A 70,649-nucleotide genomic window follows, 5' to 3' on the forward strand; every position below is an offset into this window, starting at 1 on the left:
CCTACTTGTCACTTGCTCAAAACCAATCACATCATGGGGAGAACCTTAACCAATAGTTACTGGCTACAAAATAAAACAACACTGTCAAAGTTACTTAGTTACTTGTGAAAAATGTGTCCCATAAATGGAAATAAAATGGAAACAAGATGCAGACCAAATACTATACACCAAATATATTTATTTTCTTTGTATGAAAAGAAATGCAAAACATTAAAGCTCTTCTATTAACATTCTGCTTTCAGCAACAGTATGTATTGCAAGATATTCTTTGAAATTGTTTGTCTTACTCCATTTTAGCTGACCACAAAACTGAGCTACTTAGATTGGGATTGAGTAATGTCATATTAAAGGCAACATTGGTTTGATTATCAAGTATCTATATTTGCCACATGTGACACCAAATAAATAAAAGACAGTATAAAAATAATACATTATACTGATATATTAATGACTGCATTATTGGCTTTTAATAATCTAAAACCCAGAGTGAATGAAGAGTATGAAGGCTTAAGTACATTGTAATTAATCTCATCAAACTGATCAATTTCACTTTGCTTACAAAATTTAACCTTTCCCCTGATATTAACTGTGACCACAAAACCCCAATGTCAAGACGCTCAACATGTAACATAACACAGAATGACATTACTTCTCATTTCATTTGTGCGTTGAGACTACCCCACATGGGTAGAGAATAAGTGCATGGATTCCTGTCAAGACAACTGTGCTAACTGTGCATTAAATAGATACATACATAAAAAATGTCTTATATAAGTTATACCAGAAACATGTAGTATTAAAAATACCATGGTCACAACTACAAATGATATGACATCACAGACACCTTTGTTCTATTGGCAATATAACATTAAAATCATACTGACATTACACAAAGTATTTGTTTCACAAGTTAGTCATGATGACCACCTTGTGTCATTCAAAAATGCCAGGGGTTTCCCCTGGTGAAACTTATTGTAGCGCTTGCTTCGCAGTGCTTGGTAGGGTCCCACAGTACATGCCACACGTTTACCGGGACAATCTGATCAATTTTCCCAGGTACTATGACACCAGTGGTGTACAAATACCCTCTTGTAGATTATATATAAAAATATATACTGTACATCAAAAGTTTGGCCACACCCAATTAAGATGTCAAAGACATCTTCTTTCGAGACTTATGCTTAAATGCTTGAAATGTGTTTCTAAGACAAATATAAATAGTGACGTTAATACCTATGTATGAATTTCTTCATTAAAATAAAATATTGTTTGGCTACTTTGAAGAATCTAAAATATAAGTATTTCATGTGTTTAACACTGTTTTGGTCATTCCATAATTCCATGTGTGTTATTTGATAGTTTTGATGCCTTTACCATTGTTCTAAAATGTGGAAATAGCAAAAATTAAAAAAAAAAAACCTTCTATGAGTAGGTGTGTCCAAACTTTTGACTGGTGCTGTATATAAAAAAATTAAAAACGCAGATCACAGGGAAAAACCATTCTTAATGGATTTTGAGCCCAAGGTTCAAGCATTTGGTTAATTTGGTTTCCTATTTATCATTCCACAGCTCCACATACATTGCATTAGGCAAGTTGTTTTTTTCTTCAAACATAATGCATGCTTGTCTATGACAGACAAAACCATACCAATAGGCTTGTCATCCAATCATAGGGTGAACTTTTTATATGTGGAGATACAAAGCAACAAGCCCATTATTATTCACAGTAGAAAATATATCTTAAGATGAAAATACTGACTTGTGTCAAACAAGCTAATGAATTGCTTCATTTGGAATATTTTAACTAAGTGCTCATCAGAATAGACATGTTGGATACTGACTCCAATCTGTAATGTACAACAAGCCCAAGTATCATCTTAAGGCAACAACTTACAGAGAACATATGCCAAGTGATGGTTGATTGTCCTCATATGCAAATAAATACAATAAGTAAAGGCTTCATGTATGACCAAAAATGACCCTTTCGTTGACAAACCTGAATACAGGCTTCCTATATCTACCCAGAGCAAACTGGTAACATTTTGTTCAAGTAGATCTCTCATCCAGCAGCATCAGGCATATTTGGAAAACGTAAGTGCTTGACACATCAGCAGCCGAAGACACATGAAGAGTTTGTCTTCTCATCACCAAACTCCAACACTGTTCCTCAGTTCTCTTGGTAATGAGAAGAGAGTGGGTCTCCTGTGGTCTCCCCCACCTCTGGGGTGTAGGGTGATGAGTCGCCCCCTAGCGAAGCCAGCTCGGTCTCCTTGCTTTCCATTTGCCCAGCACGCTCACCCCTGCACCTCACCACTACCTTATACACTCCAGCTACCAGGAAGATGACAGCAATCACGGCGAAGTAGCTGGCATAGATCAGAAACTGCAGAGAGAGGAGGAAACGCTTAATACACAGCACTGGTAATCAGAATGCGCAAATGCAAAACTAAGGATTTGCTGAACTCCATCACTCTCAAGTCTATACAAGATAGACTTTCTGCTTTCTTTTCACACTGAATCATACGTTTACACCAGAAACCGTTGTTTGTTTTCATTGGAAACATTCGTTTTTTTTCCAACACTGACTAAAATGCCAGAGCAAAGTCATGGCAAATTTTCAATGAAAATATTTATTCTTACACTGCCTTACCTGTGGGAAAATATCAAGGCCCAACCCAACGGTGTCCACCACAATCAAAGTGAGCAGAGTCTGCAGTAACAAGGCTATAAACGTGTTCACTCCAAACACAAGGGCGTAGCGCCTCATGCTGAGGTTAGCAGCTATCTGGTACCTGGTGTGGAGATGCAGAAATTCAAATTTACATTGATACAGTACTGTCACAGAGTCAGTATGACATGAATACCAAAGCTGATGTAGCACTTTCATCTTTTTGCTAATACGCCAAATCATTTACAAGCACAATGCCCCGCATTCATGCTGAGCCTCTCAAGAATCTCAGAGTACCTGACAGTGAGAGGGAAAATTAACTCATCGAGCATCAATATGCAACCCCACCTGGCAGTACTACACCACAATGCTGATCACAGATCAGTTTCAATGGGGGTGGCGACACTGATTTGCCAAATTCAACTGGAGATCAGTCAGTTGACCAAAATTGTGATAGAACAGAAATTTGGCCTCGCTGTAATGAGTGCCAGAAGACATTAAATAATGACTGTCATTTAGTACCATGGTTTAACATCCCATCGAAAAACAAGAATCTCCTACAACACAGTGTCCCCGTCCCTGCATTTGGCATTTCCTTTCACAGTGCCAACCCCACCCACGTCACTTCCTGCACCAAGCTGGTTTTTACAGGTCTCTCAAATAAGTACTAAGTCCACCTTGCCTAGATTTAGCCATATCCTTAGGTTATTATCTATATTTTACATTCCCCTCCTATACTTGCTCTCCTGTATTAGTTTCATCAAGCCAATTTCACAACCAAACACACTGGAAAGCTGTGATTAACAAACTCACGTTGCTATGGTAATGAGCAGCATGTAAGTGCCCCTAAAGACAACGTAGGAGGCATAGCACACCCATATGTCCCGCACTATGTCCATGAGGTACACTGCCACCGCAATGACCACGGTGAAGACGCAGAGGGCCAGCTCGCCCCAGGCTGCCCAGGAGATCTTCACAAAGCCCACCCCAAACGCAGCCACCGCACCTGAGGGCACAGATCAGCACGTCAGATTTGCAGCTAACATGGTTGAAACACATTCAAACAGCACCAATCAACTGGTTAGCAGGTGTTGTCACATAATGACACTGGTTATGCTGCAGTGTTGTTTCCTGCGGACGAAGAACACTGATTTTACAGGCTCTCTATATAAGGGCGCTTCACGTGTTTCCCTTAAAACAGTACCAGCAATTCTCCTTAAAATAAGTACTTAACATGTACACTGGATTGGAGCTCAAAATTAGCTTTACATTCTCTGAAAAACATCAATAAGTAGCTGAAAATAAATCTCCAGGAAAAGGTACACCAGGTGTATGCCAAACTATTGTACCTATAAAACTGATTTATAAATAAGGTGCTGCATCTTGCAAATATTTCACTGGGTTTGTATTCCTCCTCATAGATCCTTTACTGAGTACTCATTACAAAGACAGAGGCAGTACCCAGTAGTGTTGAGACAGTCTCCACGTAGCCATTGTAGATCTCAAACTCCTGGGAGGGAAGGACCTTCTCCCACAGGGCCTGGGCATAGTTGACCACCTGGTAGTAGCCGCAGGTGGAGAGTGCCCACCACACTGACCAGGCCAGAAGCGTGCAGGAGGAGTAGCATTGCAGGAAGTCACTCCACAGAGTCTTCAGCACATCCACCAAGCCCACCTTCCTGTCCTTGGCTTGCCTCATCACCTGTGATTAATGCAGGGAAACAACATGGGAGCGGGAGGCGAAATAAGTTGGCTTCATGTGTACATTCCCAGTGAATTTAGTACTGGTTTGTCTAAACCTGCTACCTCAGCCAGTGTTTGATTTGTTATTTGTGCTGGCATCCAGGCCTGAGTCACGCAGATTCTGGCTCGTAAAGCACACCAAAGCTGTAAAAGTCATGGTAAATTCAGTGCACTAACCTGACCGGGGAATTATCTTAAGCATAAAACTTGTTTTTAAATGTTATAAAAAAGCATCGCAAAGACTAAAGTGCTATTGATCCAAATGACAAACTTTGAATTAATGATTATATTTTATATTTATTAAACATGGAAGGCACTGTATAGCCAACTTTTCTGTAAAAGTATCCAAAAAAGTTCTTTTTTTTTTTTTTTTTTTAAGTTTTGTTGTGCAAGGCACACACAAAAAGAATTCTCCTTGTGCTAATAAACTGTTAGCAGAACAAGTTAAATACAATCCCTTTTACTTTACTTGAAGCTATCATGGACGCACCCTTGGTGCCTTTCAATACGTGCCTTGGAAATGATGCATCTGCAGTTATGCACCTCAGACATGGGTGTGGGTGTACAGACAGATTCACAGCAGCTCACCTTGCCTGCCCCACCATGCCCATTTGCATTGAGTGGAACATTACTGTCCAGGTCCTCCTTTTCCGCATTATAGTGATTCTCCTCCGCCATCAGTATTACCGCGGTGTTGTTCATAGGCTCCTCCACGCCCTCTTCATCCGAGTCCTGGGCATTCTGGTGGAAGAACAGGCTCTTGCTGGCCACAGGCAGGAACCATGGGGCTGCAAACCCCACGACCGCCGACGCCAGAGTGATGACGCTCAAGTAGAGCAGAGGGACCTCGGCCACTGACACCAGGAGCTGGCCGACCAGGGAGCCCACAGCGGAGCCCACCAGCGTGATGCTACGGCAGTAGCCGGTCACCTTCTGGTACTGCTCCGGGTCCACCACGCTGTAGATGTAGGAGAAGTAGGCGATCTCTGTCGCCGTGGCGACCCCGTAGAAGAACTCCAGGAACTGCATCGCCAGCACTCCCTGGGCTTTCACCAGCATTGCGTAAGTCACCACGAAGCTGGCCCCCTGCAGGATTATCACGGGCTTGTAGCGAAGGTAGTCCGTGGCAAGGAAGACGGGAAACAGAAGCGCCAAATAGGAATAGGTCCATACTGGGTAAATTTCATTGACAACCTTCAGAAAAAAGGGACCAAAAAAAAAATGTAGCTAGTACTGTGAAGGGAAATTCTACTGTGGACAGCATTTAATATATCCCTTAATTTTTTTTTTAACTTTTTCAATCTGATTAGTTACTTATACTGTGTTCTTAAGTCTCAAAAATATTTCATTTTGGCATCTTGCATTACATCAAGGATTTAATTAAAACCAGATTATCGATCACGAGAAACCGCTTTAAGAGAATACTCAGAATTCTTCAAGCACTTCAACGACTACTGGACTGAGTCACAAAACACATGTTGAGGACCATGGAGCCCAATGATAATTTAACCTCTGTTTACTTTCAGTATTTATATTATTTCTGGAAAACACATACACACACACACACACACACACACACACATTTTGACACTGACATCTAAGACTGATGCCCAGGCTCATATCAGACTGTATGAGTGAAATCTGTGTAGATTCTGCAAGAAGACCTTAACGTTGGGCTGCTGCATGAACTCAGCCTAAATTAACATCAACAGGTCATACAGAAAAATCTGCAGACACAAACTTTACTTCTAGTGATCTCCAAAGCTGTACTTGATTGTAAATTTGTTTTTTAGTGTGCCAATTTCCTTCCCCTTTCATGAATGCCACAGGTAACAGCAGGAAGTCCCCATAGGACAGGAATGATAAAATAAGATTGTTTCCGGCTTTCCCGCTCCACTTTGTCATTTTTTGGCATCTGCGACGAGAAGCGGGCTCAATTTGATTTAAGTTCCTTCAGTTCAAGAAAATAACTGAATTCAATTTAGTAACTAAACATTGTAATCTTCACAGCAAATGATGGACGATTTTCAACTCACTCTCTGACCTGGCTGAGCTGAAATGTAATTCTACCCCAACTCTGTCGCCAGCCTCTCACGCGGCTGACGCTTGTGGACATAGGATGTGGTAAAAGAAAAAGAGAAGAATATTTCGTAGGCAACAACTGACTTCCCAGAATATATTTGATGTATAAATAATTCGATTAATTCATTGTCGAGAAAACGTGATACCTTGTAAGCAATTATTAAACGTTTCTCGTAGCTAAGCACGTGCATCGCAAGTTAGCTAGCCATATGGTCACAGAAATCACATGAAAAGACATGCGTGTGACCAGATTTTCTGCTTTCTATAGCTAATTAACGTCAGCTAGCAACGAAACTACTTTACTGTCTCTTTTAAGAAAGTAAAGTAAGAACGTTTCCACTTTCCGATTCAGAAACGAAAAACGAATAAGACGAAGCGGACCCAAGAGGTCATAAAGCGTCTGCAGGTAACATTGGTTGTTTGCATGTCCTTTGGAGTCCGGTTCTTACAATTCTGTTGATGCCCAACCTCAAGCGTTTAAATAATTAACTCATCAAGCTAACATTGCACTTGAGCTGCCGTACTCTACTGATGACATTGTCTAGTAGTAGTCTAGTATAGCCAACTTACCTAATTAGACTTGCTAGACCTAGCCTAACTACAATTTAGCTAAGTGAGTTTCTTTATTTATCATTATCTAGCCATCAAGCACCTCTTAGCTAAAACAAAATAATGTAGCTAAAATGTAGTTGCATGTGTGATCTCTGTGTATAAGACAGCTAAAATAGCAAGGTCAAGTTTGCCATATCGGTAGTGAGCTCGCACTTCTTGAAATTAATGACGTTTGACTACAATTTTAACATTACATCACTCACCTCTGTTTCAGTTAGGTTCTTGTCAGGTCCCATCAAAAACGCGGTAAGAAAAGGTTCTGAAGGTTTCATACTCGAGAAAAACCCATAGACGCACAACAAAACTGTAGGATAAACCCATGGTTCAGACATGTCAAATACACGCGCTGCCTTGCCTGCGACCTTCCGAACAACCTTTCGCGCAAGTTGCGAAATTACGGACTAATTTTCCGCTCAAGATGATAGCGATGCTCCGGTGCCAATTCTGCGTGCCCAATCACTGATCTGCTCCGGCAACATAGTAGCCAAGGTTCTCACCAAACCAGATACGTAACATCAGACCATGTGGGAGGTCATCCCTACCGTCGGGATAGGGGCTGCATCCTCATGTACTCAAAAGAAGTAGAATGTACCCGGAAACTATCGTTTCCATTGCCGGAGCTGGAGAGTCCAATATGGCTGTCAGTGGGCCGCAATTCCTTAACTTCCAATTGACCATAATGGAAAAACTAATAGGATTTTCTTCAAAACTAGTTAATTCACGTAAATATTACCAGGCCAGTTGTATTCTTAATAAATATAACAATAAGAAACTGTATGTCTTTTCGTTTAACGCAACTTCCTGACGATATTTGTACGCTGTTGTTTTCCACTTCGTACACTCAAACAGAGACGCTGATTGGTTGCGCTCTCTACACGTGATGGATCAACAATAAATCGTTTGCAAAGTCCGCCAGAAACAGAATTATGGATTGTAAAGCTGCCAGTTCACTGGTTAATGTAAGGGGGTGATTAAAACAGGTTATGACTCAGCATTCTGTACTAAAATTGTGCGTTGAATTTAATGTAGTATTTTGGACCTTGCTATCAAGTTTGCAATCCAACGAAAACGGCTGTTGAAAATGAAAATCAATCCATCTGTCAATATCCATAGGTTATGGAACTAACCATCGGGACTCATCGGGATTTTCTTTTGTGAGTGATAGCTGGAAGAAAGGTGGGGTGTTACTGGCAGCTAGATAGACCGTGATATTTTCAACAGGGTGATCTATCATTTGTGTTCAGATACTATCAAGCTATGTGCATAACAGTAGCCTACTATTAATGCCAACCAACCTATACAACAGTCGTGCCTATATATTGCTAATAACAGTAGACGTTAAAACATTGCTAGATTCAATCCAGAGCTTTAGACAAACCAATCAGAGATTTTAATTTGTTAGAAAAAAAAAGCTGCTTATATATTACCTGATTGTCCGCACTGTCTTAATGGGTTTTCAAAATGAGGGTCAAGTGTGGATGTCTGCGCGTTCTGTTAAATGCACCTGTTACTTCAAAGAGGACTGCTTCAGCAGAAGCTGGCGACACCTTATTTTCTGATCTTTTGAAGAAGGTACATTATTCATATTGGTGTGCGGAACTGTGCTGACGTTAATTCAGATGATGTCATAAAATGGGTGAGGCTGACAAGGGGAAAGGCCTGGAGATGGAACGAGGGCCTATATCTTCATGTTCAGCCCTTGCACCCGACACCCTGACCCACTTGAGGACATTTCAGATGAAAGCAAACCAGCCTAGTCATAGCATAGAGTTCAGATTATGGACTGTTACACGTAATGTGTAATAAATTCCAGAGTATTTACAGCTACAGGGGTTTGAATAAATGTGACCTGTGTTTTTTGGAATAAAATTTGTTAAATAGGGATAAAATAACTTTGCTCTGTGCAGTAATGTTAAGGTTAGGTACAATATGAAAAATAACCAAGAAAAATGATCCGATACCTACCTTGTTCTGTTATATTATATGCTTATTACTATTTAACCAGTGGTATTAATTCATATGAGCAGCACTGTGCATTTCAATAAGATTCATAATGGAAATATGAATCTTTGAATTTTTTAATCTTTGAAACTGCAAAATCAAATCTTTACAAAACATGGGGCTCCTAATTTGGGGACTCTCATGAAGCTCAGTTGTTAAGGTATGTGCTTGAGTGCAGTCTGAGTTCTATGGCCCAAGCTTGATCTGAACTGTGTCCCAAAAATGACCAGGAGCTAATGGCAACAGAATTGGCTTCATTTAGTCAGGGTAGGGATGGTCATGCCAGCAAAGTCTCCTTCTCAGGTCTCTCTCAGGGTAAGACTTGTACTGTTAAAAATAGTCATTAGCTATGTATGAGTGTACCAGAAGATTCATATACGAATAGAAATTTGAGACTTGCTATTAAAACTTTAACATATTGCATGGCGTGTCCAATGATTTGCAATATTTTTTTTTCTCTTTCTTCAGTGGGTGACTCAATAGAATTAACATCAACTTTGATCCATGAAGAGCCTAATGTGCAAGCAAGATCATACCTATGCTCAAATGTCTGGGCAAGTGCAATACTGCTGGGTCATATTATGTCCCAGTGCAGCTGTAAAGCTACTGCTAAATGTCTTCTTCTCATATGAATTTGTTAATGAGTCGCAATATAACATCCTTCCCTAAGGAAAGAGCTGCATGCCATTCATTGCCCATATTGGGCCTGCCCCAGAACTCATTTACACTTTCATCTCCCCAGGAGAGGACTAGCAGTCGAATGCCTAATGTTGGTAAGTGCAAACAAATCCTATAGGTTTCCTGTACCTACCCAGTTCTATGAAGGGTTACATGTTGAAAAAGATATGTCAAAAGGCATTCAGTTTGAGTCACAGTGGGATTCATCCAGTTTATTTCAAAGAGCTCTGACTGTAGAGTCTGAGAGATATTTTACTAGTATTATCCAAGATAGATGATTCCCTGCACAATATAAAAGTTCTGGTTCTGTATTGTTTAACCTAAAGGCCTTTTACAAGAACTGTTTCATTCAGCTGTCTAATGTAAACAGTTACTAGAAATCAGGTACACCAAGCATGCACAGGGAGTTCATAGTCTCCTTTGTGATGAAAGGTCTCTGCTATGGTACTCGTCTGAACAAACAGACATACATAAGCACATACAAGCATAGAACCTATTGATGGTGACTGAACAGATATTTTAAGTACTCATATATTTACAATTCGTCTAGAGTTAAGTTCACAGATAATTAAATAAGTAAATGAAAGGGATGACAATTTCATGCCTTGTATCCATGTATGAAAAGAGTTAGGGTATGTGTCACAAAATAATGCCCTCTGTGTCCTTATTTAAAATCACACCCAAGCAGCTCTATCCTCATGGTGATTGTGCTCTCCCACCTTCGAGGAATAATCTTTATGAACCGTGCAAATATGGGGGGATAGATGTAGTTCTTCATATGTCCATTATTGTCACTGTTTCCAAGAAATACCTGCAAGAGGAGACAAAAGGATTAAAATTATCTACAGTATATGACTCAGACTCAGATCAGACCGCTCATATCTTACACTGGTACAAGTTACTCTCTAAGCTTATTCTGGGAAATGGTGACTTTGACACAAACCTGTGGCTCAGGGTCATGCTCGTCCTCTTTGTATTTCGTCCACGTCTTGCCATTCTTGCTGTACTCAATGATATACTCTGTCACGTACATCTCTGTGCCCAAAGATTTGGCCCCCTGGGTAACGATACCGGTTATCTTCATGACCTCCTTCAGTTCCACCTGCAGCCACTGCTGCATATTATTGGTCTGTTGAATAAAAAGGACGGTGATAGTTGGTCGATGCCAGCTTATGAGTTACTACACAAGGCTACTAGACTGCATAGCACAACACAGCGTAATTTTTGTTGCGCGACTACCTTAGCCTGCCAGGCGTTGACGGCCCCCTGTTTATTGAGACGAGCGAACCATGGATGCCAGGGGCCAACGAACCAGCTGGAGGCTGTAGAGCTGGCTGTGATCTGCTCATCCTTGATCCTCCCACTCTCCATTCCCAAAGGCACAGAGCATCCTGCCACAAATCACACACCATCACAGAGCCATCAGTGATTCCATTTCAATGTCCACTAGACCCCCAGTCACCTGGGAATAATTGCCCGGTGTTATTTGTTTATTATTGTGAATAGCTATATCTTTTGTTTGTTGTATAGCACAATTAAACGTCTTGTCTTCGTTCACCCCAATCTCTGTTGTCGTCACCTGTTTGCTGTTCGCCGTCCCGTCACAGTCATAATGACAAAACATCAATAAACAGACAGATGAATAAAGAGATGAATCTTGTCGACCAGCATTATGGTTTTTTACAGGACAAACTGAGTAACTGCTCACAGTGACGCTGAAAGTGCTTCATTTGGAAACAGTAATAAAGTATACTTATATGGATTTAAGTTAAACTACTCATACTTTTGTGACAAGTGTGCTGGGACCATCAAAAAAACATGCTAAATAGGACTGAAGCAGACTGCAAAAAGGCTCGATGGCTGGACGGACTGATTCCTTCAGACAGCTATGTGATGTAGCCGCAACTAACATTTTGTATATTTGCATAAAGGGGACATTAATTCCAGTATTATTTTGTCACTTTACCACATTACTTTCTTTTTTATTACTTTGGCAAATTGATTTTCCTAAAATCCACCTAAACAGACCTTTCACAAAGGATAACTCCCACTCCCACTGTCCACCAATGTGAAATATTTGCTTTGAAAGGTTATGTTCTCTGTGGTTACAATTGTACAATGGATATGTTTATTTATGGTGTAAGTGAAAGCATCATTTCATGTTGTATAGTCTGTCACCTACCATCGAGCTCACATCCATAGTACTCCAAGCGCACAGTTGGCCTATTATAGGAATTGTGAGGGTGGAGGCGAATAAATCGACCAATCAAAGGTGGGAAGAAGGTGTTTTCCTTGACGTCATGGGAATCTTGGTTTCCTGTGAATGACTGGGGGGGTAACATTCAGGGTATTACATATGCACATTATTTTCTTGCTCTGCAGATCACCATTGTTAGATCATAATTTCAGAGCTGCGGTCACCATTCTGAAGAAGTTGCTGTTTCCCTTGTAGAACGTCCACTTCCTCCTGTCTGTGCTGTAGGAGATGGTGTAGTTCATGACATAGTGAGAGGTGAAGAACTGCTTGGCTCCCTGCGTGGCCACCTTGCTGATCACCACCGGCCTCTTAAAGTCCACCTGGGGAACAGACATTGTCAGGTTTGATTCATATGCCCCTGGGAAGGACAATGCTCTACAGTTACCCTTAAAAGGGAAACAGAGCCCAAATTCAAAATGATATGCTTTGCTGATTGACATATTTTATGGTATGTATCAGGTATTTACATGTACAACTGAACATCCTGTATTGTTACACCTGGTTCACTGCCACCATTTACAAAGCTAGAGATATTCATCAGAGTGAATGGAGGGATACAAAATCCTGTCAAAAAGCTATTTTTCCTTGATTAGGTCCCTCAAAGACACCAACATTTATATTGATTATTTTAATTATTTTTGGGCAGTGGCATTATAATACCTTTCAGTGGATTTTTTTTAAATGGTATACCCTACTATAAAGCTCACACACTCTGTTCCAAATAGGTTAATGTTGGTGGATATTGGTTTAGAGAAGTAAGGTGAATGACAAGGCCAGTTACAGGACAAGGTTTGCTCAAATGTACATGCAAGTAGTTGATATATACCATAAAATTGATAAAATTCAGATTTTAAAGCAGACTTCCCTTTTAGAGCACATGCAAAGTTATGCCCCCAAAACTATTATTAGTGTTATAACCTAACAAATACTTCTTGAATTTTTTAAGTTAACTGTTAGTTAACTGACCTGTTGTGGAGGTCAGTAAGTAAAACAGCCCCTAAAGAAATTGTTCAGTTTGACCTAATCACATACCACACATTCCCAGCGTGTTTGTTTTCTCATAGAATAACCAAATTTTCCATTTAAGTGTACCTGGATCCAGTTTGCAGTGTTCCTCTCAGTACTCCAAGCATTGTATTTGCCTGTGTTATATAGTCTGGCCAAATGTGGCTTCCACTCTCCTTCAACAGATAGCAAGAAGGAAACAGATGAGAACAGAGCAGCTACCCAATCACTATAACAGCAACCGAGCAGCTGTAAAAAGCAGAATCAATACGTCTACAGTGCTTTGGTCCAAGCTGATCGTAAGTAGACACAACCTGTTTTTGCTGACATGTTCCATACAAAACATAAGACATCTTCACTATTTCACTTCACTTATCCTTATATGCAGTGACACCTAGGTGAAGCAGGTACCTGTGTGGTGAGAGGCCGTGATCTGGCTGTCTTTCACACTCTGGGAGACCAGGCCCAGTGGATGGCCACATGCTGCAAATCAGAGGGAAAAACAAATCAGAGGTCAAGAGGGGAACCTCCAACTCACACGGGCTGACACATTTCATGGTTTTCAAAGAGCAAGGCCAAGTGGCTTGGTGCCATTTTATTTGAGATTCCCTTACAGTTGTCTATAACCAGGAACAGTGTCTGCATCCCTCTCTGCTGGACACCCCCAACGTCTGACTCCAGCTGCCATAGCCCAGGCTTTGAAGGCCACATCTCCAAAGTTGCAAAGCCACCTGGAGGAACAGATGTTTGGGGGAGGGGAGGGACATACACAAAAAAGTACATATAGTTAAAGTACATACCAAGCTGATATATTAAGCTTATTTCCTTTTTTGCTTTCACAGTTCCCTTAAGAGATAAATCAATGCTGCAAATAAAAAGCAGACTCCAAGATCAGAGAGACTGTGACACACCAGGAAGCAGTGGATAAACTCCCTGGCGATATTCCATGATTTGTTTGTCCAGGAAGGTCTGCCCATGGAAGTGGACACTGTGGAGATCCTTTTGAGACCCCATGTTGAAGAGGTGCCACCTGACCAGCTGGTTGGTATACATCCTGAGTCCTTTAAGACTGAAGACAATACCGTTGATGGCTGGAAAACAATACTTAAGGTCAACAAAACTCACAAATTGCCCATTTTCTAAGTGTCTTCATCCATTTGCTAAACAATTTACAAGTTAAAAAAACAATGACTTCTATGCTAAATTAATGACGAAACAATAGAAACAACAATTTAATCTGAATAGGAAGTTTCACATCTCAAATATGAACACTTTCATTTGATGAATCAATAAGGTCACATATTTTTGAAAAATTTGTGTATACTGCTGGAAACGAGTAAGGAGTAAAATAATAACACTTTTCCAGCAATTAGTAGTGATAAAACAACATGAACAATGTAACTAAATAAAGTTTTCAGTATCAGATACCCCACTCAAATGTGTTTTTTTTTTGTCAGATTTAAATAAAACTTTAGTTCAATTTAAAAAAGGAAGCCAAAAAATGGCACATAGTCAATGACGCAACATTTCATACCTGGGAATTTCAAGTTCTTTGTGAGCTGATGATCCACCGCTGCTTTTTTATTTTTCCTCTGTATCAGCTCCACGTTTTTTTCATAATACCAACTTTTGGTTTCGTCAAACGTCATGAAGAGCAGGACAAACTCCCGCATGTTCTGCGAGTGTTTCGCCAGAGTTCCCTTCCTACAGATCAAGAGGGGCCCGATAAGCCCTGAGTTGATGTCTTTCTCCTGTAAATAGCCACAGAGTAAATTTGTCAGCACTCCCGATGAAGATAATGGAGATGCAAGGAGAGTAAATGCTCAAGAGAAAGCACATAGGGAAAACCTGCACGGCAATTAAATTGTTTTTTTTAAAACAGTACATACAGTATATTGCAATTTAGTCATATTCCAATTAAATACACTATGTATTGAAAAATACAATCAAATCAAATTCATTTCAGAACATTTCACTAGGATGTTGTATATTTTAGAATAGAATTTGTATGTTTTAAAACAATTGGCATAACATTTCGGTTGAAAATGCAGTACTCAGATTCTAATATGATAATGCTCTTGGAAAATTGCTATGAAAATCTAAATTTTGTTGAATATGTTTATGCTCACAGAGGTCAGACTCTATGTCTGATCAGACTGGCACTCACTGGGTTCACACCAGAATAGTAGGCCCATGTCCGACAGTCTGATTCATGAGGCTTGGGCCCAATCTTGGGATCCACCTTCCAGATGTATGTGTAGGTTTGTTTGGGTTGAACCTCATTATCATGCTTGTACCAGTAAGGAGACTCGTCATCATACTTCAGTCCCTCCATTTGTTTAGTGTAGGAAACACCATGCGCATGCAGTGAATATGGTCTGCTGGCCAGGTTTCTGAAAACAACCTATGGAATAAAGAGTGATACATTTCAAGGATTGCAGTGATGAGTCAGTATCTGTGTGGCTACTTGCCTAACCTCATTGAATGTACCTTTTGTGTGTCATTGTGGTTACGAGTGTCTGCCACATATATAAATATAAATGTAAGTTACTGTCTAGTGCAATCCATACAGAAGTTTTCCTGTCATAATGACGTAATTATCTGACACAATATATCATACGAATTTGCCAGTGTACCATGATGGTTTGATCAACTTCAGCCTTTATGATGGGACCGAGGATTCCAAGGTGCTCATCAACCTCTCCTCTGATGTCTGCTGTGCTGAAAGAACTGTCCAGGTAGCTCCGGAAAACCACTTTAGTGAACTTTGTTTGGCTTTCATCTATGTTTGTTCTCTCCTGCCTCCTGTTGCAGGGAGAAAACCACATATGTACTTAACACACAGATCAAATGGAGTAAGGGGGGGGGGATATTAAGTTTATATGAGGCCTGAAAACATGCCATGGTCTCTTGAATACTTAAATACTGCCCCTTTTATTAGCCAGTTATTGATAACATAGAAAGAAGAATAACGACTGTAGTGACTATCCAGTTGAAGCAGTACTTCACTGTAATAAATAGGGGATTGTCTGGAAACGTGGGCTGGTTAGCAGTCATTATCACCATAAAACATATATCTGAGAAAATATATCTGAAACTAGTGCTCTCTGCAAACATGCCTCCTTCTATAACCAGTCATTTGCAATTTCCAACTTGGCAACCAAACCATGCGTGACTTTGGACATCTTAGTTTAAAAAAACTAAGTAGCTCAGTGGTTAAAGTGTCCGCCCTGAGCACCAACTAAGCTATATGGCCTGGGTTAGATGCCAGCCGTGTCATCAGCCGCTCATGACTGGGAGTCATGAGGCAGGAGTCGGGCACCCTGTAAGCCATCGGGCACCTACAAGTTGCTCAGATGATGTCACTGAAGCTGCACACCTCCTACAGTAGGCACTAAGCTTACTATATTGTGCCAGGTAACTTATAGTACAAAAATCTGCTGGAGGCATGCAAGTATATGAGAGAATTACATTTGGTGCGGTCTAGTGTGCCTGCACAAGTGAGACAAGTCATAATTGCCAATTCCAAAATGAGGGGCACATAAAGGGGTGAAAAGCAAAACTATCATTAACTATCATTTTAAAAATGCAAAACCCCCTCTTGTTAATTATTGAGAGGAAATAAATTATCCAACAGGCCAACTACATGTACGAGTAAATGGTATCACTATAATCATGCTACTCACAATCGCAAAAAGGTATAGTGAGACAGAGAGGCTAATTCCCAAACGATACCTTTGGCCATACCCGGCGTAATCCCATTCAACTTCTTCTGCAGCTATGAAGTATGGCTTTACATTGTCCCCTGCCATTTTCAAATAGTATTTTGTGGTCTCGTCGATATCTTTAATGTCACCTTGCTGGCTGTATGGGTCTTTGTAATCCACATATTCGTAGGTATCCTCAAAGCCCTCATTAGGAATATCAACCAATTCAGACTCCTCACTCAGATTAGGTATGTATAACTCGTAATCATTGAAGTCCCGTCTTGGCACCACTATAACAATGGATTTTGACTTCAGATCTTCGTTGGACATGGGCTTCATCCCCCTAGGACTGAATTCAGGACCCCCAGAGTCCATGCTTCGAGAACGGGGCTTAAAGAGCCTCTTTTTCTTAATTCTTGACCCAGGTGGCTTCCTTCCCCCATGGGACTGCTTCTCTTTACCTCCTTGTCTGACCTTTGAATCATCCAGATTTGGCTCAGATTCATTCCTGGTGTTCTTTGTCTCCATAGGAACCAGCTGATGATTCCCATCGTAACTCCAGTGCTCCTTCTGGTGGTCCAAGGAGCTGGTGAGGGTGACCTCCTCGCTGTTGTTTTTCAGGTAGATGATCACTTCCTCCTTGCTATCAGTGCTAGGCAGCATTTCCTCCTCTGAACTGCTGTTGGATTCCTGTTTGCGGTCCAAGAGGGGTCCTGACACTGTCAGAGACAGATTACCCATGTGGACATCCACATTCCACAACATGTTGTGTGAAGAGGAAACATTCATCAAGCCATGAGAAAATGTGATGTTTCTGTCCATCAAGCGATTGTCCTCCTCATTTTCATAAGCGACCTCCTCTGATGAATTCCAGTGTTCCACACCAGGAGCTTTCATCACAACATTCCACACTGCTTCTTCATCCGATGATGAAGCCGATGAAGTTTCATTGTGTACTTGGATTTTGGGAAGAATTTTGTCTTCCATTGCAGTCTCATTTCCTCCATCCAAACCTAGTGTTGACGTTGCTTCTGGCAGCAGACTATAATTGCCCTGTTCTGTGCTGGTAATCATTTCTAGGGACTTGCTGATATTGTTCATCACATCACTTTTGCCAATTTCTGCATCGAAAGCAGTGAAATCTTTGGCACAGCTAGAATTGCACACAGTGGCTTCTGCAGTAAAAATATTACCTCCTGAATCCAGTGTTGCATTTTCAGGCAACGCTTTCTGACCCTCGTCGGGGATGGTGGTAGCAACAGAACTGCTATATGGGAATTTCGCTTCTGAAACAGCTATATCCACCACATTTTTATCATAACCAGTGAAGATTTCTTCAGTGACAGTACTATCGAGTAATACAAACTCTTCTTTGTCTGTGTTGTTCATCTCCATCTGAGTACTGCTGGGGAAAATCTTGGAGAAGGGCACTGTGTAGGTGAACAAGTCATTCCCTGTAGCTTTGTCCCCAGACACCTCAGGTTTTTCCACATGTGAGGTACCTTCTTTAACTGGGGTGGCTTCTTTCTGAATTTCCTCAGAGCTCCCATTAAGCTGGCTTAGTACTGCATCCGTTGCCACACCCTCTACAGCATAACTGATTTCAGCTGTGATGTTGGTTTGCAGGACTAACATTGTTGTTTTGTTTACCTGTAATTCCATACTGGTTGTTTCAGCCACAGATTCATTCATTGTTGTAGCATTGGTCCACAGATCTGCGCTGTCAGCCGCTTTCCCTGTTGTATTCAGTGTTTCATTGAAGGACCCTCTCTCCATGATGTCTCCGTTAACCTTTGCCCTCTCTGCCAATGACAAATTTCTCGGTTTCTCATTGGATCCTAGCTCTGGGTGAGTCAGGTAATGTAAAGTTGTGTAGGAAGAAAGATTCTCAGTGGTGTTTCCAACTGGAAAGACCTGATCATCAGAATCCAACAGAGAGAAATCTAACAATTCTACATCATCTCTGAGTCCTTGTGATTTGTTCTTGAATGACCGAAGTCCAAGTAGCTCTGCCATGGAGTCAGTGTAATCATCAACTTCATATTTAATCGAAGTTTTTTCTGTTGGTTTTTCATTTCCTGGTTTCCTTATTTCATCGATATCTTCAGGGCGCCATGTATTTACAGATAAGATATCAGTTTCCTCCTTCTCGTTATAGTCATAATCTAGGTAGCACTCAAGGTCTTTAAACTTCACTCTCACTCCCTTCTGAGTCTCATGGGAGCTTAATGATGCCAGCAGCCAGTGGCCTACAAAAACAAACACCATTTTAGTCAAGTTAAATTATGAAGCTTTACTAGAGCTGACCACACTTGAAATCTGTCAGCATTTCACCTCAACCTGATCTTTCACCATTTATCTACACTTGTAACATTTTCTGTATTTAAAACCCTCTATACATTCAAATAAAAGGCAAAATTGTGAACAATGCAGTATGCCTTTTAAAAGCATCTATGTTATTTCTCAGAATGACATATCACTGGGCTACATCGGTCTTCACACTAATATTATTTCAAATGTACCTATCAGTAGAGGCTTGAAAAATATGCCTTTGGTCAATGTATTAGAAAAATAATTCCCAGGTGGTTAGTTTACACATCTACTTTCCTAAAGTTTTACATTTTCAGAGAGGAATCCCAGGTTAAGATTTAAAATCGAATTGGAATCTGTAGTGGACGTTTAACAACACTTTTTTATCGAAGCAGAGACACAGATGGACTCACCAATGTTATCCATGTTCATGTGGATGGTCTCCCCAGTCATTGGAAAGAGACTGAGAAGATCCTCTGGTCTGTCATTCAGCTCAAAACTGTGACCATAAAAGGTGGCGGTCTGAATGTAGTCTTGTGCACCAACGCTGGACATGTGCCAGGTCACTATCTCACCATTGCAGAACCCCAGGACCTGTCCGCTGTCATATACGTAACCGTTTATTGCTGTAGAGAAGAAATGTAGCAATCAATTAATTACAATGTATGAAAATACTGTAGCAAAACTTTTTGTGAAACAATTTATGTAATTGAAGGAATGCATTACTTCACATCCTCTAGATGGAATTTGAGGCATATTATCTTATAAGGATCAACGGGGTGTGGGTAGCTTTGGCTCTGTTTTCTATATATCTATAACACCATTTGACAAGCCTAGCAATCAAACACGTGAATGAAACACACAACCAATAGAGGGAAAAAGACAATTTAAATACATTAAGACCATATTTAGTGCACAAACACTTTTAAAGCACCTTTTTATCTTACTGTAAATACTACTGCTTGCTGATGATGTTCTTGCGATTTTGACTGCAGAGTGCTGAGGCATTGTTGAGGCAGTGTCCCCAGCACTTTGACAATACGCACATTTGTGGGTGTGGCACACTAAGATGGTGAGCAATATTGGCAGGTTGTCCACTGCTTTAAATGTACTTCATAATATCTACCTTCACAATGAGAATCATGCTATTTCATTGCCTCTAATACGTGCAGGTCTGCCTTTTACACTACTGCTATGTTTTCCACTCATGATTACAGTGGTACAAAATCATAAAAACTACATTGCAGTTGTGTGTCCCTCTGATGCACTGGGTGAGATGAAGTGAGAGGGTATGGACACTAGGCATTGGGGGTAGGAAGCTAGCTTGCAAAGCATTGTGGGATGGGAGCTGGACCACAACGTACTGTCCGTGAACTGTACACCCGTGTGGAGAGCAGCTTGTCCTCCACCCAATGGATGCAATTGCAAAGAACTGCTGGAAATACATTGGACATGTTCCTTAATGACCTACAGCCATATATGCAGAACAACATGTAGCAGGGGACACTCAATTTAGTCTCAACTGCTGATCCAAGCACAGAGTAGGAAAGAGGGCAAGTAATTCTGAATCTGCATTGTAAATAAGTGAAGAAAATAATACTCACAGTGCATCACATTGGATTTATAAAATTCTGGGTCTTCTTTGTTGACTCTTGAGGGGTCCCCACAGAAAGATTTGATGTTTTCATCGATGTACCAGCTTTTGTTCTCATCAAAAACTACCAGCATTGCGTGCTGCTCTTTGTCTGCCTTCAACTGCAAAACACGGTCATGTTTATTTACTAAAACACCCAGGGTGATGTATGAGACTATAAAACCCAGGACTTAAAATCCATGGACATCCCAAACATTTACAAATCAGCCCAGTAAGGGACATTAACTCTGCATTATCTTGGCAAATCCTGGGATTTCCCTGGGATTAAATGTGTTTCTGCCTTTCAAAAAACCTTAACATTTATTTCAAGCTCCAATCAGAAATCATGTTAAATAGTAAGTAATATTAATAATAATGAGGCAGGCCCACTGATAATTTTTCAAAGAACAGCCTTAGCTGCCCTTAAAATAAAAATAAGAAATGCTAGACAATTGCTTTTGTCCAGTGTGGGCCACCGTACCTGTGCATTCCTCTTGTCGAGGGACTGACTCTTGCAGATGAGTAGAGGCCCAACGAGGCCGGAGGCAATGTCCCGGGCCGGGTCCACTGCACTGTGGTACATCCTGGTCAGGCACCGCGAGTCGCTGTCTGTGGGCTCGTCCTCCTCGATCACTTTCCATTCATAAGTATGGGTCTGCCCAGGCTGTACCCCGCTAGTCTGGTTACCTTGTGGAAAGGGAGATATAGGGGACACCATGGGTGACAGCACAAGGAGGATATTGCAGCTGAATCAATATGTGAGACGAAACACCTAAACCATTTATTGACCATTAATGGTTTCCTTAATGAGGAAAGTGCACAGCTTCAACAACAAACGCTACAATACAAATTTATAAGAGGGTAAAATCATAACAAAAGAAGAGCACATAGACAATAGAAAGTGAATAAAAATCTGCAGCGTCAAGTTATTGTTTTCTGTCACTTTAAAAAAAATAGCAATGCATAGAATCACTGGTTTATTAAAAATGGGTGCTTAATGAAATCATTTTGAGCATGTAAATTATATTAGCTGTAAATGATGTCACACTATGACATGCATGCAGAGTGGCCTCTCCATGGTTCACACTCTGCCACAGAACTAATGATAGCCCTGACGGCTCCACCAAAAATGTCTGCAATTAAAAAATATCTTTAAAAAAAAAAATCTCACTGTGACTTAACTTGTATTTTTGGAAATATTAAACTTGAAATGGGTGGCAGTGTAGCATAGTGGTTAAGGAGCAGGACTCATAAGCAAAAGGTTCCCGTTTTGATTCCCTGTGGGGCCGCCACTTCTGGCATACCCTTGGTAAAGGTACTTAACCCAAAATTGCCTCAACATTGCGAAAAAAAATGTAACTGATGTAAGTCACTCTGGATAAGAGCATCTGCTAAATGCCAATAATGTAATGTAAATGTGAGGAAAATAAAAACCAATGAAAATAATGGGTGATAATAAAAGCCAGCAAATATGCCTAACATCAGATTTTTCAACTGATTATATGCTTTATCATATGCTTTTACCCATGCCTGCTAGTTCTTTACCCAGTCTTTCCCAGGCTTTTTTGTTGTTTGCCTGTTTTCCTGGCTACCTATTCTATGAATCTCATTTTGGAGATTTTAAGTAGATTGAAGCTAATAATCAATATATTACCTCTCGTTTTGTGAAACTAATTGCACACATGATGTAAAAACCTCTGGCCAATCCGCAGAGAGAGAGGCTTTGGACATTCTTATGCTCTGACATGACCAGGTCTTAAATTCTAATTGTATTACCATTACAATCTCCTTTCATGCATTGCTGGTATCATTGATGACAAATGCCATATGGGCTGGGAGACGTCCTATCAGAAATAGGATAACTGTACCTCTGTCAGGATAGCTGAACCCTTCTTCCATCTTGTCGATAGTCAGCCCATGTGGGTATATGCTGTATGGTCGACTTGCCTTGTTCTTGAAGACAATCTATCAAGATAAAGGTCATACTGAAAGCCACCCTATGTCATCCTTCTCTTGTAACACTGCTGCCAAGACTGAAAATATAGATTTGCCAGGGGGGGAAAAAACACAGTGGAGATGAAATGAGAATCTCTGTTCAGAACATGGAGAGCCTGTATCTCACCTTCACTATGTCCCTGATCTGAGCTCTGATCACAGGGCCCAGGATTCCGGTCTCCATCTTCCTCTGCTTATTCTCTGCTCTTTCCTTGAACGTTTCGTCTGTGTACTGGGTGAATACAGCCTTTTTGTACTTCTGGCCTATGCGATCAGAACTGCTCTTCAGGTATTTGGACTTATAGTCACTACATACCAAGAAAGAAGAGAGAACATATATGGGATTCCATTCAGGAAAAAAAAAAAACTAAATATACATATATTATGGACTCCTTTGATCTGACCTATCAATATACTCAGCCATCGTAGGTGCATAATCCCAGATGACCTCCTCAGCAGCAATGTAATAGGTCCACTCCTGACTCTGTCGTCTCTGTTTCATTGTGATTTTTCGGCGTGGAGGGGGGATTTCCTCACATTCTTCAATGTTCAGATAGCCATACATTCCAGCTGCAACAAGATCACCGTTCCACGTCTAAAATATTTACTTATTTACTTATTTACCTACATCAATGCATTATTTATGAAAACGTTAAAACTCAATAAAGAGGTCATTGTTATGACTGTGACTGCATCATAATGCATGCATTAAGAACAGGAAAAAAAAAACTTGAAAAGAAATGAAAGTGAATCATGTTAAACCAATCATAAGGCAAGCAGTGTGGTTTTGTGAGGCAATAAAACAGCAGGAAAGTGTTTGGCTGGAAGCACAAAGAACGGTATGTACACTCAATACATCAAAACAAAACACATTGCCGGGGGTTATTTTGCTATTGAGTATCAACTTTTTCCAGAACATTAATGCCAGGCAACAATGAGATATAAATGTTAAAAGATAATTGTAAGGTAAACTACTGACAATGTTTCAAAGAACATTCCTTGTCCCTTTTAAGTCTCTTTTAAGGAAAAGAGCAAGAAAGACTTCAACTTTTTTTTATGTTTACGGTAACACTGGTGCCACGTGCGGCTGGTGCCTTACCCTCCATGTGGCCGCTGACGATGGAGGACACCAGCCACTGGCCTGGGTGGGCGGTGGTGATGTTGCCACTGGTGGAGGAGCCACTGATCAGCCCCACTGTGGAGACCTTATGCCCTGAGTGCAGCATCACCTGCCCGTTGAAGTGGACCGAGAAAACCTCTGGCTCTGAGCTCATGCCCAGGAGGTGCCAGCTCACTGAGGTGTAGGCACAAACTTTTAGATCTGTGTGAGGACAGAAGACACATGGGCAAAGAGCCACTCACAGCCACACGGCATTTTAGTTTAAGACACCTATGACCTGGATTATTCAAAGGGAAACAATGGTATCTCCCAACATAGTTATACAATACAGCCAATCCTATAGGTTATACTTTACCTCAAAGGCATTTAAAGTGGAAGCATGACAGCTAGGAGAAGAGAACAATAAAGTCCCACAGAATTGATGTACGAAGCAATGATGATCCAGCCTGGTACATCTACCTAAATACTGTCCCTGGGGTTCCTGTTCATAGACCTAATTTATAGTCGTTGAATATGTACAAACCTATTATTCATATCAATCTCCAATTAGATATACATGTTAGGTGGCTGTTATAAAGTTCTTATGTGTGCACTCCCGTATCCTATTAAAATACAAAACTGTGAAATGCGTTATGTTACCATGCCATTCCTTGGTGTTCTGTTACTCACCTGGTATGGAGCCGTTCATGTAGCCATTGATGGTGTACTTTATACGGCTGTCAGTGGGTGCTAGGCCTGTGGTGTACCAGCTCTCACTTTCATCAAACACTCCAAAGAGCAGCACATATTCCTGGGAGAAAAGAAGCTGCTCGCCTGTGTCACTGAGGCTACCTGCGGTATAATCAATCAGAATCCATCAATTATTGACTTGTGTTCCTCTGAAAACGCCAATGACGGGATGACATCTTAAATATTGTGTCTTAGTGCAAGAGGATCGAGGCGCTGATGCTGAAAAAGGTCAAAAGCTCAGAGTGAGAGGACTTTCATGACCTCCATAGGTGGCGAGGTTCTGTGATCACTCCTGTGTGGTTGTCCTGTGATTTCTGTACAAAATGAATGAAAAAGCAATGGATCGATTTGGATGACCCTTAAAATTAATGTATTTGGGACAAGGAGTAATAATTCTGTGGATTTGTGGACTCTTCATCTGATAAGGGTGGTGGAGGTAGATTCTTAACTGAGTGTTAAGCTACAGGAAGTTCCACGGTGACTGCCAGATCAACAGGGAGGTAAAAGGGATTCCGAGTCATGATTTATGAAGAGATGTTTTTTGAGTAATTTTGATCCGTTTTTCATGCCTCTATTTGTGGTCTTTGTATTAGAGGTAAACCAAAATTAATAAAACAAAGCTGTGATCAGTATGATCTATTATTGGATATTTGATGGAAAAAGGTAAGAACAGCACTTCAATACGTAACACTGAATATGTAGCAATGCATAACACTTGACAAAACATATATTCTTGAGTAAGCGTGCCCAAAATATTTATTTTGTGCCAATAAAGGGCAATAAGAAGAGAAACCGTACCCTCTTTGCACACCAGCAGAGTGCCAATCAGTCCGGAGTTGAAGTCTTTGACGATGTCATAGTGGGAGATGTAGGTGTAGGTGAGACAGGGGGGGTCCTCCTCTGTTGGGGCCACCTCGTCGGTCACCTCCCAGGTGTACGTGTGCTCTTTCCCCGGGCAGACCTCGTCATCTTCCTTCTCAAACAGCGAGGTGTTGTCAAAGTACAAGGATCCTGAGAAAGTTACAGCATGGTCACATTGGACTCTGAGCAGACTGTGAATAAAACTAACTCCTGAACTGTCAAAATATATCCCTGCTCATCTCCTGCAATCATTCCATTGAGAGTCATACTTCAATGTCCTGTCTAAGATGTGAGATATAGGCTGTATGAATTCATAATGGGTTTGGCATCAACAAGCAGATAAATGTGATATACTTAAAATTAAGCATACTGTTTCAACCCAAATTCCCAACGGGGACTTCAACAGTTTTTCAAAACTCATTATTGTTATTATAAAACTCTTTTCTGTAAGAACATTTGGTCCTCAAAACTATGCCACTCAAAATTCTGTGGACTTCAGCACCACATTTTGAAGTGGGTCCTGGTTAAAATGTTTCTAAAGTAGCCAAACACAGCTGTTTGTGTTTCCCAATTTGTGTATTTAACTGAATGAGTAACATTCAAATACAGTGAGCAACATCCGTTTTTTTTCTACTGATCAGTCAAATGTTGGAGAGAGGTAGTGAGCCCACACCCTTCCTTATGTTTTATCACGAGCTCTTAACACTCATCAGTAAAGTTGCAAGTGGAGAATGATGGTGCCTGGCACAAGGCAAAACATTTCTCCTTACTTTTTCCCAGCAGTTTCCACTACACTTAGACTGTTGACCCAGTGCCACTTTCAAGATGATTTTGTGTTGGAAAAATGCATAGTGGAAATCTACAGTTCTTCCTTTTCTGAGGCGTGTGTAGTAGGGTATCCCCTGTATTCCCAAACAATCTTGTAGCAATCACAGAATGGTTACACACCTTCTGACTGTTTCACATAGGCTATGCCGTGTGGATGCAAACTGTACGGCCTGTCAGCCATGTTTCTGAATGTGACTTTGATGACATCACCCTTCTGTCCCCGCAGGGTAGGTCCAAGCAGTCCTGTAAAATCATGACAAAATTCACTTGAAATGGTGCGCACATCAGGGCTGTTTCCTTGGTTTCCCCAATATCGGGAAATTTCCTTCTGCATGAACCTGGACTGGTAACTGAAGTAAACATGATGAAGGAAATATGTTGGATCACATCAAGCCCACACAAAGCCTTTACCTAACCATGGTGGATGGGCCTTGGCCTGTTTGAAGCCAGCATCATACTCCCTGAACACAACTTTCTTATAGGTGGGGCCAGAACTGCAAACACGAATAGAAAAGAGCAGTGAATGCATAGGGCAGGACACTATATGTAATAATAACTATTACCATTATAATTATAGCATTATATTACTGTCCAAAATTTTAACCATTACCTCATATCAAGATAAATCAGTCAATATGTTCACCATTTAATGAGCACAGTAGTATATTTTACAGTTTATTAGGATATGATATAAAAAGACATAATGCATACATTTAGTAATGAACATAAAGTGAAATTTAATCTGCCAAATATGAAAGCAGACTGAGCTGTGTTATCAGTGTGGATTACACCCACACTGAAACCTTTTCTTTTGCTTCTCTGTCATTTTCAAAAGATAGATGTCAGAAATATAAACAGTAAATTTTATCATTAAATTAAATTGTTAACAATAGGTAGTTAAAGGACACTTCACTGTTCCCTCAGTCATTTACTTTATGATTTAAATGATTGTTTATATTATTTGTATCTCTCTGGAGCTTCAGATCTACTTGAAATATTTTTTTGAAAAGTCAAGCATTTGAAATAAACCCCAAGGAAGGTGGGAGCACCAGACACATACCACTAATCTCACAGGGCTAATAAACAACTGCCATGTACACTGAGCTACATACTTGCGACTGGTTTAATGTTCTCATAAACCCAATTTAAAAAAATAATAGTAATAATAATAATTTGAATTACCTCTGTCCATCTTGTGCGGTGTATGTCCAGTTTATGTGGACGGCGGCAATATAGTAGTGCCTTTCCACAGCCAGCGCACTGTGTAGCAGCAGGCCCAGGAGGAGAAGGGGAGCTCCACTCCAGGAGCAAAGTCTCATGTCTGACTCTGGAACTCCAAGTGAGCACTACTCTGTGTGGAGCAACCACAGATTCTGACCCTCCTGATGAGCCTACCCCTTACTTTATCACACACACACACACACAAACACACACACGCACACGCGCCCCCTCTCGGGACAAACTCACGTCACATACCAGAACATTGGCTCAGAGGGTTTCACTAGAACAGGACTGAAACTGTGTGCTGTTTGCGGTTAGTCATTTTCAGTTAACTGTGCGTAGCCCCTGTGTCACGTATTAACATAGATCAGACTCAAAGGGCACCTAGGCTTGTTCTCCAAGTTGCCAGCAACAGTTTACATTATAATTAGCATTTAAAACTTTACCATCATAACTTTACCATAACTTTTCTCTGACAACATTACCATAACTGTCTAATCAATTCTAACCCCATGGAAAGTGTTTATTTGAATGCATTCAAAACACACCAACTTATTTGCCCTTCCAAGACTGCTATATAAATGCTTAGTACATCTTTCACTGGGTTTTATTCTCTCATTTAACAGTTCAGTCCATCAGCAGTGGAATGTAAGGAATCTTACTCTACTGCAAAGGGGAATCTGTGTACATTACATTATGTTTGCATAGTAGACCAGCTTACATAGCTTTTTCCAAAGTTTTCCATTTATACAGCTGAATATTTACTGAGGCAATTCAGGTTAAGTATGTTGTCCAGGGGTACAACAGCAGTAGCCCTATGGGTTACGAGCCTTGCTTCTTACCACCACACCAGACTGCTGTGTTGACCACAATATCTCTAAATTCCATAGCTTGGCACATCATGTCTGTCTCTTCCAGAACAGATACATAATGTAGTCCCTGATGCTCAGCACTTACATGAAAGTGCCCTTGAAAAAAAACTGAATATAACTGGGATATACCAGTTAAACTCAAGAAATGCTATATTAACAGACTTAATTATTATTTATCATATGAACAAGACTTCAGTTAATTTATTACATGAGTAAGTATGTATTAGTATCTGCTGCACCTGTAATATTACCATGTATACATACAAAATCTGTTCTACAGAATATGTATGAGATCCACTGTTTGTAACAATACATTTTGATTTAAACAGAAAATGTATTCTTAATTTTTAAATTCCGTTTCCTATTTTGGTTTCTTTTCTTCCTGAGAGCATGAACTGCAGGAAATATGTCTCCAGTTACATAACCTAAGCTAAAACACAGTTGCTCTTGTTGCTAAGGATACAAACCTAAACTTCACACTGGAAATGGACTTTAGAATTCTGGTGTTCAGCACAAAAAATGTATTTCCTCTTAATCTTTCTTTAAGACCATAATATGAAACTTTATGAAATCTCTCCCACAGCTGAAGAGCATATTAAACTATTTAATAATAACAACAGGAAAACTAATATCCTCTGGACTTAAATTGTGCAATGTGGAAAAACATCATCTGAATTGTAAATGATGCAAAATACTGGAAATGACTCTACAGCATAATGTTGACTGTCCTTTTTCAGACATTACTAAGATTATATCAGACACTGTCTAATACCCTTTGAGTTACTGTGTTTCCATTATCTATATGACCAACTTATTCTATGCTTCACATTAAAAAGATTTTTTTTATAAACTTAAAAAGCTTGGGGAAGTAGTGTAATTCGACCAAAGATTTGTGAAAGAAAATGAAAATAAAATGAAAACATACCTTCGGGTCAGACAGCTCAGTACAAGACATGAGGGAGCAACTTGTTCTTTGAGAACAAGGTCAGAAGCTGCAGACACTGCAGTTACAGATGGTATTCAATGGGATACAGGAAAGACAGTTGCTAGACAAGTTAACTTAAATCATGACAAATTACATTACATTTTAGTTTACTTAGATTACATAAACCGTAGAATGCTGACAAACTGACAAAAGTATATATTGCACGTCCATATACGCAACACCAATACATAAATTACACTGTATACTTCAATCCACTTGAATTAAATGTATTAGGAGTGAGTGCAAATACATCAGACTTTTTTTTCCCCACTACAAAGAAAACAGTTGGCAAGTTTGTGGTACAAGTTTTATTGAGACATATTAAAACATTCAAGACCCTCTTACCGCAGTCACAGGACAAAGCAAACAGCATATGTGTTCATTACATGTTAGGCCGTGGCAAGAAATGCCTTGCAGGGGCAACAAAATAATGGAAGCCAGACATAGTTCAAGCCAGTACAGAAAGCATTGAGCCAAACAATAAACTTATGACCACATCTTCTCTTAACCTTTGTAAAGCCAAAATGTGTTTGAAATCCATTAAGTTTGTTTACCTTTTCACAGGAGGACAAGAAAAAAGGTGGGCATCTAAAGAGCCCCTAACAGGCAAGCCTTGGTCACTGCCTTTTGAATTCATGTATGTAAAGATATATTTCCCCTTTGTACTACATCCAGAGAGCGAGCTTTGAAAACAGATCACATTTACATACTTTTGGAGCACACTGGTAATGCTATAAAATGTAAACATTCATTTTTTTATAACTTCAAAATAAAATAGTCCATTTAGGATGGTTAGTATTTTTATTCTTTCTCGCAATCCTTTTGTTAACCACAACCCTTCAGAAGCATGTTTAAAAGTTGTAAATTCAGCACTGAGTGGATTTGTTAAACTTCTTCTAAACACTTCTCTGCATGGACAAAGAGTAGGAATACAGGTCATCACGGTAAGTACCTGTCAATCTGATGATATTATTAAGAAGTTTTTTTTTTCTTCCTTGGGTAAAACTCATTTTAGAACCCGTCACTCTGTTGGTAATAATAGCTGAATTCTAAAACAATTACTTGTTCCAGAAGGAGGGGAATCAAACCCATTAGATTCTGCTCTCAAGCACTGACCCTGGATTAAACTGATCTCTTTTCTTACAACGGCCGGGAGTGGGACAACCATTAGGTGAAATGATCCTGAATTGGTTGCTGGGGGGCAAACACCACCTGTTGCAGTCTAAAATGCAAATACTGTACTTTAGAGGTGTTTTTAGATGTCAGTGCCTGAGTTTGCAGCTGTCTTTCATACTGACTTAAGGGACTGAGATCTTTGGGGCATTAATTTCGGGCATAATTTTGGGGCATTAATAATCAGTGTCTGATAACAGCCATAACTCCCAACAGATGATTCCACTCAATACAACATTCCTCTCACATTCATCGATAACACATATTGAACACCGTTCATTTCCAGAACGGTATTCGGTCTAGTCCCCGTCACGGATGGAGCAGAGTATATGTTTTACCTCGAGTCACGTTTAGGTGTCATTATTACAGGCAGAGACAACGGACAGCTAGATTTGGAATTCCCCATATTGCTGCAGTGGTGACAGACACATGACAACATGCTGTGAGACACACACACAAGGGAGATCCACTCCAAGCTCCCTGACATTACACCCAAAAGTTATTTTTCCACACCCAGAGGACAATGCATTAAGACAAACTGGCATCGGCCACTGTGACAACTTTTCACAAAGTCAAAACAGCGATGTTTTCCAGCTAAGAGCACTGCACTCCGTTAAAGCTATGAGGAGGGTAGGACAGGACACAGCTACACAGTTTCCTGTGCTCGTAAGCAAGATCTAAGGTGAACAAAAAATGATCAGATGTGCAATTTTATGAGGCAGATTAATAGCAAAGTACAGGGCAGCTTATGAGTAGCGGATAGTATTAGTTTTAATGCAACTCGGATTTGCATGGACGAATCTACATAGACGAATAAGTTCTTTGTCTTTTAAAGAGTGCTCAGGTACATACTACAAATTTAGGACATTTGACAAAGAGGCAATGAGAGAGATGAGTCACACATAGAGCAGTTACCTTATTGAGAGGTGACCAAGTGTGTTAATCAAACCTGCTGGTCTGCATTGAAGAATCATCCAAACCCCCCTCTTCCTACCACCCCCCATCCTCCACCTCCTCCCCCACATACACACACACACACACACACACACACACACACACACACACACAAAGCATTTTTAACAATTCTTAGAGAACCACAACATTTGTTAAGTTGCTCAAGAAGAGTGGCTCCATAGGCCGCAGGCAGTGTAACAAACGTCGCCCCCATGTGGCCGAGCTCGAGGGTTTCACAGGTGTGTGTGTCCGGAGATGAGGCTGAGTTTACATGGTGAAGTGCCTTGTGTAGTCATACTCTATCGTTGGAATGACAGCTTGGACAAATTTCAAGAATATGAGAAGATACCTGTTAACTCCTGTTAAGAAAATAATTAACCAACCAAAAGAGCAATGAAAATAATTAATGAATAACAAATATGCACATACTTTGTCTGATGTTCCTTCAGATCACCATTGTATTCAATTAATGGCAACCGTAATGCAGAGCGGTGCACAAGCACATTACAAAAATGCTGTTGTTAACCACAGCTTGCTATCAGTTGAAACAAAATCTTCATATTCATTCATAGATCCGATAGGAAACGAAGACCATGCTACGTTGTTGGATAAAATGTGTGCATGCAGTTGGCTAGATTAATGCAATTGACTTTGCTATGAAAAAATGCTATGTTAATTAAAATATTTTCATTATCAATTAATCAATAATTGCCCTTCTCAGCCATCAACTAATCAAAGGTCAGAAACACATGTCATCTCCATCCCTAATCACTACACAGCTGAAAAATACAAACCACTCCTCCCAGTCATGTTCAACGGAGCTACTGATCAGAACTTCTTCCATTGTTAAGGCTGGGTACATACTGGCCTTCTGATTCAGTTTTGCAAAGATGCGTTTACAAACCTCGGCGTATTGGTGAAATACAGAAATACAAAGGATACATATGCACGCCGAGCTCACCACCGCCCTCCGCAACCGTTTCAATGATCTTTTTCATCACCTCAGCATGTCTGGGGCACAGGAGAGGAGATAGTGGATGAGAGAGGCTATTGGTGGATATGACCAGGCATGATAATGTGCCTGCTTCAGCTCGGTATGCCACTCACCTGCAGGGGTGTACAGAGCACATGGCTGGAGGGGGCAGGTGGGGGTGGTTTTCAATGGTGACTGTCTTCTTCACGTGGTCTTGGCTGATATCCTCGTACATGTGGTCTACAGTCAGGGGTTGCCGGTCCTGGAGGATACAGTATCCATGGTGACTGTTGCAAAGACTCAATGCGTAACTGCAACGCACAACTGTATTTTAAAAAAAGGGGATGTACCCATATGTCAGGCTTTCAAAGGCGCTGTGAATAGTCTGCTGAAAAACTAAGCCTCTGACAAAGTATTTGCATTGACATGCAAAGCACTCATAAAATGTATGATTAAGAGTTATAAATTTTACTCTGTACACGAGAGATGCAGCTAAATGCTACCAAACGCTAAGTGTATCATCTAAGAGCTTATAATTGATATTAAGATCCAATTACATGTGTATGTTAAATCAGATCAGAAAGATGGAGTATTTACAGTATTGTCAGAGCTCAAACTCAACTGCCTTTTTCAGTAATTCTATCACAGACACCACACCACAGCTGAGAAGAGACAGTATCTGCTATGACAACAGCAGAAAATGTTATGGGCTCATGTTCATTCAGCCACACCATTAGCAGTAAAGATACACTGGGGTGGCAGGATCTCAGACCTCCATACTGTATCCATTCTGGTTGATTCAGAATGAAAATTAAACTGTACAGAGGAGACAGCAGGCTGGTTTACTGCTATGGTCTGCCTGAATACATGACTATGCCTGTAGTGCTTCAGGTCATATCCTGTTCTATTAATGGACATTATGCAGTGATTGTACTTTGCATGGGATAGGGGACGAGACTACATGGGTTCATTAATAATATGAACACTTGTTTGGCTTTTTGACAGAAGCAGCGTGCGGGTACCTCATCGTATCCGAACAGCCAGAGCCGGGGAGTTTGGTAATACTTGTCGTATGTGATGTAGAGGTCATAGGTTCGAGTCTGCAGGATGGCATCTTCGCCAACAGCATCAGCTTTGGGTTTGTTTGCCTCCACCATTTTACTGGTGTCCAGAGTTGCCTGTGAGGAGACCAGAGACAGGTGAGTCCACTGCTCCTCAGGGGCCAAGACATAATGCAATGTATCATAATATACACTGTGGCATGCATTTGGAACAGTGCTATTGTGGAATTCTGAGCACATGCTACCTCATCTGTTTCCAACAGCCCGCTCTCCTCGTATTCTGCAATGATAAAACAAGGTACAGACATTTTCAATTGACCTCTGAAGCTTTTTCGTGCCGTTGAGAAGTACAAGCAGGCATCTGGATACTTCGGTCTGGCAATGAGACACACAAACACTTTTACAGAGGTACGCACATACCTTCCATGTCAGCTGCCTCTCCTTCGTCGTCATCATCATCGTCATTTCCACATGCACCTGAGTGCACATTCATGTTCATATTGTCCTTCAAACAAATGAACAAACATCAACAACCCAAGCATTTCACTGCCAACTTCCAACAAATTCCAAGGAATATCAAATAAATTTCATATCAAAATTTACTGATTATGTTACACCTACCTTGTTGTCCAGTGTGATTTCTCTCACTGCCTCTGTCACCCCTGATACACCTGGAAAAAATTCATTGACAAAAAAATTCAAGAAAAGCTCCAAATCTGTACTGAGCTATTGACATGAGCAACTGCAAATAAAGAATAATTTACTAATTATGCAAACAATGGTGTTTACATTAACAACGCCTGCAGTTGTACCAGTATGTCAGTGATAAATATAATATAATAAGCACAGGTATGAATGATTTTCTGAACAAAATAACAATGCTTACAGTACAGATTGATGGAAATCATAACGCATTATTCTGGCAAAACAAGAGGTTGTTGTTGTAGCCTTTTAACAGTTATTCTTCAACATGTAATCATGTGTAATTTCAAGCCAATAGGTCCAACAGTTCCCAAAGAGTTGAGGTGTAGGGCTTTTACGTAAAAATTTAAAAACTACAGAAAATCCAATATGCCAATCCTTATGGGTCCTTGTGGCAAAACCGTCACTCTCGAAAAGAAGAACCTGTAGTAAGACATGTGATATTGCCTTAATTTCTGAGAAAAGGAATTTCCACCAACTGTTTGCACCACCTAGTGTCTGAACAGCACCATGCAACAGGAATGGGGTATTACCATAAGCATCAGAATCAACTCGTCTGGCACATTTCCCTAGGCTTTCATAAAACCCAATTTTATAGTCATTTTTTTTAAAGTTGTGGAAAGAAGAAAAAAACTGAAAAATCTGAACAATAGTAAAAGGGTGTCCTTGCTCCTTTGATGCTTGGGCGCCTGATTATAACATTAACTTTGTGCATAAGGCGAGCGGCACGTAAGAACCCAGCAATAAGCCAGCAGTGTGGCCGGAAGCAGCTCACCTGAATTGTGGTAGGTGTCCACCCATCCCCCATCCCCATCGTCCTCCTCTATTATGGCCTCCATCTCATCAGAGTACTCCATCTGTTTACAGCGCTTGTAGCATGGGACTGCGAGTGACACGAGACCACCATCAGCTGCCTTGCACGTTTCACAATGATCTGCTGTCATTTCGTTGACTTTCAGTGAAAGCAAAGCTAAGGCGGTTCTGCTAGGAGGATGGAACAGTAGGAAAGCGTTTAGTTAGACATGCCAAGCATTTATGAGACGGCCTTGAAAGGACCACGTGTTTGCAGGCTGCTTGGCCCGTCTAACTGAGGGCTTTCCCTGGGCTTTATCTTCACCTCTGGCCTTTTTCCATATTCCACACATTTCCTACTCACCTTCACACCAATGTTAAAAACATATAAATGTCAAATGATGACAGCTAAACTAGGTGAGCTTTAGGTGGCATTCCATCACCACAGAATCACAGAATGGTAACCAAACACGCACACACGCGTGCGCGCGCGCACACACACACACACACACACACACACACAAACACAATGTCTCTCACCATTGCGCGTCAGTAAGAACTGCTTGTCTTTGGGTAAATAAGCCTTCACCTTCGCCTCCTCCCCTGATGCCCTGATGGAAACAGGCATGTTTCACATTCCCATCATGTGGCATGACAGAAAAAACTAAATGGAAGTGTGCTTGACATTTAACTTAATGTACACTAGACAAATGACAGAATGAACATTCTCATACAAAATTACAATAATCACTTGCTTTGAAGAAACCCTTATCCTAAGCCACTTACATTCACTTACTTCCTTTTGTATTTTTTTTTTTTTTTTTACAGACCTGGATATTTAAGGGGAATCTGCTTAAGGGCATATCATCAGTGACACACACAATGTTCAAACATGCCATTCACTTACCACTATAAAAACAGTATCTCCAGTGCATCCATTTTCAATAAAACAAAGCATTCAGTTGATTTTACCATTTACTAAAATTGGGATTTTCTGGGACAAGTTCCTTGGGAGATTGACTATACATTATATATGTAAAAACATACTCTGGTATTGACTTGAAACTATGCTACACCAAGGGTTTACACATTCTAAAATACTCACAAATCCTACCTTTAAAAATCCCACCTTTAGAGGCTCAGGGTGGAAGACACAGTTAAATCTTGTCTGTGAGACTATACCACTCCTCTCCCTTACTGGCATTTATGACAATCCCTTGACGTGTCACACTTTCTCTAGACATCTGCTGCAGGACTCAGTTCCCTGTGCAGAGTTTCACACATACGCATGTGAGCATTTGTGCAAGCACACACACTCAGAGACATTCTCACCATTTCCATGTGGGGCAGTGATGAACTAGATGATCTCCTGCTGCCACAAACTAGACAACAGAGACAGAAGTGAGATAAAAAATGGGAAGCCAAAGATTTATTCAGAACAGAGATAGCAATATGATAACATATAGCCTCTTCCAAATAGGACTAGAACTCCAGTGAATGAAAAGGATTTGCCATTATTCTGCATAGTGCATATATCATTTACATTTATTCATTTGGCAGATGCTTTTCGCCAAAGTGACTTACAAGTGAGGCAGGGTACAACACAAACGAAAGTCACAATATTATAAGTGCTGCATGACCAAGTTTCAATAGCTGGCCAGACAAGGTACTCAAGGCACAAGAATATCAATCTAAAATCTTGACCAGTTTTGCATGAATGACAATTGCAGCAATGTCACAAACATTTAAATGTGTCATAAATGACGAAATTGAATATGTTACTGTGAGTATGAAATCTGAATCTTCTGTATTAATGAAAAGGCGATTTCCTCACCTCTTCCGGTGTGATGACACCAGTTTCCTTAAACTTTGATTCCTGTGGCAAAAAAGAGGATTTTTTAAGCGACAGATGACTGATTTAAAAGTTATTGAGTAAAGACTAGGAAGAATTAATAAGTACTTTGTTGTAAGTGATATTTCGTTGATAAACATTTGATTAGTTGTCTAAAACATATAGTTCTTGATTACTGAGCAAGCACTTTGTAGGAGGGTTAAAGATTCCTTTCCTTATTGCTGTGAAACGTTACATTTCACACAAACCGAGAGGCAAAGGCGGTGACTAGAGAAGCACGGACATAAAGTACAGTTAAAGTCACGTTTTTGCACAATTTAAAGATGGCATTACTGAAAATCCGCCAGGTGACTGACAATTTAACTGATATAACGAAACATTGGGCAAAGGGGTATCAGACTCGTACTACGGAGACGGGTCTCCTCGAATACGTTCAAATAAATTTGCTTGCTCGCTACCAAAAGTGACAAAGTAGCTAGAAAGCAACAGGATTGTCTCTTGTTAATCATCTCTTCTATTCATTTAGAGAAACCGTTTCAGGAAATTGCTATCCATCAGCACTGCAGAACGTCACATGTAACCACGCAGCTAGGTAGCTGAACAAAGTCGATTCCTGTGCCTCGTATTTCTTCACCAAGTAGCAAGCTAGCCTAAAAAGAGTTAACTGGCACCGCTAGGTAGCTAGTTAGCTAAGCCATTTTAAGGATAACATCGCCAAACAGTTGGGTCTTGACGGTTTCATCTAACTAGCCAGCTACCTAGCTATCTGGCAAATAAAATGGCTATTTTCCTCCCCACATTCATATAGCGAGCTAGTTTGCTGTAAAGTCAGCTAGCTTTACGGTTTACCTTCAGTACTGGTGTCAGAAACTCGGCCACTCCAAGAGCAGTGCCTTTCACAGAATTTATTACGTTCTGCATGTTGCTGTTCCACTCGTGGTCTCTCCTTAGACAGGCGTGAACCGTCAACCTTCTGGACAGACGCAATTTTCAAGGAAATTTTACACTTTCGCAAAAGCGGAGACTGTTTACTGATTTCACCAGCGCTGGGCTGGACCACATGACCTCTATCATCTGACAGTCACTTCCGCAGCTAACTTCTCGCGATACGCTGCGGTGTGTTGACGTGAGCAATAACAAACAAAGCAACACGAGTTAAAGCGATTCAGTTGCAGATTTACCCGGAAGCACCAGCCTACATTAATTGTATTGTTTCGTCTTCCACTGAGGCCGCTTTTAATGAAACTGAATTAATCTTTGTATCTAAATAATACTAATGTGATGCTTGCCTAATATTTGACCAAAATCTTTTATCAATACAATAATTAGTAAACTATAACAGACTTAACTGTTGTGCTCATCAAATCAGATTTTGTTATGTAGTTTAATAATAATACGTTTAATTTAATTTAAAATGTAACGTTGATATGAAGTGTGTGCCATACGTATCGCCGTATTTGTGACGTAATTAAATTATAACTGCGCATGTGGGCTGACAACCAACCCCGAAGAAGGAAGTGGACTTAGGCATGAGAAGTAACGCGTAACGCCAGGCAGAGGGACAGGTAAATAATAATAACACACTTTTTGCAATTGGAGGCTGAAATAATGCCTTATCATGTGCGTTTGGTTGAACTACACACGACAATGTGTGACGTTATTGTTTGAAGCGTATCCGTGTTGGAAGGCTTGTTCTACTTGATTTACAAGTCGCCACGGTTCCTGGCTAACGTAATGATGTTAGCCAGCCAGGTAACCAACGTTATTCGCAAGGGTCAAAAATCACCTGTCTGCCGGTGTTACTACACGTAGGTCTGGCCAACAGCTAATTTTAGGTATAACAGGTTATGCATGCCAGCTATTGCGTTCTTATTTAAATGAGTTCCTGTTGTGAGTGGCTAGCTGCACAGCTGGTTAATGATCAGTTTGTGACATTTACTTTTTAAAATTTTCTGTTATTATTTTGTTTCATGACATGCATCTATAGCTATTTAACTGACATCGGTTGTACCGTTCCTTGATGTGCCCTCAGTTTCTGGCAAACCTCCATGTGATGTAATTTTGGTTCCCAAATAGACACCTGAAACACATTTCTGTTTTTCCCTGTAAGTTAACTTACGTTTTAATAACCGATTGTAATCATATGTTTCAGGGCTATGTTCAAAAATCGAGTAAAATGTCTATTTTATAATTCTAAATGGTCCCTGCCAGTTACGGTTTCTCACCACATGTTGAGCATAAACATTTAAGTAATTGCGTATTTATAATCATTTGAGTAATCATTTGTGTTCCCACTTGTGCATAGTCAAGTAGTCATTTATGCATGAAGAGTGGAGCTAATCATGGAGAATTATAATTTAAGTCAAAATTTATGACAATACAAGTGAAGTTAGTATCAGTTTGTAATTTAATTAAGATTCAAGTGTCTGTGTTACAGTGCTGTTAGAGTATTAGTACAATTCAGGTTTGTTTATTCTCTTTAACTAAGGTGCACCATTGATGATTACATACTGCAAATGATCGTGTTGTGCTTCTTGGACAAAGTTGTTTGCTTCTCTTTTCCCCTTGTTTTCTGACCCCGTGCCATAGCAACAATTTAAGCAAATCAAATCTGCCCCGTCCTGTTTTCTCGTCAGGGCTTTGCTTTTCTTGTGTTTTGATTTGCGGACACACAAGTTAGTCATTGTTATGTGCAGTAAGGGTTCTAAGAAAAGCATTGGAGCGGATTGTGAGGATGCCCGTGTCTCTGCGCAGAGCTTGTGCCTTGCAGTGAGCCCGCCGTGCGGTAAACGGCCCCGGTCCGCAGCGATGGGCTGCCGCTGCTGCCCACACGCCCGGCTGTGTTCGCGCTCCTCCACCTACACCCTCGCGCTCGGCCTCGGGTTTGTCACCCTGGGGACCAGCCGCATCCTCCTCCTCAAGTTTTCGGCCAACGCAGGTACGCATTCTGCAGCGCTGTTACATAACGGTTACATTTTTTTTAGACATTGGTTGGAGGACTTAAGGGTAATTTCCCAGAAAATATTACCAGCTGTTATTATTTAGTGTGGATGTATCAGTGGACCTAAATGTTCAAGTTTTCTGGGGAAAAATACAGGAATTTGACAAAAAACCCAGAAAAAGGGTGCTGAATTGAACGGCCTAGCTAATATGTATTTATTCTCTGTATTTGCAGAAAACAAATATGACTACCTTCCTGCCTCAGTTAACCTGTGTGCAGAGGCCATTAAACTGGTTTTCTGTCTGGTGATGTCTCTGAGAGTCATGATTCAGGGTAAGCCCTCACTTACTTAGTAAATATTCCGCTCTGCTTCAAGGCTTGCATTTTGTGCTTTTGATTTCTTTAGAGAAACAACATTACCTCAGATAACTAAGTTGAAAATAGATGTGTCTGTATGCTAATAACACAAATTATTCATTGTGTCTATCTCATACACTTTCCCTAAACTCACCATGTGACTTTAGACTGGTTTTTCTTGTTTTCAGAGGGTCGCTCATACAAAGAATGGGGCTGCTCCTCTTGTGCTGCCTTTCTCAGCTACATGAAGTGGTCTGTTCCTGCCTTCCTCTACTTCCTCGACAACCTGATCATCTTCTCGGTGTTGTCCTACCTTCAGCCTGTAAGTCGTCAGATGTTCTGTCCACATTGAGCGAGTGAATTGATTAGAATCCCCTTCCATCCGTCATCCTCTTTTCCTTTTGTTTTTCACTCAGGCTATGGCAGTGTTGTTTTCAAATTTTGTCATTCTGACCACGGCCTTACTGTTCAGGATCGTGCTGAAGTAAGTGTTACTGTGGTGACAGATATGGACTCAGTTTTCCTGATGATCACTCCCTTCCTCTCACTTATGGCGTGGAATGTTGTGTCCTACAGGAGACGCTTGTCCTCAGTCCAGTGGGCATCCCTAGTGATCCTCTTCCTGTCAATCGTCGCCCTGACAACGGGCACAGGTGGGAGCCAGCATGTCACTGCGGTGCACGGCTTCCACCTCAGCCATCTCTCCACCCCCACCAACAGCTGCCTGCGCTATACCCAGCTGGAGGCGGAGCATCTGGGCCAGGGGAACTCATCTAGCTGGGGCGAGGCCCTGCCTGGGGCGCCCTGGAGCAAGGAGCTTCTCCACACCCTCAACGGCCTGGGCCTGGGACACGTCCTGCTCATCCTACAGTGCTTCATCTCTTCCATGGCCAACATCTACAATGAGAAGATCCTAAAGGAGGGGGACCAGCTGACCGAGAGCATCTTCATCCAGAACAGCAAGCTGTATGTCTTTGGCCTGGTCTTTAACGGGCTGACCCTGGCCTTACACCCCCGGTCCCGCGCCCTTGCTGCGCACTGTGGCCTGCTCTACGGCCACAACGTCTACTCCGTGGCCCTCATCTTCGTCACCGCCGCCCTGGGCCTATCGGTGGCCTTCATCCTCAAGTTCCGTGACAACATGTTCCACGTGCTGACGGGGCAGATCACCACCGTCCTCGTCACGTCCTTCTCCCTCTTCCTGTTCGACTTCCGGCCCTCGCTGGACTTCTTCCTGCAGGCTCCTGTGGTACTGCTGGCCATCTTTATCTACAACGCCAGCCGGGCAAAGGACCCAGAATACGCCCTGCAGCGAGAGAAACTGCGGGTCATCAACGGGGAGGTGTCCGAGAGATCGCGAGGGGTGAGAGACGCCATCTGCCTGATTCTCCATACAGACAGTTCACTATCAAAGCAGTCCAGGTTCTCCCATCTGTGATAATTTGATTTGTAAAAAGGAGGAAAGGAGCCCGATTTCCTGCATTAAAATGAAATTGACATGAGCTGTGACCAACCTGAGTTCATTAAGTGATTTAGATGAATGCATTATAAATGGGAGTAATGGGGACCGAAGTTCAGCTGTGCAAAGGTTTCTAAGGAGGCTTTGTTCGGCCTTTTGCTTCCGTTGTAGTTGCCACGGATGCCCTGCAGAGGGAGACGCAGTATCTGTTATTGAGTGGATTTTACACTGAGATTTAACAGCAATACTGTTCAGTGGCCTGTCTCATCATGTAATATCTAAAAACACTCTCACATAGTTAAACATTTCACTTCCCACATGCTACTGTTTATCCCAGCGTGACAAGCTGTGTACCAGGTTTGTCTAAATCTAGTTTCTCGCGGACATTAAATTAGACTATTTGCATTTTAAAGTTGAAACATGTAGCTAGCACGAGTGTTTGTTAGGCCCAGTATAAAGATCAGGTTGTACGTTTGTCCTTATAAATTAAGCAGTTCTTGGCAGTGCATCTACAGCGTGTTATCAGGCTTGAAATGGAATCATGCACGACTAACAATCCATTTTGATTTCATTTTGAAGTAGCCTTTTTTTTTTTCAAATGCTGTGTAGTTTCGGCATGCTAGATACAGTGACTATCTAAGTCCATTTTTAATTTTGCTATCTCGTGTCTTAGGATGGGGAAGAGCTGGAGAGGCTGACGAAGCCCAACACAGACAGTGAGTCGGAGGAGGATTCTCTCTAACGCTCGGGACCAGGAAGTGCAGAGGAACACTTTCTTTGCACCGGTCTGTGACTGCACTGAGAATATATGATATCACTTTTCATTGTGTTAAATGAACTGTCTTATGTGCCTGCTTATGTATGAAAAGCTGTATGAAAATCCATTGTGTTCAAGCAGTGAAAAGTCCGAAATATGCCGATTTTGGAAAACACTACAGCGGTGACTTGGCAGCATATGAGAGAACGTGGTTTGTGGTGCTGTTTGAGTGAGGCTTAACCATACAGCCAAAATGTGCAGCCGTGAATATAGGAGGCACACACACACCATATTCATAGAATACATACTCTTAGAGGAGAAAGCATGGTTTAACTAATTTGACACAAAGTGCAATCAGCGTTTTTTTGTGCAGTTTTTTCAACCCATGGTTTCTTAATGGGACAATGATGATACTACTCGGTTGCTCTTACATTACTCTTTTATTTACATAACAGGGATTTGCTCTGCAAAAAGTCAGCTGTGCTTTTTTCACCTTAAGGAAATGTTGGGATATTTGCATTAGATGTTGCATATCACCAGATGAATGTATTGCCTGTGGACCCCCTGATATCCATGGTTTTGGCCAGAGTGCTTTGTACTGACTGCAGCAATTAAATGGAATCAAAGAATGCAGTGAAGTGCCAAACATTAATAACACATTGCTCCCCATGTGTTTGGGTCTCAGAACCTGGCCGTAGGGTTTAAACTCTATTCTGCTAAGCACAAAACACAAGGTTTTGATTAGTTAGATGAGTGTAATGGGCGTTTGTTTTAAGGAAAGGGTGGAATAGTTTGAAAATTTTGGATTTATGTTTTTGAAAATAAATAAGTTGCCTTCATGTAGAACATTGGAGCTGCCAGATTCTAGAAGTATTACATTATTGCGCAGCAATATATTTTGTCCTACCATGTACAGTTTTATCTCCGTTTATATGCTGTTTATTGTACTGCAGTGTCTTGTAAGAGTATTTACAGTAAGCTGTGCTAACTGTGGGCTGATAAATTTACTGAAATATACATGACATTTGAACATGAATCTGATGACCTCTCCATATCATTCCATGTACTGGAAATGTGTAGTTTTTGTTTGAGTTGTCAGGAAACTTGAATTTCAAACATTCATATTGCTGAATGAACTTCATCAATATTAAAGATATGAGAAATGCCTTGTTTTTCAGTGGTTACTGATGTTTAGAGTTTTATGTCAAAACCTACATTTTAGCCAAATAAAGGGTTTTATGTTTATCCCATGTTTTGTCAAGGGTCATTGTGTTAGTAATCGAAATTGGTGAGTATGTCTAAAGAGAAAGCACCAAATAATGTATTCTAAGCCACCAATGAATTTTGTTTCCTTGGCAGTAACTGGAACAGTTTAAAGTATGATGAAAAATGAATACACATCAGTTGTATCATTTTACAGCTGGGATCTGATTACACATTCTCTCTAGATACAGCTACTTCATACTTTTCCTGTTTTGAAATATGAACAGATCATGAAAAATGGTTAAAAAAAGCATCATAACAGTTTAGGAGTACATTTGGTAGGTAAGATTGTACCATATGAGTAACAAGTGAATCATTTGGTGGGTTTCAGTATTTTCAGATATAAGAACTGCTCAGTTGGCATATGCTTCTGCCCATGAGCATGCCAAAGCAGGGCACCTGCAAGGCCCACAGAGAGCGCTACAACACAGGAAATGTATGGAAAGATTCTGACTGCCTCTACACATGCTGACTGCTGAAACCTGATCGTATGTGGTCTACGTGGCTCTGTGTGGTCACACAGCGTACTTATTCCAGAGGGGCCTTGTAAGGGAATTCCAGTGGCTTACTGCAAGTGTCACTTAAAATCATTATGCAAAAGGTCAATTAAAGAAATGGATCTCAGCTTTCAGCAGAACTATTCGATAATTGGGTTTTACAGGGCACTATGTTTGAATTTACAATGGAAAAATGCTTAAAAATATTCAGATGGAGATTTACTAAGAAATAAAGAGCTGGTAATAAATTGAGGGTTTTATTCATTGGTATACAGTGGCACAATTGTATATAAATAAGAGCATCTGTCTCAACAGTGATCTTAAAAAGAAATTATTTTTTGATGTTGAAGTTTGGATCCAACAATAACGTACAGCTGGTTCTGATTTTCAAATTAAATTCAAATGGAGCAGACATCCAATAAATAAAATATTTAACATAAAAAAGAAGATATCTATACAAGTTTCTTTATCCACAACAGAAACATAAAAATAACCATATTTTCAGGTTGTGACTGAAAAGTGTAGCCCATTTAAACAATTTCATTGCTGGGTGGTTAATATTTAAAAAAAAAAGACAAGAATTAAAGGGTGGGAACTGGTATTTTGGCCCTGTCCATACTCTCACTGAACAAACTGCTGAGGATCAAAGGTTACAGTGCACCCCTCAGTAACCATAGCCTTGGTGATAGCCATCCTGATAGCCATCGTGGTAACCGTGGTGATGGTAACCATAGCCGCCATACTCGTCCTCAGGACAGCGCATGCCGAGAGATTGCTGGATCGCCATCTCCTGTCTGCGCAGCTGCATGGAGTCCACCAGGTCGTAGATAATGGCCATGGACCACATTGGGGAGGGGTACCAGGACTTGACGTTGCCATCCTTTCCTACCAGCAGCATGGAGAAATACTCCGGGCTAATCTGGAAGTAGTTCCTGATGTCCCTCACAAGGGAGGCCGGAATGCCCTCGCGCTCCACGGTTGCGCTTCCTGCAAACGAGGGAGGTCAGATTCCGTCACTCGCACATCTGTACTGTGCTTTGCAATTACTGTGAGCAGTGTGAGAAAACACTGGCAAAAGATGAAAGCAGGCTCTCTGCTGAGGAGCTCAAAAAGTAGTAAGCTGCACACTGAACCAATAACCCATCAGTGGGCCTTTGCTATGCTTTACAACTCTGATCTGGCCAAAAAAAGCCCGGAAGGTGCATGCTTTGGACGGAGGTGTGGGCAAGTCCATATGTTGCTCTCAGAAGTGGTTGCTTATTCTACATGGTTGTGAAAACACTACTGATCCTGCCGCAGCCACTTCATCAGTTTTTGTGATGTCTCCTGAATAATCCTTGCTTTGATTTAGCGGTGAGAGTAGCAGTCGGCAGCCTTCAAACGCGCTGATGCAGTTCTCTGAAAAGAGAGGAGGACCCCACTTCCTGCTGCTGTACAGCTGGATAAGCACAGCGAGAACACCTGTGGTTGGGTCACCTCGGAAAAAATGTTTAATCTCCCTTTCATTTTTCTATCCCTGCGATATATCATTTCCCGGTGCGCCTTCTGGTGATCTCCCAGATTACTGCGCATCTTAAAAGCAGAATGGGAACCTTAAACGTCTCTAACTGGGGCCGCAGCTGTGTACCTGCTGTTGCACGAGTCAGCGGGACCGACCCACGTATATGCGCATATATACGCGTATATGCCGACATGCAGGACCACTCATCGGCCTCTCAGCTGCAGAGCGACGCACAAGGGGGTGGGAACAGGGGAGGGTGAGAACACCTGGCTGGATGCGCATCATATGGTTTGGCTCAGCCCACCAACACCTGCTCAGAATGCAACGTCTCCTCCAGCTGGAGGAATTCCATGTTCCACCAGTACTGTGGGATCAGAGCAGCACGCGATTTTTTGCGTGCAAGTTCACCCTAACAGTCACTAACGAAAGATCGTCAGAAAATTAGTAAGCTAAGAAAGTAAGCTCACAGAGTAAGCTTTTATTTGCACAGTATATACTGCCTTGGGAAATGGGGCTGCCAGCTGCTGTTACATTATTTGCCCAGCAGACAGCCTTATCCAGAGAGACTTACATAGCGTACATATTTATGCAGCTGGTTATGTCCCTAAGCAACACACCCTTCTCAAGGGTACAACAGCAATGTCTGGCAGGTAAACTTAACGACTTTGACCTCCTTGTCAGTGATATCGGACTCTGCGTGGTACTGTGGAGTAGTTCCGTCATTCCATCATTTTTTCCAATTCATGAGAATAAATAAGTATTCTGAATGCACATCTGGAAAAAAAACTACATTACAAGGGAGTGTTGTATAACATGTTTGATAGATTGAGATTTTGCTCCAGCCCAACAATGTACAAACACCAGTGCTGGTATGTTACCTCACTCTACTGCGCTCTGCAGATACTTCAAAATAGTAGAGGAATGTTAACTGTACCCCTGAGGGAGACAGAAGGGACCTTACCATTGATGGGGTACAGCTCCAGAACCCCACCCATGTCGACCGTGTCCACCCCAACCAGCTTAAGAACAGACACATGACGCAGGCCTAGGGGAACAGTCAGACACATTAACACACAGACAGTACAGTAGAGACGCTGTATTAGAGGCTTATCCTGGACCAATCCAGTGCTTTTCAGAAACCTTCACAAAGATGAAAAGCCCATCTGTTTTTCCAAGCACTGCATGCTACCAAGAATTCAGTCACAAGGTGTCAGTTTTGTTTCCCCCTTGCCCATGTTTCCACTGTTTGCTTTCCAAGATTCTCTCATCAATAAAATCCTCACACAACGTTGGTGATTACAACGGACACTTCAAACAGCTGTACCAAGAGACCCGTTTTTCATTGGGAAAACCTTATATAATTATGGTAGATTTAAACATTCTCATTTAGAAGTGGAAATATTGGACCCCAATATTTCAGTAAACAGAAGAAATACTCTTGCAATATGCAAGTGGAGCCATTATAAAAATATCTAATATACTGAGAGGAATACCAACAGGCTCAACCTTCTCATGGCTTTGAGCTGAAACTAATAATCAAGCATGTTTGTATTTGACTGGAAAGATTCACATAAGTGGTCTGAAGTGCGGTCACAGATTCTACGGACAACATGTGCATTTAAGGTACACTGGGAAGTGTAAGGCTGAATTTCAGGTTAGAGAAAGATGAAGAGATGCAGCCATTTAGCCACTATCAATGAAGTCTGAACACATTTATAAACACATTTTAATCTATGTGATTTAATCCAAAATGACTTTCAAACTGAGATGCTATGACTAAGTAAAATAAAGTCAAGTTTAAGGGTTTTTAAGGTTCTGTTTGAACTGCAAAAAACTGCTAATCCTTGCTCTACAACAGTGCTTGACTCCTGGCAGAGTTCTGTGGTTGTCTAGGCTACTGGAAAAAGTAGCAAATATCCCATCTGACATTTGCAGTTTCCCACAAAAAGGTTTTTCACAAGGCAATGGCTCTGCCAACAGCATTATCTCGGATCCCTACTGCGCTCATCATTTAAAAATGTAATAAGGGTAAAAATCATCCTCAATGAGGATTTACAATACGGTTACATTTTGAGTCTTAAGCACCGTGAAACTACTAAAGAGGTACAGTCTCCTCTGCCTCTGCTGTCTCACACAGAGAGACGACCAAAGATAATCTGGGGTCCTGCACTAGGTTTCCAAACTGCTCCCTACACTGGTATGGAGGAGGTTTTATGCACAATGAGCCTATTGTGATCACTTCACTGTCAACAGTGATAGAGAGTTCATACAATCTCAAATGTCAGGGGACCTGGGTCTTTTAGTTGAGTAGGGGCTGTAGATGGGGCGAATGAACCATCCAGTTATGGAAAGTCATTAGCATCTCACTTGACTCTCATTTGACTCACGTTGGGTACATGAACTCACCCAGATTGCAAGCCTGACTGGTCAGGGCGTAGAGCTGCTGCTGATAGGCCCATTCCTCATCATTGGGGGCAGATATTATGAACAGCCGCCGTCTCCAGCGGAACCTGAGGTGACAGTCCAATCAGAGAGAGCCATGTGCCACAGCCAATCACAAATTTTCTCTACAAATGGGAATCCCATGAGTACCCCCTCAAGGCTGCTGAACAAGGGTATTATGATTAGGCATTCTATACATGTGTAAAAAAATAGTACAACAGAGTCCATCTTAGGAGCCTCATATATTCGTGTTGGATTGATTGAGAATGTGAGTGGTCTCATCTGATTAAAAATAAGAATGTCAAAAGCAGGTAAACAGACACTAAATATCGACTCTGGCAAAGAAATAATGTATGTTCAAATATAAAATCCAGAATTCAAGGAATACATTTTTAATAACGGTCAATATATGGTGGATATAAATGAAATCATACCAATTGTTGCCACTCATAAATTGTGAAATGAATTATAATTAAATATAATTTTACATAGGTACAACTACGTGTCAGAAGCAGTAAGACCAAGTATATAACACACTGTATGTGGCATATTCTGACATTCTATTTCAGATTTCACAGTTTACCAAACATTTACAAGAGAACTGACTGGATAGCCTAAATATATTATGTTCAACTTAGATCTGTTTTTCACCCTGTCATGTCTTTTTTTGATTATGCTAGATTCCAGCATCTGGCTTCTTTTTTGTTTCAGCTCAACAGCATGCTTCCAGTCAGTGCATGTTACTATCAAAGCAGTCTACGGTGAAATATGCCAATCACACAGCTCATGTCTCCACTCGGTCACCGTCATACTGTCCTCTCCGTGCTCCATACCAATATATGTATATGTAGACAGAAATTACAACTGGATTGTTCTCACTCACTGTTCAGTTTCCACCTGCATGCAATATGAAAAAGTAAGCTATCAGCCAATTCATTTCAGAAAAAATGTGTAAGGGAAAATAATCAATTACAGAGCAAGAGCTCAGAGCTGCCAGAGCTGCTGTGAGAGATTCTGCTGTATCGTCACTGTCCAAGATGGCAGCCAAATTCAACTAGTAAATATGGCATAGTGGCTACAGTACTGAAATGTGGAGCTTAGGGCTGTCAGCTCTAATCTTTGGAAGGAGACTGTGGCTCTAACCAGTACAAAGTAAGATATTTAACTCAGTTGCTCCTATAAAAATCCAGGTCAATAAATGGGTTCCAAAATGTTAAAGACATACAATTGTTGAGTCACAATGAATGAGGGTATGTTCCAAGCCAATTTAATGAAAACAGCGTTTAGATCTCAGTTCAAACCAAGGTAGATAGACTTGCAAGGGAAACACATCCTTCTTGTAGGCATGCTACTCCTCTGGTAGGCCAAAGCCATCACCTCTCCACTGCAGAACCCACTGAATCTGAAGCCGCAGTACCTTGAGAGGAAATTCTCTAAAGATCTGGGTTTGTCTTCTTTCTTGCACATCACCCCATCCCTCTTCTGTTGCTCCATCTCCTTGATTCGTGACGAGAACGTGTCGACGTAATCAAACACAGCCTTCATGGCAATAGGCACTTCATAGAATTGCTGCAGAGAGCACATGAAAAGGGGAACAGATTTTTACACAGGGCACGTAGACATTTGGGAAGATTTGTTGATAGTGTATGAATCATTATTTGGAAACTTGAATTTGACATGAAGTAACTCATAAATTTTACATGGAACTCCAAACAGGTATCAGCTACTACAGTTTCAAAAAAGTTTGTCTTCTTCACAGAGCCAAAAAGAGTTCATCCCAGCGTTCATTTCAAAGCACCACTTACTTTTATCGTCACATTTAAAATGTTATTTTTATCAGTCATACTTCTGATCGTTGTGTGTTTACAGCCTTGGCATCAGACCCCATCTGCTGTGGCAAATAGGATCAGAATAACTGACTGCTATGGATACTTCAAACTTTACTGAGTCCCTGCCAGCATACCTTTTTTATGGCCGTTAACAGGTTTAAACTGCCAGACAATAAACACTGCTGGAAAGATGAACCGCTGTGAAAATGTCATGCAGTACGACTGAAATACAGTTAGCCATGGCAGGCCATTCAAAGCAATAGTTCAGCTGGATTAACTGGATTTGCTGACTTCATTGCAGGCAAAGAGAAGCATCTAAAAACAGTCAAGTGAGCAAGCAAGCAGCGAGACTGACAGGAAGGAGGCCACCCTCTGTTCACCTTGTGACCATATTTGCTCTGCCTTCCATGTGAAAGCACAGAAATAGGGGTTAGGACAGGGGAGTGTGGCGGGGGGGGGGGTGGGGGGGAAGGGGGGGGGGGGGGGGGGCATGTGTGGGGGCACCAACCTTCACTTTCATGTCGAAGTCGGTCAGCACCATGTAAAAATCCTCGTATGTCATTCTAAACTCCTTCCGTAGCTCGATGATAAGGTCCTGGTTCACAAGGTCCTCCTGCTTTAAGCCTTTCATAGGTTTGTCATGCTCTGTCACAAAAAAGTTCACATTTTGTCAGCTAAAACATTTGCTAAATTGCCACTGCCACACAAAAGATCTTTCTACATGGTGCCCTGCTGTTAGGGTCAGACACCCCCCCCCCCCCCGCACCACACATATAAACACATTTTATATCTTTGTTTTGGCACACCCACAGCAGGGGGTGGATGAATTTCATTTGGGGGTGAAGAAACCTTTGAATGGTATCAGGTTTGGAGTGTGAGCTGAGGACTCACAGAAGCCTTGCTTGTTTTGCATGCAGGATATTGGTATTCGGATGTTGGTTTGAAGGTATTTTTGTATGAAAGATTTTCGAATGGCTTCGCCATCTACCAGTCACCACTATTGCGGTCCTGTGTACAAATACCTGTTGGACGACACAGGAATTTAATTTTACGCAACACAGATAGCTATTGAGCCACAAAGTCTATTCTAGGGTTGGCAACAGAAAACTGGAGGTGTTCTGATCACGTTTTTCTTCTCCTGTTTGGGAGCGAGTTTCTAATTTTATCATTATTTTTTGCTCCCTTCGTAAATAATAACTGCTGTTTTGCTGAAATAAACTGAACCGGAGTAAACAGGAACACAGAAGAGCTCCTCCTCCTTGTTAGTCCATGGAGGCATGGAGCCAGAGTTGGCCCAGACCGGAATGAGAAACCGAGCTTTCCTCTTTATAAGAGTCAGTCCTCCCTTATTTATTTACTCCCAGGTTATGCAGGTTACACCTCAAAACACCACATCCATTCACGTGAAGATTTAACTACCCAACAGGATAGGTGGAGCTTGGGTTGGTGTGAAACAGACCCCAACATCACAGATATGTACATACTGTGGGTAACTGGGCACCTCTCAGCTGGAGAGACTAAGGCCTCTCTGTTCAATTTGACTGCGATATACATTGCCCTTGCGGAGTAATTTTATTCATTTATACTCATAGTGTGCAAGAAACAAAATGCTAATTTACCTAAATTTGTCTCTGGAAGACAAACTGTACTGCAGTAAGAGTGGCCTGAGACAGATGTGAGCACAGCACCTCACAACAAAGGTTTATTCAGTGCAGTGAACTAAAAGCACAGTGGGGCAGCAGCCTTAAAACAGATTTTTTATTTGGATCATTCGGAACCACAGGAATTTGTCACTGTGATTCCAAACAGACATTGCCCATACAAAGAGTAATAATGCAGATCCACTGTCTAGTGTCATGACCTTAAGGAATGAGTTTCTCTGACAGGGTCTTCACATTCTGCTTAACTCCTCAACCCTTAATATGTTATTTATGCTTTACATCATGCTATGATGCTCACAGGTAAGCAAAAAAGTTTGTCAAGACCTAGATGAAAACTGTATGATTGATTAAAAAGTATAGGCCAAGGCACTGTAATTACTCCACGCCTGAGCCGAGTATCCAGAAACCCACAGGAAATGAGTCCACACTTCCAGAAGGCCTCTGTTGTGCTTCTGAAATGCACTGTTACCCATCACACTGACAGCACCAACCAGTTTCCCACAATGCTCCACATATGCAAAGGCGGGCTCTCATTGGTCCAGCAGAGACTCTGGCCAATGTCTGGGCTTCTGTGTTCATGGAAGATGAGGTCACTTTGCATTGGACTGCCCAGCTCTTTCCATTACAGCTGTGCTGAAGGGCTTCCTGTCTTTCAGAACGCGTGTGACTCAGAACGGTGTGTGGAACAAAAGCGTAATTTGTGTCTGCTTTAGACACAGCCAGGAGTGCAGTCATTTCATATCATGCTCCAGCATTCCTGTCAAACAGCTAGAGATATGTATTAGATTGATTTCTACAGTAGTTAAGCCTGACTTAGACAGAGCTTTCTTAAGAGAGGAAACCATATCAGTACCAAACCGAATCTCTTACTCATCTTTTCAAACTATATCTCTAGTCTACCTTCCTCTCTATCTATCTCTATCTATCCTATCTATCCCTATTTTCTAAAGAAAAAAGCACTCTACACTAGTTTAGCTCTTAACTCAGTATCTTACTGACCTCTTGTAATACTTCTTAATAACTACAAGGCGATGGGTAAGAGAGTCTGCTAAATGATGTAATGTAACGTAAATGTAATGTACTGCCTGTGAGAGTCACTCACCGGTGTTGTGCATGAATGCGTTAAAAGAGTGTGTTCATTGAACGTGCTCATTTTTCCGGTGAACGGTGAACTTGAATATATCCGTTTGCAACTAAAGAACGTGAACTTGAGCTCGTTCAGGTTTGCGCGAGATTCAGAATCCTTGGGTGTGTTAAAGTTACTGCTTGATGAATAAACATGGGCGGCGTTATTCCATACTTGAGACATTGAACTGGGACTGTGAACTTGTTCAAAATTCAAAATTGTGAACTATGAACGTGAACTTGTCCATTTTAATCTGTGTGAACTGAACTTTGAGCTAGCTCTTGTGAAATGTGAACTTGCACAACACTGTCACTCACAGTGTCTATTAATATATACTTAACTCATTTAAAGGTTGTCATCACACAATGAAGGAGAAACTTGGCTGTTAATAAACACAATTTCTCTGTTAAAAATACAACTTTTACCCTGAAATGAGCAATATTATACTATTCTGTTGCAATGAGACCCTGATAAGTCCACCCATTATTGGTCTAGAGAGACTAGAGAGACTGTTTGGTGAACAAACTCTCCAGTTCTACAGTTTATCTACCAGATGTAGAGGAAGCAGACTTTCACTTGTCTGGGCTGAAGAACTACAAAGGCACTTGTGCCAAGCAAGGGTTGTTCTTCCCAGTCTGATCAGTGGGACAACCCACCCAGCTACTTGAACAGGGTCTATTTTGTTCCATTCTGACTCTAAGTTCCAGGCTTCACTGATGTCAAGCTAAGGTGCCACGTGAGATCACCGTCTGGAAAGCTGCAGGACTCATTTAGAAGTCTGGGCCAAATTTCAGATCAGAGGAGTTTGTGCTTAGGGTATCATGATCTTGCAGATTAAAATCTTTTAATCTGCAACACACCAGAGAGGAAAGGAGGTACAAAAAAAAAAAACTCATGCTGGCCCAACAACACAGCGTTCGGCCACAGGTCAGTTAAGCTGACCAAGTATGGGAAGTTAATTTTGCGTTTCGGAAATGCAATTAACTTTCATCTCAGGGTACCAAGCTTAAGTCAGGCACAAAGGGACCAGCTCAGTGACTTTCAAAGGTCCTGTTTATTATGCTAAGAGGAAAGTTCTGGCGCTGATGGTGATGTGCCTGAAAGCCTTTCCATGACCACACTTCACTGATAAGATGAAAGCTCACCAGTAATGTCACTGATGCACCCAGTACACAGAGGAGTGCATTATAATACTAGACTAGAGGGTTCATATCCACTGCAGAACTCTATCTGAAATGCTCTAATGAAAGGCCAAATTAATGAAAAACACACAAATTCACTAAAAGGCCAATGTGAATCTCCAGGTGAAAAACAATGAATGCTTACCCAGCTGGTAGTGGTCAATTTTCATGGTGCTGTTGGTCAAGGTGCCAAAGATGGTGATGATAGAGACTTTCCTGATGGCCATCTCACACACATGCTCCAAGTACTCATCCCTCTGCTGGACATACATGCTGTTCTCCTCATGAGGAGAGGTGATCAGCTAGACAAGAGATTTACATTGGACAGACTAAAAATAGGTAATACCCACATATACAGCACTGCTACTTTCAAAGGTTTACATTCTAAACGATCCATATTCTTTATGGAGTTATCACAGTTCTTAAAAAGGTGTAAAAGGTTATGTGTATATCTACACACTGAAAGACTTTTTTCATGGGTTAGGGGTTCATTTCATGCTTAGTGTGCTATTGCATAAGGAGGCACTAATCCTAACTTCAGCGAGCAAATGGCAAACTAACAATGATGTTCATCCACAAATCCCCCATTCCACCACACAATCAGGTCATTTATTTCAACATTTAAAACATACAAAGATATTGAATCTATCTGGATGACTGTGTACTCTGTCAGACCGACACTATTCTTTGAAAAGCAGGAATTAATTCATACTTACAATCAGCCGTCTTCTATTTTCAAAGTAGTCCAGGAAGGTGGCCAAAGTGCCCTTGGGGGGCAGTGATTTCTTGGGGGGCTTCTGGAAGTCATCTTTATCCCGGTTCTTGGAAGACTTCTTTCCAGTTTTTTTGTTGCGATTTTCTCCCTTCCCCTCTTTAGCTGCCTTTGTCTTCTTATCTGGTTTATGCCTTCTGGCCAACTTCTCTGTCTTGTCTGACTTTTTCTTCTTCTTCTCAGTTTTGTCATGCTTGCCTTTACCTCTCTTTGTGGGAAAAACTTCCAGCTCGGTTCCTTGCGGGTCTCCAGCTGTAGGCCCACCTCCGTCATACTTATCCTCATATTCATTGCTCAGCACCTTTCCGCCATTCTTTTTCTTGGGTGGCTTGGCTTTGGCAGGTTTGTGTTGAGTCGGCATGATAACGGCTTGTTTCTGGCTGTAATCCTTTTTGTCTGTTCGGTTGTCTCCATAACGTCCAGTGTAGGCTTTGGTGTAGTACTCAGTGGGGGGTGTAGGATAAGGGGTTGTTTTGTGGCGGTGTCTACCCTTACGATGGTCTTTCATAGGAGGGTAGTGGTGAGGTTCAGCTGTTGTTTTGAGAGGGGGAATCCAGTGTGGTGGTGTCTGGACTTTGCTGGGTCTCTGGGTTGTAGGGGGAGAAGTGGTGGTGGTAGTTGTTGTAGGACGGGTGGTGGTGGTGGTTGTGGTGGTAGTGGTGGTTGACCGTGTGGTTGTGGTAGGGCGTGTGGTTGTGGTGGTAGTTGTCGGCCTTGTCGTTGTCGTGGTTGTTGTTGTAGTGGTGGTGGTCGTTATCGGGGCAGGGGTGGTCTGAATGGGTCGGCGCACAGGGATACGCACCTCCTTCCTCTCCGGCTTCCTTTCTACAGGTATGTCCACTGGAGCGTTTGAAATGGAGGTCCCAGTGCCACCACCTTCCACAACCTGGCCCTCAACGCCTGCCCCCTTGCACTTCTGCACAAATCCTTTCTGCCTGGTCTTTTCCAGCTTTCGCATGGGTGTCTGGTCGATCACCTCGTACATGGCCTCCAGTCTGACCGGGTAGGGGTATCGCTCCTCCACCTGCAAGGTCTTCCGCAGCAGCACCATCCCAAACTTACCCTTCTCCAGCTTGAGGAAGTTCATCAGCCTGGGGATGAGGGCTGTGTCCAAGGGCTCCTCGATCACTTTGCCCTCGTTAGTGATGCGGCGCACTTTGCCCCCCATCTCCCCCTCCTGGTGGAACATGACGATCTGCTGCACGTGCCGCTCGGCCAGCTCGCAGTACACGTCCGGCTTGAGGAGGCTCATCATAAGTCGATAGTAGCCATCTGAGTCGTGCGGGGCCGAGATGACCAACACGCGGTTTTTCCCTGCAAAGCTCGCCAAGAGATTGGGAGAACCTGCTCCGCTTGGCATGCGGACCATCCTGGCACGGGACCCCGGAGTGCCATCATCCTGAACCATGCTGGTTACGCTAGGGCCCCTTTGCTGGTTCAGTCTCCTGCGTTGAGGCATCCGTCTAGTCTGCTCAGCCCTGGTAGAACCCGTACTCTGATCTCTCAGCATGCGGTCATGTCTCCCGTTGCTTCCTGAGATGGCCGCCGAGACAGGTACGGACTGAGCATCACTGCCAGTGCTCTCCCTAGTCGGAGTCAGAGCGTCTGAACGCAACGGCGTTTTGTTTAGTCTGGCGCGATGATAGGGCAGCCGTCTGAGGTTTGCCCGTCTTTCAACCGGTCCGTTCACAGACGCATCTCCTGCCCACGCCTGCACCAGCAGACCGACGGCTACCCAGAGCATCAGTGTCCGCTCCATTTTAAAGCTCTGTCAAAGAAAAAACCCACTTCAAAAGAAAGAAATTCCAAGTGTGCAACATAGGTTTGGGCGTCTTTAGTTCGTATAAAAAGAGATTTTGTCCGGACGTCAGATGGTAGTTGCAATGAGTTAGCTGGTTACACACTAATGTAAGGATTCAAAGTAAAGCTGACTAGTGTCGCGGCAGAATACCTCGCATTAGATAATTACAAGGCACCCGTCCCATAAAAAGACAAAATTATAATAACCACAAGCGACAGTGGCAAACTAAATTTGGAACACCATCATCAAAACAAGAAAAATTGTCAGTTCTAAAAAAAAATCCTTACAGACGTCTTCAACTCCGCAATTACATCCGTCGTTTCAACATCCGCAAAATGCAATATAGACACTTAAACAAAACTGTAACAAAACTGTAACGCAGACCAGTGCTGTCGCTAGATATCCATGTCCGTAAAAATCAAATCCACTTTGGTCCAATGAATTCGCAGTCCGTAAAGATCACAATCGAAACGGAGTGACTTAGAAGCATCGCAATCGTACCCATAAAAAGAAATTACTCCTTTTGCGAATTCAGCAACAAACTAAAAAAAGAAAACGTAAATCATTCTACACGATACAAAAAAAAAATCCAAGGAAACAATTTGCCGCTTACTTTGTCCATCTGCAGCGCGCAGTAGTTCATTACTGTTTCCGGAGGAGAGAGAGGGGGGACTTTATATTAGTCTCCTAAAACGAAGGAAATGTCAGGAAAGCGACGATGGGGGAAAGTCTCGCCTTCCCCATTACACTTGACGCTGTCCCAGAACTGCAAGGAAAGCAATAGCTGCTGTGGCTTCAGTCGGGGAGAAACGCGTACGGAGCTGCCGCTGGAGGTAAAGTTGGGAGAAAACATAGGCGTAGAGGATCTCACGGAACTGTTCGACACCGCCTCTAATCCATGTGAAATGTCCGGTGAAGAGCCTTGTGGTGTTCGTATTTATATCCTTAAATCTTAATAATACACAAAGATGAAAGTCGTTCTGCCGACCACTGCAGCCTCTGGTCTTGTTATTTCGGCGATAACTAGCCCTGGAGTAGCCTAATACGCATTTGTTTCCAAGAGGAAACCTTAAATGTTACAACACTGCAGTTTATCAACGTATTTGAATGATGGTAAAATACACACTATCAAATGTAGTTCAAAAGTTCTTTTTCCCAATTTCTGAGGTTCAGTATCTTTTTTTGACGCAAATCAGTGACACAAATCAGTCTTCTTGTGATTTTAACAGTTTCTGTTGGACTGCCAACTTAAATCCACATCGTTTGTTCCATTTTGTCCCCTAGGCTACTTAAATCGATCTCAATTTACACGATACCAGTTTTGTTCAACTACACATTCGCTGAAGCAAATATCTTTCAGTCCCTTGCGTAAGGTTGTAACAGCAGTGACCCACCTCTGCATACTCATGGTCACTAATACAGTTCTGCTCCACCGCTGCCCATTGCGTGACGCCTAAAAACATCCAAAGCGAGTGGTATATACGGTGCAACAGCATATGTAACATGTTCTGTGCGCACACGCTAACCAGAACAGTTAAGAAATGATCACCTTCCGGAAACCGCTGTCTTTGATCCCACATACCCACAGCAGTAGGGAGTTAAAAAAAACTTTCGGCTAAGCCCTTGATTTGCTACATGCAAAATTACACTCATCTTTTCTGTTTTTGTAGTAATGTTTTGACGTGAAAATGGAAGGGGCTTATGGTTTCTCCCACAACAAGGAGCTTGAATTATGTTATTGTTGTATTCCCTTGTTCCCAATTGTTATGTTCCCAAGAGGAGGAGTGTTTGCACTGATATAGTTATTCCATTCCAATTGCTTTGTATTCAGGACTGATTAAAACTGTACTTAGGAACGTTGCCTTCTGAGCCAGCATTCTCCAGTTACGCTGAACTTGCCTTGAGTCTTCACTTTACTGACATGATCTTGCAGTCATTCAAGGGAAAACCTAAAACTGCTTAACTCTTTAAAGATATAAGGAAAATTTGCATGCTTTGAAAATCACTTCTCCATTTTACATTTCATAATTGTCATTTAGCAGATGCCCTTATCCAGAGTAACTTACATACATTACAATTCTTACATGTTAACCATTAATACAGCTAGATATATATTAAGGCAGTTGTGGGTTAAGTACCTTACCCAAGGGTACAACAGCAGGGCACCAGCAGGGGATCGAACCAGCACCCTTTCAGTTTCAAGCCCTGCTCCTTACTACTACACCACCTGCTGCCTGCTTATCCAAAACAATCTTATCTTAGATGTAGAAATATGGATTTTACTCAGCAGGTAGCTCAAATCATGTGCAGACCTGCTTGACACATATAGCTGGAGTGGACGTTTGCCTGGATTGACTGGAACAATGTAATGTGTCTGACTGTGTCAGACAGTCAAAACACAGTGAAAGTGTTTGGTTGGAGGCACCAAGAACGTGCCCTTTCCAGAATTGATCTATGAGCGCTTTACGCATCCAACCAAATACTTCCTCTGGGTTAATTTTTCAGAGTAGAACTTTTGGTACCCTTTGACAAACAGACATTAACAGCTGTGAGTAATGAACTATATTCTTCCAGCAGTGCTTCTGTACTCCAAAATTACATTTTATAGGGGATTTTTCAAAGCCACTGTCAGTTTTTTTTTGTTTTTTTTGGACACGGCTTGCTATTTGCCAGCAGCACTGTAGATATCAGCTGGAGCCAGACATGACTACACATCATTAACCTCTGAATGGAACTTGATGACTGCAGACGACTGGGAGATTTATACACATGTGATGTCATGTTTGGAAGACAGTTGGATCCCAAATAATAATGGGTAAAGAGAGGCTAACAACCATCAAATCTGAAAATGTTCAAACTGTTCTGCTCTTTGAAACGCTACAAAACAAAAGAAAATAGCTTAAAACTAGGATACTTACAAACACAGGTAAAAAAAAAAACACAGCATTTTCCTTTCTGCATCTTTCACTCTCTGTTTGGACTGAGCAAAGGTGGGTATATTTTTATGACAAGGTTGAGAAAAAAATTCCCAGCCCTAACTATAGGCATGGACTCCACTGTTTGAGCGCATCGAGGACAGGAGCACTTCCTCATCAAACTCAGGAAACCTCCCTTGTTGACCAGACTGGGTTAAGTCGGTTGCTGGGAATCCTGCTCAGAACAATGGAGTGTTACGTCTGCTTGACTTCAGATGTGCTCTGACACATCGACAGCCAGAGGACAGGGAAAGATCCCATTGGATCTGGATCGTTTATGGATAGATGTTTTGGCTGCTCTTGGTGCCTGTTCAGATATCTGCCAGTCAATAAAAATCTTTTTGTTATAGACCATTTTACAATGGTATTGTCACAAAGTGCCGGATGGAGTATGAGTTCCAGAGGGAATTAAAAAACTCAGAAAACTCAGGGGCAGTTGGGGAAAAACTGGAAAATTATTTCCTGACCCCAGGAAAAGGCAGTCAGTAGATACACGTGGAAAACAGTGGAAAAGAAAGCAGTAGCAGCATAGACAATTTAAGGTATGTAAATGAAAATATTTATGTCACTACAGGCTGTTAAAACCTGTGGAGAGATGGCCAGTGGTGGGAAATAGTTATGGGTGAGGCTTTCCCATCTAGCAGAGGCCCATGTTTTCTGTTCATTGACGCAGGGCAACCTCTTGCTAGCTGCAGGCTGGGCTGCAGGTGAAGGTGAATATTGGCTCACGTGGCATGAGGGAAAGAAGAAAGAGACAATAAAGAGCAAAGGGAAAAGAGAAGGGAAGGAGCAATCAGAACATGAGGGCAAGGCAATGGAGCACGGTGTTTAATGGGCTGTGCAACACGTTCTACCCTCAGCAGGGAGAGGCTGTAGCAGCGGGTAGAGGAGGTGAAAAGCAAAGATAAGAACTGTGGCCACATTCCAAGACTGTCGTCCCGCCCCATTGAGAGTAGGACCTTACAGGGGGCGTCTGCTCAAAGTTGGGCCTTAAACAGGCACGAGCCAGTTTTATCTGTCTTGCTGTGGGCGTGGATGACTGCCGCCCACCCTCGCCCTGAAAATGACTTCGTGTGTGCTTCTTCTGGGTCTGCGCTGCTCTCACAGTGGAGGCTGTTGTTTACGGGGTGCGCCATTACTGCCAACTAACAGATCAATGTGTGAAGCACATGGGTAGTGTTTGGAACCAACAGGCTTCAGCTCAACTCCAGCTGGGTGCTCCTTTATACTGTGTATTACTCCGTGAGAAAGACATTGTGGATGGAGTCCCACCACAATGAGGGGTGATTCAAGTGTTCAGCCATTTGGCGTGAGAAATCCTTATGGTTGTCATTTGCATGTTTGCTGTGGTTGCACCGCTCCATTCTGATGCCCTCCTTTTGTTCCTCTGTTTCCAACTGCTCATTTAAAGGGAGAGGGCGGGCTTATCTCCAGTTGGTTGTTTTCTGATGGTACCACTGAGGACAGAGGAGCACATGTTTGTTATAATCGACAAGGAAGCGGAAGTTTAAACACCTTAATGGATACTTGTAAATTGCTACGGGTAAAGAGGCTCATTTCTGTCAAAGAGCTAGTATGCTTGCTGCAACACAGTTTGTAGTCAAAGTTTTCTCAGGGAAGTGCACTGAATGGTAAGACATCTGAATAAGATCGAGCAAGGATAGCTATCAGGGATAGATCAGGATAAAGGATCAGCTTCCATGTAGTTTTACAGTTTGAAAACAGGTTGGAAAACAAGGTATTTGCTATCAAATCCCATTTTCTGGGATTTTCTGTCCCTGAATTTCTGTACTTGGCATTCCCAAATAAAGACATTCCCTTGGGTTTATTTTTGAATACTTACTTTTTTCCCCCAGTAAATTCATTTCAAATTTATTTCAAGGTGATAAAAATGAGGAATTGCTAAGCTACAGATTGACTTGCATAGATCAGCACGGTACAAAGTGTTCTTTGACTCTAAGGTTCCTCCATCTTCATTCTCATGTCGGCAGTTACACACTGTTGAGTCAACCATTGTGCTTATTGAGTTTCAGGATGTTGAACAGAGGCCCCTAAGCACATCAACATCACTCAAATGTTTTTTTGGAATAAATGATCTTTTTCTACACTAACATTGATGTATTCCGTAACCTCTGACCTTCCCCTGCAACCTTTGACCCCCCTTGCTGTGTTACTCACCCTCTGGAAGGTCAGGATGAGGGGAAACTGAAGCTCTGGTGAACTGTGATGTAATCCTGGTTTAGCCGCCAAAGGTTTGCTCCTAACATCGCTATGGGATAGAGCAGCAAACAGAAAAAAAATTTAACTTTCTGAATGCATTTTAATTACTTTGCCTACATGTGAGCTGTCGGCAATGCTAATTTTGCTAAACAAACATTGTTAGGAACTCTAATTACATTATGAACTACCTTCCACAACCTGCATAATGTAGGAATTTGTTTTATTTTGATGTGAAAGGCTTTGATCAATGATCACTTGTGACCAATAAGAATTGAAATTGAATACAAAATTTAAAGAATTGCTTTATACGAAACATGTACCTGGTTTCTATTCATCCAAACATTGTACCTAAAAACATTCTGTACCTGTAAACATTGACTACATTTCAAAATAATGACTTCATGAGTATGGCCTACAATGTTAGACATAATATTGTTATTGGCTGCCCAAAGCTAATGCTGAATTTCCTCTTTGAGTGCAGCCATCAGTGATGAGGCCATGAGGGGTGTAGCACTGTGTACTGAACAGTCGAAAGTCCTCCTGAGTTATCTGTTTTCACGGTTTTTACTCAGGGTCATGCACTGTAAGTATGTTCAGCCCATGACCACTGACCCTGGCTAGGTTTAAAGGTTGTAATGGTTATGGTGAGAAAATGAGGTCAACTGATCCTTAATATGTTGTTGGATGCAGGAAGTACTTGTAGCTAGCCACATGGGAAAAGGAGTGTGCATTGTTTATATAATGAATGGATTAATTTACTGTAATCATAACCCATAGTTTTAAAAAGTTCTGTGTCACCACATTCAATGATAGTTGAATCTTCAAATGTCTGACCATTGGGTTTGTGGAAACATGCCCAAAAGGTACATCAATTAAATACTCTTTCTGTTTTGTCTTAGGGGCTGTCTGTGTGCACCGAAAGGTAAGCCAGAGATAAAATTAAAAAACAGTTTGGACCTGCTGCCCCTAATTTGTCAAATCCTTCAAATGTAATTTGTATGTACAGCCAAGAATAGTACCTTGTGGGTAAAGACAGGAGGAATGTATGTTCTCTGGCACCAGCCTCTTCAGACACAGCCTGACAGTCACACACAAGTACTGATCACCACTGTGAAATTCCTTCTTCACAATGTTCTCTCAGTCTCACCAAACTATAAATGGGACACAGAGATATGGCCAAAGCGCCGCAGACTCCTTTACTTAGATATGTGGCCGAGAGAAGGCCAGGAAAGAGCTCATGGTTAACATTTTATGGATTCTTATGCTAATAAATAACAAAAGATAAAAATAGGACACTATCTATCTATAGTATATATAACTATATACTATAGTTTGAATTGATGACCTATTGTGTAATTGTAACCTTTTTCTTGTCTTGTATGTCTGCTTTATACAGTAGTGGGTTACACAAACCTCTTGTCTGTGTTCATCAGAGAAAAGACCCATTCATTCTAAATTTAGAATGTTTACATGAGCAGAGTAGTTTCTGATGTGTGTCGGCTCTAAAAGGACAGTACAAAATCTAAATTCAGAGAGTTTAAATAGACATACAGTACATGCACATCACTTTTAATCACAGTTTTTAGTAACTATATATATATATATGTGTGTGTGTGTATAAACTGTACTTTTCTGGAGGGTCTAGTCTAGGTTGGGCATGTTTATGTGGAGCATTACAGACCCAGATAGACTGTAGTGTGTAGCATTACAGACTCAGTTACTCAACCATGTGCAGCATTACACACTTAGTTACCCAATGGTGCAGAGAATTGCAGGACCACTTACTCATTGTCCATTGTTATCATTGGGCAGCCCAGCTGATCCCAGTCATGGCCACAATTTCAAAATAAAATACAAAGTAAATATCATAATGCCGTTAAGCAAGAACTAAACATACGGCAGTCACATTAGGTGAGGAATTCTTCTATACTCTTTCATAAAGCACACCATATTCACAAGAACCACAAACTGTACAACTTTAATCAAAAGACTAAGAATAGATGTAACAATGTTATCCTGCCAGTTGCAGGTTCATCTCTGCACTTATTAATAAACTGGAAATCTGCAACATTGATTGATTGGGTCTAAAATATTGAAAATGTTGTGAGTTTGAATCTGAAAAAAATGTTGGCGTAGATAATGCCATTTATGAGGACCCCTGCTGTATTTTCCACAGTTCTCTTCTCTCTGTGTTAACACTCAGTGATGTACTGGACCCCTCTCAAAATCAGTCTGTAAAGCCTTATTGCGTGCTTATATCCAGAGCATTCATTTTCATTGTACCTACATGTCTGCAGTAAAAGGAAATTTTAATTAACAATACATGCCAAATGAAAGAATGACATGAGGTTTCTAAAAAGCAGACACGCACATAACAGATTTTAGGAGATCATAGTTTACCCCTCCCTTTGTATCATCTTCCAAAGTGAAATGCCTGAAGCAGACACTGCAGTTAAAGTGGGTGCTCAATGAGTTTCCAAGCAGCTTCAGTACAGCAGACAGATCCTTGGATTGGGTTAGCAGTGAATAGATTAATAGGGTTGAATGAGGAGACAGTAGAAAGCCTGATAATTTAACGGCTCAATCATCAAGCCCCAAGCTGTTGTGCTCCCATCTAAAGCTGCTGGTGAGCAGCTCTGGCACAGTGACTTGTCCAGTAAGCACAGGTGTGGTGAGACAGGCAGGCTCATAAAAACATAGACCTGCTCAGTGGGGTGTGCTTTTGTATGAATTTGTTCGGGCTGGCCTGCACTTAAAATAAGGCACATTCATTTTCTGAAGGTTAGTGGTTTGTGGCTTACGAATTTAACTCTGTTTCTTTGGTGGAATGTTTCCAAAAGGGCAAAGTTAGGAAGCTGAAAAGGAAAATGAAAAAGCATTCAGGAGAAATCTCATTGAAGTTGAAAGCCTTGCCCAGTTTCTCTTGATGTTTATATTACACAAACTGTACTGCACAGAGCGATGCAGACCATCAAGATTTAAACCAATGATGGAAGGCAGAGCACAGGTTGTGTCTTGACCCAGACTTAGAACTTTTTTTTATTGACATATCTTGTAAAGATATGACCTGCCTCTAGACTGGTAGAAAATTGTTGAATATATTAACAGGCCCGTTTTGAATGAAATATAAATAAGTTTCACTTGAATGATTTGACAAATTAAGTAGAGCTGTCTCTTCTCACAGTTTGGGTAAATTGACATCTCTGCTCCATAAACAAATAAAATAAAATGAGTGTCTTTATATTTCCATACACATTTTTGTCTTTTTTCTTATTGTTTATTATTTCAAATGGTAAATATGAAGTAGCCTAGACAAAGAGGGGTTGAAACAAGGTTTTCACTGAGGTGAAATGCAATATCTTTTATTAACGCAATATATGTATATATAATAATACAATGTAACCCTGGTACAAAGCACTGTCCTGTTAGATCCCCTTACTGTTTGCACAGATATTAGGAGGAGGCAGAGGTGGAGGCCCTGGACAGGTATAAGAATGGAGCGCTGTTTTCCATTCAGGTGGGTTTTCAGACATGGGCGACTGGACTTTGAGTTAAAACATGCGATCTGGCAGTGGCAGCAGAATGTCACCGTTAGGTGTGACATCCGGCCTGGAGTTCACGCTGTCGAACAGGAATGTCTGTCTTTACTTTAGCTCCCAGCATCCAGAGCTTTTGAACACAGCCAATGTGATGTCCGTCTTATTGAAAGGCACAGAGGAGCCCAGAACTAGCGCAAACGTATCAGCATTCTCTCTCTGGCTGGCTTTCTGAGACTGCATGTGGCATTGCCTTGGTTTGAGTGTGTAACCTTGTGACTGCTGTAAAGTCTGCCGAGGGACTTTGACATTCCTCTGTGCTCAGTGCTGTTGCCGATACACCCACAGAGAGCCATTCGTTCACTTCTTAGAAATACCAGTGACGTACTGTGGTGAGTAAACCTCCACAAGACACACATGACGTAATATCTCTTTTGACCTCAGCATATATGTAGCAACAAAATTACAGTTTTTGAATAGTTTATAACGAACAGTTTTTTACATTTGTTTCCATTTGTTAAGCAGGGCTATTAAGGTGGTCTTAAAAAAAAAACAGGAAGATAATTGTTTCTCCTGTTGTAGTGATTTTTTCATCATAACTGAAGCTAAAGGTGAAATCAGATATAATCCCAATGTATCTAACTGTAAGAAAATGTGGATATGCTGTACACATAATGCCCTGTCAAATCTTCATTTAATGACATCACACTTCATTATGGATGCACAGGAACCTCACATTGAAGCATTTAAAGGGTAGGACAAAGCTAAATTTTGGCCTGCACTGAAAGTGTGCATAGTATTGATAATCGTACATTATACTACATATTTGGCCATATTAATTTATCAGTGGATTGATTTTACTTTTAGCTTTTTATGTCATGGGAGTCTGCTGCAGGTGTCAACCGACAGTCCCAGCCAAAAGAGGCTACATGAGGAGTTTGTAGTGGAATACATCTTACATGCTACGTTTTAACCACTGTGCTCTCTCCCTCTGAACTCTCATTTAAACCTTTCAAATATCAACTGCAGAAACTGACAGGGACAGGTTTGCTGCATGTTTTGACATTTAAGCGATATTTTTCCTGAGTAGTTTTAACCAGGTAGACAAGAGTGGATCAGAACAGAACTGAGATGTTCTTAATTCAAAAATAAAATTTCAATTTGCCAACCCCCTGTCTGTTTAGAGACTCTCTTAAAAACTGACTTTTTATATCACATCATATCATATGATTTTTTAAAATTATTATTCTCACTTAATTTGTTGTGTTCATATTTATATTGAGGAAAACATGATGTGTTACCAGACTTCATACAGTGAAGATCTGGGTGTTGAAACTTGTCATGTTGCTTTTAATAGCAAGTTGTTCCCTGCTATTAAACGCCTTGCCACTCCCGACAATACACTTGTCTACACCTGCCTCCATTTCTAAAGTTATAGCCCCATAACTGGGCCACAAAAGGAAGGATGCAGAAAGAATTTGATTGCATAGCAACCGCATTTTAACGAGCAACATGGATAGATTGGATCTTGCTCTTTGTGAGGTTAGGAGTGAAGTCATTGGCATGCCTCGTGCGGGCCAATCCGCTCAGTCTGATGACCAAAGGGAGAGGGTGCAGTATGTGATCCCTGTTCCAGAAGGACTGGGCACTCTGTCACAGCCAATTAGCCTCTCCCTCCCAGCTGCCCAAAGCCAGGCTTCGTGCACACAGCTCTTGATGTGCCTGCAGGAATGTCAGACAGCTGTAATAACCTTTATTTCTTTCATGTGAGAGTGGCTTGAAAGGAAGTTCTCAAGAAATTGAACAGTCTTGTTCCTTCGAAATTTTGTAAACAAAGCTATTTACAGTGTTTTTTAAGTACTTCAGGTCTTTGTAGGTACTGCACAGTATGTTTCCCTGTCTACATTCAGGTCCTGGTTGCATGCAAAGAGCTATTTTAAGGGTTTTAGTCCATTTATAAAACTAATGTTCCATTTCCTTTAAGGCTGGGGCCACAGATAATCCTTTAACAGCAATTGCTCGCAGTTAATATTGGTGTCGCCTGAGTAATGGAAACTCCTTTTCAAATCCTCAGTCCATTCACTGCAACATGGTTACTCCCATGCATGATAGCCAACACAGCACATTTAATTTAACCAGCTTTGATTTCTGCTGTACCCACAAAAGCAAGTCCTGCAGCAAGTTTCTCTAAAGCGCATTTACAGGTGCAGGCTTTTTTAAAACTCACAGACGTGGATGGCGACCTTGATACTCTCACGCTGTGATTTGATGTTCTGAGGGTGACTGAGTCAGAATTTTTGGTATTGCCCTGGTTACGCTGCGGTAGTGTGACATTTCCTGTATGCTGTGATGTGCCGTGTTGCGTCTCAGATGGGTTTAGGATGGAACAGGTGGTGTGTGTCTGGAAAATCCACCTCACAGCCGTTGGCCCTACCTTGTAATACAACACAGTACCTCACAGGAGACCCCCTCATTAACCCAACCACTGAAATAAAACCAGATGGTAAAACCAGTAACTTAAGGCTCTGAATTACACAGCATGACCAAGATCATATGCTAGTCCTTTCTTTATGTTTTTTTCTTTGTGAATGATTCTGCTTTGGTTGCAAACCCTGTTAAATATTAATATTATCATTTCAAAAAGAAATAATCTGCAGCTCTGGGTTTTACTATACATTACAGCAAAAGAAATTCCTGCGTTTCATTATTTTGGTATTTGGATTAAAAATTCTTCAGTTGGGCTGATATCTTGAGTGTAATATTACTGATGCAGAGATTGGATAATGACTTGCAGAGTTACAACCCAGAACTGGAAACTCAAAACGTTAGCCACAAACGACTATTCTTCAAGACAACACCCGTAACCAGATGAATTCTCAGCAGCTTGATTATACCTCAGTATAATTGATACATCTACTTTGTGGTCTTTATCGTTCCATAAAGTACATTTTGATACTTGTTCTTTTAATTTGGTATGTAGTCTCTGTGATAAACTGCTGAGATTTTTTTTTTTTCATGTGGCACAGAAATCGGATGCAGCGCTGTGTGAAGAAGGGTTTGGCAAAAGGATATGGAGGAAAATATATCCATGTTCTGAAATGAACCGATTAAGCCATTCAAAGGACATTCAGTGAGCACTTCAGTTTTCACACTAACTGGATATACAGTACCTGCCTGCAATAAATTAGATACGGTGCAATAACATTGACACACAAGCCATTTTTAATTTTGACAGCTCTGAGTGGAACAAACTGTTTTTGTTACTCTCTCAAAATGGCCTCCACTGCTCAGTTTTATAATACCTGAGTATATCTCTAGTTATGGGAAATCACTGTATTAGAGGCAGCAGCAAGCAGTTCATTATCTTATTAGCATTTTATATGCATGAATAATGATACAAAGTTTTGATGTATCTGTTTTTCTTCATTTGGGGCGTGACAGAGGAGGGAGTGTTGAAAACAATACAGTATGGCAGCCTTGTTTTGTTTCATATTAACAGCACTAAAGCACAGTGTTCGGGAATACCAGTGGCAGACAGTTTTCCCGCAGCTGATAAGCCCCTTATTCAGACTGTACAGTATACAGTCTGGCCCGACAATGGCTTCAAAGTGTTACAGTATTAGTCAGTAATCCCCCCTTGCCGCAGGGCGCCAAGCGATGGCCGAGTTTGTCTTTGCCCTCTCACTGGCTGCTCCCACTAAATCACCATGCCAGGGTAGTCAGACTATCTGCAATCTCACATATTCCCAGGATCCGTGTTCATCCTATGCAATTGTTTTATGTACTTCATATGTGCGGGCATGACATGAGCGGGTTTCCCTGAAGAGTGGTGCAGCCAGAATCGTCCACAGTATGCACCGCGCTGTAAGAACACATGGACATTTTGCATGGCACACTCTGTCCACTGCCCATTGTCCTTCATGAGACACTTGCTCTGATTAGCACTGGGAGTTTTAGGTGCTGCAGAGGTTAGAACAATGTCTTTGACTTTCTAGACCTTACACTGAAAGCGTTGGGTGCTTATACAAACAATAATTTAACCTTTCACAAAGAACCTTCAATTCACCACATGCCATTCATACAAATAATGGCAAACCAAAACAAATCTATTCTACCCAATCCCGCAGTGCTGATTTTGGGAGAGGAACACGAAGGTATCCAAAGTATGTTGTGGGAAGCTGAGTTTGAGAAAGATATTTTGAATACCTCCATCTCTCAGTAGAGCATGCCAGCTTCACAATTTTTTTAAACAAACTGAGTCTCCACAACCAGTGATCCAGACGTGGGTATTGAGTTTTTGGGCCTGGCTGCAGCTTGCCCTCTGAGGGCTCCTGGGTAATCACAAACACATGAAGGCCTCCGTGGGGCGCACCCCCCCCCCTGGGGCGCACCCCCCCCCCCCCCCCCCCCCAAGCTTCAGGGTCACAGACAAATATGAACTCAGGAACGTGGAAGAAAATTCCCTGGGCATTGCTATTGGACAGGTCATTACTGAAACTACCATGAAGCTTCTTGGCTGTATTACTGTGAGATGCAGTTGGAAGGTACAAAAATAAATCTATTTAAAAATATCAATATCTGTACGTGCGCAGTCAAGCTGATTATATGCTAACTTCTTTAAAGCAACAACTGCTTTAAAATGGAACGATATTAGGTTCAAGAAGTTTTGCTTGAAAAAAAAAGGCAGGCAGGTCAGAGTTGAGGGGTCAAGTGTACAACTGTCTGTTTATCATCAGCAAGCAGCCACAGGTGGTCACAAGAAGTGTGACAAAATCATGTCCTCTCATAAATGCAGACATTTCTGTGTGGCTGAGAGGCACCAAAGCTGATGCCACAGACGTGGGAGATGAGTTGTGTGCAAATGCAGGAGCAGCTATGACTCCATCTTCCTCTGTTAATGGCTGTCTGTCCACATACTTACTGTATTGTTTTTGGTATGCCATGCCAAATTCCCATCTGTTCTTACAGTGTCATGCATATTGTATATCTTCATAAAATGTAACTGCAGTTATCCGTTAAAATGTTATTTTTACAAACAATCATTGACATAAAGGTTAGAGAGCATCAAGGGAAGTTTATTACATCAGTAATAATTATCAAATAAAAAACAGGTAAAATAGGAGGTAAAAAATCAGAGTGAAGTCGTGGTTTACTCACGACTCTTCTGATGTTCCTTTAGATTTAGAGTAATGTTGGTAAAGTAATGTAGTATATAGTTTGATATGAATGGAGTGCACTTGGTAAGTTGCCAATGTATGAATTCCTGTGAGCACATCTAAATAAATATATATTTGAGTGTCTCAACCAACCAGCACATTCCCAACAAATAAACTGACAAGAATAACATTTCCCTCCCTCTGTCCTCTGTTCACACAATATATTCTCAGCCTCTCCATGTATGTAATTTCCAGAAAATACTGACGTCTAGTAGGCATATAACTGAAACCAAGCCTTGCTCATACACACTTAGTGTACTGCCAAGATTAATGTGATTATAAAATCTGTTTTCTATCTGCC

At 41.4% G+C, this 70,649-nt stretch overlaps 5 protein-coding genes across 5 annotated transcripts; 1 reads left to right on the forward strand and 4 right to left on the reverse strand.

Annotated features, from left to right (window-relative positions):
- Positions 1-1,428: 1,428 nt before the first annotated feature.
- Positions 1,429-7,929, reverse strand: slc19a2 (solute carrier family 19 member 2). The gene is made up of 6 exons (XM_036540048.1): positions 7,309-7,929; positions 5,000-5,605; positions 4,130-4,370; positions 3,482-3,674; positions 2,651-2,792; positions 1,429-2,383 (listed from the first exon to the last, which is right to left on the reverse strand). Exons 1-6 carry the CDS (start codon positions 7,435-7,437, stop codon positions 2,168-2,170), a joined length of 1,527 nt encoding a protein of 508 aa, XP_036395941.1. The 5' UTR covers positions 7,438-7,929; the 3' UTR covers positions 1,429-2,167.
- Positions 7,930-9,980: 2,051 nt separating this feature from the next.
- Positions 9,981-27,595, reverse strand: f5 (coagulation factor V). The gene is made up of 25 exons (XM_036540049.1): positions 27,412-27,595; positions 26,641-26,723; positions 26,350-26,472; positions 25,339-25,551; positions 24,481-24,642; positions 23,791-24,012; positions 23,096-23,261; positions 22,819-22,999; positions 22,565-22,661; positions 21,178-21,383; positions 20,668-20,818; positions 19,477-19,689; positions 16,782-19,002; positions 15,683-15,851; positions 15,214-15,450; positions 14,581-14,797; positions 13,958-14,137; positions 13,661-13,777; positions 13,458-13,529; positions 13,134-13,222; positions 12,206-12,361; positions 11,967-12,111; positions 11,024-11,175; positions 10,728-10,913; positions 9,981-10,595 (listed from the first exon to the last, which is right to left on the reverse strand). Exons 1-25 carry the CDS (start codon positions 27,546-27,548, stop codon positions 10,449-10,451), a joined length of 6,042 nt encoding a protein of 2,013 aa, XP_036395942.1. The 5' UTR covers positions 27,549-27,595; the 3' UTR covers positions 9,981-10,448.
- Positions 27,596-29,608: 2,013 nt separating this feature from the next.
- atg3 (autophagy related 3) lies at positions 29,609-37,887 on the reverse strand. Its single transcript, XM_036541379.1, has 12 exons — positions 37,664-37,887; positions 36,797-36,838; positions 36,295-36,344; positions 35,503-35,573; positions 34,946-35,053; positions 34,090-34,139; positions 33,889-33,973; positions 33,714-33,748; positions 33,430-33,585; positions 32,542-32,669; positions 32,377-32,445; positions 29,609-31,783 (listed from the first exon to the last, which is right to left on the reverse strand). Exons 1-12 carry the CDS (start codon positions 37,733-37,735, stop codon positions 31,702-31,704), a joined length of 948 nt encoding a protein of 315 aa, XP_036397272.1. The 5' UTR covers positions 37,736-37,887; the 3' UTR covers positions 29,609-31,701.
- A 427-nt stretch (positions 37,888-38,314) lies between these two features.
- Positions 38,315-43,364, forward strand: slc35a5 (solute carrier family 35 member A5). Its single transcript, XM_036540880.1, has 7 exons — positions 38,315-38,379; positions 39,569-39,752; positions 39,990-40,088; positions 40,301-40,434; positions 40,529-40,596; positions 40,689-41,475; positions 42,245-43,364. The coding sequence occupies exons 2-7, from the start codon at positions 39,623-39,625 to the stop codon at positions 42,311-42,313; spliced, it is 1,287 nt and encodes a 428-aa protein (XP_036396773.1). The 5' UTR covers positions 38,315-38,379; positions 39,569-39,622; the 3' UTR covers positions 42,314-43,364.
- Positions 43,365-44,632: 1,268 nt separating this feature from the next.
- On the reverse strand, positions 44,633-56,736 carry ccdc80 (coiled-coil domain containing 80). Its single transcript, XM_036540642.1, has 7 exons — positions 54,545-56,736; positions 53,974-54,130; positions 50,369-50,505; positions 49,449-49,600; positions 47,996-48,099; positions 46,551-46,634; positions 44,633-45,075 (listed from the first exon to the last, which is right to left on the reverse strand). Exons 1-7 carry the CDS (start codon positions 56,357-56,359, stop codon positions 44,753-44,755), a joined length of 2,772 nt encoding a protein of 923 aa, XP_036396535.1. The 5' UTR covers positions 56,360-56,736; the 3' UTR covers positions 44,633-44,752.
- Positions 56,737-70,649: the final 13,913 nt, after the last annotated feature.

This window comes from Megalops cyprinoides, chromosome 11 (assembly GCF_013368585.1).
Source record: "Megalops cyprinoides isolate fMegCyp1 chromosome 11, fMegCyp1.pri, whole genome shotgun sequence".
NCBI classification, from domain to species: Eukaryota; Metazoa; Chordata; class Actinopteri; order Elopiformes; family Megalopidae; genus Megalops; species Megalops cyprinoides.

What these genes read in the sequence shown, in the direction of transcription:
- f5 (XM_036540049.1), bottom strand. Translation starts at nt 27,548, where the DNA reads ATGAGACTTTGCTCCTGGAGTGGAGCTCCCCTTCTCCTCCTGGGCCTG. An exon ending in ACCGCACAAGATGGACAGAG is followed by an intron (nt 26,724 to 27,411) that starts GTAATTCAAATT and finishes TCGTGTTTGCAG; the next exon opens with TTCTGGCCCCACCTATAAGA. An exon ending in TAAATCCAATGTGATGCACT is followed by an intron (nt 19,690 to 20,667) that starts GTGAGTATTATT and finishes TCTTCTCTACAG; the next exon opens with CAATAAACGGTTACGTATAT.
- ccdc80 (XM_036540642.1), bottom strand. Translation starts at nt 56,359, where the DNA reads ATGGAGCGGACACTGATGCTCTGGGTAGCCGTCGGTCTGCTGGTGCAG. An exon ending in AATTGACCACTACCAGCTGG is followed by an intron (nt 50,506 to 53,973) that starts GTAAGCATTCAT and finishes TTTTTGTGACAG; the next exon opens with AGCATGACAAACCTATGAAA. An exon ending in ACTTCGACATGAAAGTGAAG is followed by an intron (nt 49,601 to 50,368) that starts GTTGGTGCCCCC and finishes TGCTCTCTGCAG; the next exon opens with CAATTCTATGAAGTGCCTAT.
- slc19a2 (XM_036540048.1), bottom strand. Translation starts at nt 7,437, where the DNA reads ATGTCTGAACCATGGGTTTATCCTACAGTTTTGTTGTGCGTCTATGGG. An exon ending in AGAACCTAACTGAAACAGAG is followed by an intron (nt 5,606 to 7,308) that starts GTGAGTGATGTA and finishes TTTTTTCTGAAG; the next exon opens with GTTGTCAATGAAATTTACCC. An exon ending in GACTGTCTCAACACTACTGG is followed by an intron (nt 3,675 to 4,129) that starts GTACTGCCTCTG and finishes CTGTGCCCTCAG; the next exon opens with GTGCGGTGGCTGCGTTTGGG.
- atg3 (XM_036541379.1), bottom strand. Translation starts at nt 37,735, where the DNA reads ATGCAGAACGTAATAAATTCTGTGAAAGGCACTGCTCTTGGAGTGGCC. An exon ending in GTTCTTACTGACGCGCAATG is followed by an intron (nt 35,054 to 35,502) that starts GTGAGAGACATT and finishes TGTCACTCGCAG; the next exon opens with TCCCATGCTACAAGCGCTGT. An exon ending in AGAGGCAGCTGACATGGAAG is followed by an intron (nt 33,749 to 33,888) that starts GTATGTGCGTAC and finishes TTATCATTGCAG; the next exon opens with AATACGAGGAGAGCGGGCTG.
- slc35a5 (XM_036540880.1), top strand. Translation starts at nt 39,623, where the DNA reads ATGGGCTGCCGCTGCTGCCCACACGCCCGGCTGTGTTCGCGCTCCTCC. An exon ending in CTGTTCAGGATCGTGCTGAA is followed by an intron (nt 40,597 to 40,688) that starts GTAAGTGTTACT and finishes TGTGTCCTACAG; the next exon opens with GAGACGCTTGTCCTCAGTCC. An exon ending in TGTCCGAGAGATCGCGAGGG is followed by an intron (nt 41,476 to 42,244) that starts GTGAGAGACGCC and finishes CTCGTGTCTTAG; the next exon opens with GATGGGGAAGAGCTGGAGAG.